The sequence below is a fragment of the Micromesistius poutassou genome (genome assembly GCF_964030765.1).
Source record: "Micromesistius poutassou genome assembly, chromosome: 19".
In the NCBI taxonomy this organism is placed as follows: Eukaryota; Metazoa; Chordata; class Actinopteri; order Gadiformes; family Gadidae; genus Micromesistius; species Micromesistius poutassou.
The window spans coordinates 10139845-10198818 of NC_140289.1; the positions used below are offsets into that span (position 1 = coordinate 10139845).

The 58974-nt window shown below is 43.1% G+C and overlaps 7 protein-coding genes across 9 annotated transcripts; 2 read left to right on the forward strand and 5 right to left on the reverse strand.

Moving 5' to 3' along the window:
- Positions 1-1382: 1382 nt before the first annotated feature.
- LOC311363921 (serine/threonine-protein phosphatase PP1-beta catalytic subunit-like) lies at positions 1383-5407 on the reverse strand. The gene is made up of 8 exons (XM_084483912.1): positions 5311-5407; positions 4369-4500; positions 3761-3991; positions 3404-3508; positions 2978-3049; positions 2498-2649; positions 1852-1986; positions 1383-1520 (listed from the first exon to the last, which is right to left on the reverse strand). Exons 1-8 carry the CDS (start codon positions 5360-5362, stop codon positions 1416-1418), a joined length of 984 nt encoding a protein of 327 aa, XP_084340038.1. The 5' UTR covers positions 5363-5407; the 3' UTR covers positions 1383-1415.
- Positions 5408-7140: 1733 nt separating this feature from the next.
- Positions 7141-19095, reverse strand: LOC311364301 (phospholipase B1, membrane-associated-like; the record flags this gene model as incomplete). The annotated part of the gene is made up of 40 exons (XM_084484288.1): positions 7141-7158; positions 7370-7444; positions 7571-7666; positions 7746-7850; positions 7931-8012; positions 8186-8280; positions 8398-8463; positions 8552-8632; positions 9038-9089; positions 9616-9715; positions 9934-9977; positions 10077-10144; positions 10448-10506; positions 10614-10674; positions 10893-10970; positions 11269-11340; positions 11602-11697; positions 11813-11917; positions 12013-12094; positions 12237-12337; positions 12428-12493; positions 12660-12740; positions 13277-13328; positions 13426-13534; positions 13948-13991; positions 14474-14547; positions 14953-15011; positions 15301-15361; positions 15505-15579; positions 15741-15812; positions 15948-16022; positions 16266-16373; positions 16471-16540; positions 16778-16839; positions 17085-17150; positions 17573-17653; positions 17929-17980; positions 18077-18164; positions 18713-18747; positions 19055-19095. 40 exons carry the CDS (start codon positions 19093-19095, stop codon positions 7141-7143), a joined length of 2907 nt encoding a protein of 968 aa, XP_084340414.1.
- Positions 19096-22081: 2986 nt separating this feature from the next.
- On the forward strand, positions 22082-24373 carry LOC311363613 (protein yippee-like 5). 2 transcript variants are annotated; one of them, XM_084483567.1, is made up of 3 exons: positions 22082-22262; positions 22372-22544; positions 23589-24373. In XM_084483567.1, exons 2-3 carry the CDS (start codon positions 22404-22406, stop codon positions 23811-23813), a joined length of 366 nt encoding a protein of 121 aa, XP_084339693.1. In that variant the 5' UTR covers positions 22082-22262; positions 22372-22403; the 3' UTR covers positions 23814-24373. The 2 variants fall into 2 exon arrangements, with proteins under 2 accessions (XP_084339693.1, XP_084339694.1); XM_084483568.1 differs by having other exon boundaries at positions 22082-22253.
- A 276-nt stretch (positions 24374-24649) lies between these two features.
- On the forward strand, positions 24650-28549 carry slc35a1 (solute carrier family 35 member A1). 2 transcript variants are annotated; one of them, XM_084483457.1, is made up of 9 exons: positions 24650-24770; positions 25014-25194; positions 25813-25972; positions 26289-26441; positions 26556-26622; positions 26719-26895; positions 27017-27151; positions 27472-27643; positions 28161-28549. In XM_084483457.1, exons 1-8 carry the CDS (start codon positions 24761-24763, stop codon positions 27606-27608), a joined length of 1020 nt encoding a protein of 339 aa, XP_084339583.1. In that variant the 5' UTR covers positions 24650-24760; the 3' UTR covers positions 27609-27643; positions 28161-28549. The 2 variants fall into 2 exon arrangements, with proteins under 2 accessions (XP_084339583.1, XP_084339582.1); XM_084483456.1 differs by lacking the exon at positions 28161-28549 and having other exon boundaries at positions 27472-28020.
- On the reverse strand, positions 28096-34235 carry rars2 (arginyl-tRNA synthetase 2, mitochondrial). Its single transcript, XM_084483455.1, has 20 exons — positions 34110-34235; positions 33831-33904; positions 33616-33718; positions 33291-33377; positions 33081-33178; positions 32941-32996; positions 32691-32774; positions 32521-32597; positions 32199-32357; positions 31773-31879; positions 31279-31374; positions 30935-30995; positions 30668-30744; positions 30410-30534; positions 30104-30171; positions 29676-29785; positions 29439-29534; positions 28936-29010; positions 28702-28765; positions 28096-28230 (listed from the first exon to the last, which is right to left on the reverse strand). The coding sequence occupies exons 1-20, from the start codon at positions 34143-34145 to the stop codon at positions 28144-28146; spliced, it is 1740 nt and encodes a 579-aa protein (XP_084339581.1). The 5' UTR covers positions 34146-34235; the 3' UTR covers positions 28096-28143.
- A 398-nt stretch (positions 34236-34633) lies between these two features.
- akirin2 (akirin 2) lies at positions 34634-37297 on the reverse strand. The gene is made up of 5 exons (XM_084483884.1): positions 36795-37297; positions 36530-36658; positions 35941-36084; positions 35783-35854; positions 34634-35230 (listed from the first exon to the last, which is right to left on the reverse strand). Exons 1-5 carry the CDS (start codon positions 36976-36978, stop codon positions 35220-35222), a joined length of 540 nt encoding a protein of 179 aa, XP_084340010.1. The 5' UTR covers positions 36979-37297; the 3' UTR covers positions 34634-35219.
- A 2799-nt stretch (positions 37298-40096) lies between these two features.
- LOC311363591 (cannabinoid receptor type 1A) lies at positions 40097-41512 on the reverse strand (the record flags this gene model as incomplete). Its single annotated transcript, XM_084483546.1, has 1 exon — positions 40097-41512. The coding sequence occupies exon 1, from the start codon at positions 41507-41509 to the stop codon at positions 40097-40099; it is 1413 nt and encodes a 470-aa protein (XP_084339672.1). The 5' UTR covers positions 41510-41512.
- Positions 41513-58974: the final 17462 nt, after the last annotated feature.

Consider the following 58974-nt stretch of genomic DNA (forward strand, 5'->3'; position numbering starts at 1 on the left):
TGCAACTTTGATCACCTTATGCTTCTTTAATGTTTTAGAATTTCATATCTTGGAATTTTCATTCGTACAATTTTGAAAACAATAGTTTACTGTAAGACCATGTTTTATGATTCCAAGCTGAATTACCATTCCATTCAATTGTTCAATCAAATCGAAAATATTAACCACGCAATCTAATTCACCAAGTTTGAAACAAACCTGTACAAATCTTAAAACTGTTCACACAACTGTTCCCAACTTGAAGACCAAATAGATTCACAAGGCAAATTCAAGATTCAAATAAATAAAAGACTCTAAAAAGGTGATGGTTACCTATGTTTGATGAAAATTACCTACTAAATAACCACTAGATGGGAGTAAAGTACAGTGATGCAAACAACAAATTGCGGTGTGCTTGCTTGCTATATTGGCCTGCGGTGACCAATGGCATTGAAGGGCAATGGAAGAAGACTGTGTCCAACGCCTAATACTGTTCATTACTGAATGTGGTTCTTCAAATGTAATAATGGTGAGCTGAGATCACCTTTCAAAAATGGTAGAAATAAATATATGTGCAAGTACAAAAACTGAGCTGGTGTATCAAGAACATAAGAACTTCAAAGTACTGCACAAGTACCATGCTGTATAGATTAATCGTAATGAACTGATAGTGCCCCATTACTGGCCTATAAGTGATATACATTTCCAATATGGATTTGATCAAATTGGTTTCCTCCCTTTGCATCAATGCTTCAAATTGCTTTCTTTCTATTTTTGTAATCAGGAATGTATTCTAATTTGAGGAACAAAGAAATTGGGGGAGTTAGTACTTAAAACCAATAGTTGAATGCTCATCTATTACATTAAGCAGATGGCCTAACCAACGTCATGTATGGTTACATTTATTATCAATCAACAGGTGTAATTTACTGTACACCATATGCATGGACAATGTTGGCAACCATATTAAAGTACATGGATCGGAAGATCGGAAGGGTTCAAATTCGGGAGTGACCCAGTGGTCTAGAGGAATACAAGTTTGAATTCACTGGCGCACAACCGCCACTTCTTCTCAATCACAAGTGCACACTCGGCAACCACACAACCATCCTCAAAGTTACAATGCTATTAACACAAGAGACCCGGGGCCACCTGTTCCACATGTTTGGCCGTTCCACAAGGGGTGAATCTCATATTGCTCAAAGGACTAATGGTTTAAGGGCTAAGCAACATGTTTTATTGCATAAAAAAACCTTTACACAAGTAAATGAACGGAAAACACCCAACAAACAAGCAAATCATTTCCACACGGTATGATCAGTTTACACCTGAACAATGCTGGCTGAGAGCAGAGGCTGTGGTATCTGAAACAGGGATCGGGGGTGGGGGGGCCTGGACGTGGCGGGGGGCGTGGGGGACGGGTTGGGGCCAGCTGCTCACCTTTTCTTGGGGGCTTGAGCGGTTCGAGGAGGGGTGACGGGACGCCCCGAGGTGACCCCGCCGTACTGGTACTTGGCTTTCTTCTCCGAGGGCTTCAGGATCTGAAACGCATGTTTTCAATTTAATTTAGATTAGTATCTATGCCTATGGACACTCATTGAGAGTCAATATTTATTTATATTTCTATTAAACATCATCTGGCACCTCCTTGGCACCTAGCCAGCCCAGCGATGGCTCAAAACTTCACTGTATAATTTTTTTTACATCACTCCATTAAATGACTAAACTAGAACGTATCTCAAAAACAAAATGTTGCCCTCCATGAGCCCATCCATCCAGGGAATTCTACACTGCTTAGGGTAGATCATACTGCAGGATGAGGGTAAAACGGTGTGGCCATGTTAAGTCCTCCATTTGGAGTCTGAGTCTTACCTGGAAAGAGCACATGAGAGACTCGTCCACGCTCATCATGCCCCCCGCGTTGTCGAACTCCCCGCAGTAGTTGGGAGCAGAGAAGAGCGTCACCAGCTGCCGCTTGGCAAAGAACTCGTAGCCATCTTCTACGACCTAAGGGCCCGAAACACAGGGGGTCAACCATAAGAACAACAAGGCCTGAGGGATAGATCTGAAGAGATGCAATGGGGTTGGATAAATTTCTAACTTGGTAGAGCCCCCCCCCCCAACACACACACACACACACACACACACAAGTTGACATTGACAATTTGAATATATTTGCTTATTCATTCAACCAGTGACTTTGTCAAATTGCCATCCTACATGGACTCTTGCACGAAAAAAATAATAAAATCAGTGTGGTCCGTCTAACTCACTATTACTATACTGATAGTATAATATAATATGTGATACTATACTAATATAGTATCACGGTTACATTACTTTTATATCAGTATGGTAACCACTGATCACAGTGAGTTTTCTATTCAATTCAATGTGACTAAACTGTTAAATTCCTTTACACAATGTATCCTTTGTACACACACACCCCCCTGCTCTTAATCATATTCTCAATCAACACATGCACGCTCTGATCAGCAGCACAGCCCTTCAGTTCCACCTGGTGTGCTCGACAGATGAGGTCCAGGTCGTGGCGGTTGAGGAACTTGCTGACCACGTCGGCACCGAAGGTGAAGGAGACGCCGCGGTCGTTCTCGCCCCAGCCCTGCACGTCCTTGTCCGGGTCCGACCACAGCAGGTCACACAACAGGCCTTCAGGGGAGGATAAGGGGGACCTTAAACCCAGTCTCAGCCCAACAACAACCACACATGTAGTTCCTAGACATGATAACACTTAATTTATGGAATTTTATTTGTCTTTCTTCACATTCAAATTTGCCATGTCATTATGTGATTACTGTTTTTATTGTCTTGATCCAGAATTAAATCAATCAATCAATCAATCATTATCACTTAACTCAAATTGTTGCCGTTACTGGCTGCCCTGCAACAAAAGTAGAAGGGCCTCAGGACAGAATGTCCTGAGGCCAAAATGTACCACAGAGTCCCTCAGAGTTTTCCAAAAGGATTAACCACAGACCTGTATCGGGGACATCTGTGGGTCTCATGATGCGTCTGATTTGCTCCATGGACTGCAAATCAGGCGAAAGCCCTGGTGGTTTGGGAGAACCGTGTCAGGCATGTCACACATTACCCATGGCAGAGGTGCAAAACTGAAGTGACAATGTGTAGGAATAACTTCTAGTTATTTTATAGTTTTTTATATATATAGTTCTATAGTTAAATTATCCTGACATACATCTGTAGTACATGCTGATTCCTACAAACAGCAACAATACATTTCACCTATACATGTTTTTTTTAAGTTTTACTTCAAAAAATGTATTAAAACCTTATGTTTACTCTCCTTTCAGTTCACACAAATATAACTACCATGTCAAACACAGCAAAACTCTGCATATATTTTTAATAAATAAATTCAAAGTATACAACAATATTCGCTTACCTCCATGGCAACAGAAGATCTTTTCATCTATAATGGCTGCAATGGGCAAGCAGTTGAAACAGTCTGTAAAGGTCTTCCAGAGCTTGATGTTGAACCGGCGCTTGCCTAAAAATTAAAAACAAGGGCAGAATTTGAACAGATGCTGTGCCTGTAAAAGAGATGATGCAACTGACAACAGAGGCTTGCAAGACTTTGACTCTGTAAATAGTATCGGCTTCTCCAGATGGAAACATTTTGGCAGATTTTTCAGTCTACTCCTAATTTGGACGTGAACAACTGTTCTCCGTCATAGTTTTCCGTGTGCATTCAGCAGGCATAAGCCCCCCCGGACATGAAGCCCCCTAGCCCCAATCTCACATTCGTCGTAGAAGCCGTAGATGCGGTTGATGGAGGCGCATTCGTGGTTGCCGCGCAGCAGGAAGAAGTTCTCTGGGTATTTGACCTTGTAGGCCAGCAGCAGGCAGATGGTCTCCAGGGACTGCTTCCCCCGGTCCACATAGTCCCCCAGGAACAGGTAGTTAGCCTCGGGCGGGAAGCCCCCGTACTCAAACAGCCGTAGCAGATCTGTGTACTGGCCGTGGATGTCGCCTGGTACAAAAAGTGGCAGAACACCCCTGCTTTAATATTCCAATCACATTTTTGAGATGTTGCTGTGATTAAGGAGCCGATGAAATGAGAGGAGAGGAAAGTTCCAAAACGCATGGTTATTAACTAATAAGGGGCGCAAATCATTGACAAACATGACTTTTCTGACTACTTTTAGGGGGCATTGGTTTAACCATTTGTGGATCTGTTTAAGCATCCAAAAATGCAAATGGTTTTCACAGGCATCCATTCACATTTATCTTGGGAATGTAGACACACACACACACACACACACACACACACACACACACACACAATGGAACTCTTAACGAAAATATATTTTAAGAAGTATCAAGCATACAATGGTGTTGACTACCTACCACAGATTTTGAGTGGCGCCTCCAGCTCTAACAGGATAGGCTGGCTAAGGAAGATCTCCCTCGACTTGATGCAGAGCCCACGCACCTCTGCCTCCGTCATCTGCACTATCTTCCCAGGACGACATCCTCGCACTACAAGACCAAAGGGCTATGCAGTCAATCTTCAAGCACACAGCAATGCCAGGGAGTAATTATGGATTACCAACACTGTTATAATAATAATAATAATATGTATCCACAGTAACCCTGTGAATGCCTAATAATTAAAGGTCTGTCTGCACCATATTGCCTGTAGTTTTAAGCAGACCAAAACAGAACGATAACGGTTTACCCTTCCAACCTCCACTAAGCCTTGCATTGACCTAGTGAGAAGGCAGCAGTTTTCCGCTGGTAAGATTAACCCAGCTCGAAAGAAGTAAAGACGTGTCATGCTTGTGGTTCATTATCATGTTTATGAAGTGGTTTTATTAACCAAAGTACTCATTAGTACTTTGTATCCCTGCGATATAACTATAAGGTGTCAGTCCAGAGCAGCCCTCGATGTTGTCCTTCTGAAAGGGGGCGTGTCCCGTGGGCAGCTGCTAGCCGTCCTGCTAACAACAAGGCCTGACAACGTAAATAAAGCCACCCATACACAAAGCTCAATTGTCTGACTATTATCTGAAAACAACAGTCAGCGTTGTACTATACATTGATAATTAAAGTTAGCGTTATCCGGACCTGATTTTCCCCAGTTCGTTAATTTCAACGAGATTTGTGTGGGGGAAACTAGCTTCACGTTAGCGGATGCAGCTGTTAGCAGCATGCTAACGGGTGACAACGGAATAACACATTGTTAAGGGGATTTAAAATACAATTTCGCGGACCATGAAAACAATAACACGAATAACAACTCGCTCTTCAGATGTAACCTAAATCAACGGGTCTGTAAGGCTACACTACCTTCCAGCAATCGAGAGATGATGCTGTCAACGTTCAGCTCAGTCTCCGCCATGTTTCTGCTACCTGCTGCCCACTGTGTGCTCAGCCGGTGGCCACGACCTTCTAGGAAACACTGTTCTACACCTACAGATAGTCATATCACGAAACATAACCTTTTAAAATCAATCAGCCTTCAACCTATATATTATTTACAAAAATACAAAGAAAAGTTAATTCTTACAGCAATATACAACTTTTAGTCATCCTTAGGGCATTGCTCTAAATTGGGAGGGCTCTCAATAGGTCTAGGCCTAGCCTATTCAATTAATAAATGATACCATTAATAAATCATATACAACTCAATATCCTTCATTAAACCTATATTGTAATGAATGGCCTAAGTTAATTATAATTATAATTAAATATAATTATTAGTCATTAATCATGTACATACTTGCCATGCAATACAACACTTAATGAGTCTACACACTTTCAATTGTATCTATTTATTCTAAGACTTTCTAAGAAAAAACTGGGGGAAAATAGAAATGACTAAAAGGCACCATCTCTGAGAGAGAGACAGACAGACACACACACACACACACACACACACACACACACACACACACACACAGAGGGAGAGACTGGGTCTAGAAGCGTATTTGTGCTGGTGCTTGGATGGAAACGGTGCTGCTAGTGTGTACAGTTGGATAAGGAAATGGTTAGTCTTAGTGCAGGTGAAGGGTTGAGTGTGTAACACATTGTGTACACTTGTGTGTAACACATATGATAATGGCTATTATGATGTAATGATGCTGCCTCTGTCAAGACTGTGTGGCTATCGGATTATGGCCATACAGGGCTCAAGACTAACATTTTCTACTAATGGCACTGAGGCTAGTAACCTGTTCATTCGGTGGCTCTCTAACAAATGTGGCATGTCCTTTGTCACGTACCAGCCATCTGTGTTCAATCATTTGATCAGATTCACTCACTTTAAATAAGTTGTAAAATGTTTTGATTGCATTTCACCAGAACATCCTCGACCACCAGTATCTCTTTCCTCATGAACACACTCTTCACCCTCCTCCACCTACCGTATCAAAAAGCTCTACCTACTGATAATAACTAATGCTAATTGTGTAATATACTCAAACTCAAATTGATTTTCTTTCCTTTTCTGGCTACCCGTTATCCCGAATAGTGCTGTTCTTTGCATGTTCTTGAATAGCACTAGTTCTGCTTTTCACAATGTACAAACCATCTCTTTAGATGTATGATCAAAGCAGTGTGTCTTCATTGGATAAATGGGTGATGTTATGCAACTAGGTGTGAGTGTGATTAGCCACTACATGCTGTTATTTGCTGGATATATCAGTCTACCAGCCTACCCAGTGTACTGCAAATGTTGCTTATATATCCATCATACATCTAGTAAAACAATATATATATTTTACATATTTTATTCCTCTTCAAGTATAGGTTCATACAATACACAAATCACACAAATGTAGCAGTAAGTTTTTTATTAAAAATATGAATAATTATGGCAACAAAAATGTTTTATTCTCTGCAGTATTTACAGTATATATAATTTATATACTTTGCGCCGTGCAACACAATACCGCATACGCACTGCAATACTTATTGTGTATCCAAATCTGTGTGCATCTATCTGTCCTTCTGTAGCATGTCATTAAAGACCAGTTCTTCTCATTTCTACATTATTGTTATTCTTTTTCAAACAATGTTGGGAGGAGAAAAATAGCCGGCTGATAGTGACACCAATCAACAAGCTTGCAAATGCCACGACCACTGGCACCCACACTGGGAGAGAGGGGGAACACTTGGTCACAGGGTCAGCGGACCCTGTGGGAGCGGGAGTGGTGGTTGTGGGGGTATTGACTGGACCATCGGTTGTGGGGGGTAACGGTGGACTCGGAAGGCTGTTCAACTTAGTAAACAGAAAGGGATGATCCTGAAGTACAGAAAAACAAAAAAAGAAAAATACACACTTTTTATTGGCATGAAAATGGACATTTGGATTAGCTATCCATCATAGGTGGAGTCCGCCATGTACCTTGGTAGGACAGTGCACTTTGGTGGGGTCATATGTGAAGTTGTTGTATTCCTGCTTTTGGCCCACAGGCTCCAACTGTTAAGACAAAACAGTTCACATGGTCACCACACAAATCACCAGGCTTTAAGAAAGCATGAAAACGCAATGAGGTGCCTTATTTTCTATGGCGTCTCCAACATGTTTGCCACAACCATCACTCACCATGTTATTCCACAGGGCGATGGCCATCTCTGCGTGCGCTCTCTCACTGATGTGAAAGCAGTCCACTGAAAAGAAACTCAGGTCGGCCTGGCCTACCTGGGAACAAAACAGCATTTTAATCTCATTCAGCAAGTCTTTCGACTGTGTGTACATACACAGTCGTATTATGACTTACCCCGATAATAGGGACAAATGAGTTGCGCAAATAGGGTTGAAGGACAACGGTGAAGTCTTCCCGTCTGTTGTATAGATCTCCCGAGATAAGGTTGCGAGATTCAGCCTGGGAAGATTCAGGACAAGGGGTCGTTAGAGAACCGTGAAACCGAGAGGTTTGGGGCTCACTCCTTAAACCGTTTGTACCTGATACTCCTTGTTGACACGTTTGATCGTCTGCAGCCTTGGAGAGTTGTCCTCTGCGATTATTAGACATGGACAGTTGGAGCTGCATGAGAACAGAGATCCCTTACATTAACAGAAAGGGTGTGGCATCATTTTGTCCCGCTCCAATCCCCAAAATGAGTGAATAGTTACACTACAAATGATGTCCTCACATACATACAATACTAACTAAGGAATCATTCTTAGTACAATCAAATGAAAGGCCAGGCTGCAGACCTTTGCAACAGTGAACAGGCAAGGTCATTCTTCTTCACTGTTCTCAGTGGATCAATCTGCACAATCTCAACCACATTCACCATTACCCTTGGCATCTACAAACAAAGGGAGAGAAATTGAGAATGTGTATAAATCTGGAGCACACATTATGCAATAGTGGTAGTGTGCATGTCCACACATGTGTACATCAACAGTCTACCATGTAACTTTACCTGATTGTAAAGCATGTCCAGGCTGATCTTGAGGTTGTGACTGTAGTTCTTTGCTGACAGGTTATACTGTGAAAGGCACATGAACAATCAATTCAGATTCCATGTTACACCGATTCACTGATCTTCATACATACATTATTAGGGAAACACCTACTTCGTCCATGCAGTAGTTGCAAAGATCATTCGTGCCAACGAATATTGTCACAAGCTTCCAGTCATTGTCAAAATCCACCTTCTGCGTGAGGAAGTAAAAGGGTGAGCCACAAGCTTGAGGGCTTAGTTCCTGCACAATAGACCATCAGCAAGGCCTGCCTTCTGATAAAGTAACTGCATTTAGGAATTAATCCATGGGAAATACGTGTATGTTTTTGTTTCCAAAAATCCCAGATGTTAGCATCACATGATTTTTTTTTTCATGAATCCATTGTGAGATTCAATGGAAGGGATTTAGGGAACTCAAATCCAAATTGTGTCTCTCTGTTGGCTCCATCTGACAGCATCAAGGACAATGAACACTTACTTTGTACTTGAAGCTGTCAACTACTTATAGACCCTCATTGACCCTTAAAAAAACTCCCTTATACTACAATCATCCCCAGGACCACAAGGGATTACTAGTCTAAGCATCCGGCAGTCTCACCTGATCTTCCTTCATAGCCTTAATGAGAGCCTGGATCTGGGATGGGATGTCACTGAAAATGCCACAAAGCAACAATTACAGTGGGGTATTACAGTGCAGCCGCAATTCATAAAAAACAGCATTACAAGTTAATTTACTTGAAATGTTGTTCATGATGTTCAATCACATCCATCACAATCTCACCTAATTCCAGTCTATTGATTTCCTTCTATTCCGTTGACAGATTTAATGGGTGGAGCCTCTACCTTTCCAGGCTATTTAGCCAAGAAGGTCAATTACCGTCCACACATGTGGCCGAGGCAGTGACAAATTCTTGCGCACTCACATTATTGTGACGGTGCAACTGAGTGAAGCTATGGTGTTCTGAACTTTAAGGAAGTACCACGTCCCTACTATCCGGACTCTTTCCTAGTTTATTAGCCGACTTTGGACAATATAGGTATATAATGGATACATCCCTCAGTACGGTTATCTTACGTCTGATATCCTGTTGTACATCACGTTAAGCATGTGAAACCTAAACAATATCTTACTAAAATACAGAACTAAATAAAAACATTGCTGTAAACATTGCACACCTTGTCTTGGCACCGGCCACAGCCATGTTGAAGCCCTTCTGTCTCGCCCCCCGACCTTTGGAGAAACCCTGTAGAGCTGGGTTGAACTTCTTCAGGATGTCTGGAGGGATATTAAGTGGATGAGCACTATGGCATTAGATAATCCAAAGAATAAACCAACAACCACACCTAGGTGATAATAATTAAAAGAATTGGCCTGGACACAAGCATATTTTAAATCCACCAATGTTGAGACATCATCACTTCCTTCCGTGGAAAGTGGGATATTAATTCTGTGTGGTAGCCTACTAGTTCTGCACAGTGGGTCCCTCAACTCACTTGGTAGTGTTGTGACAGTCTCTAGCGTGGCATCACCTCCAATACTGCAAGCAATACAACGGATATCAAAGAGTTTGTGAAATCATAGTGAAGTTTGTGACGGATGCTGTTATGATTTTGCTGCAACTGTATGCTGACGTTACCTCCAGGAGACTCCCCTGAACTCTGTCTTTAGCTGCAACACGCTATTTGCCTTAGCTCCAGTGCCTGCCTGAGAAGGGAACACACAGTCATGTCTTAATATGAATTACACATACAGCAGTAAAGTACACATCGCAGAGAGCCAAAGCAGATAATGAGCCACTGTAAGATCAAAGCGTCATGGGAAGAAAAGATATGGGACAGAGAACGGGACAGAGTTATCATTGGCAGCTCAAACAAAAGATTACAGGGCAGATAATAGAGCTCAGAGTTCAACGATTTCATCAGCAGCCAAAGACCACATAGCTGCTTTTAGATGGTAAATGTTGCCTTTTTCCTCTGCATGTAAAGTCTGCATAGTAGGGGCCCTTACGGTGGAGGAGTCCCCCAGGGCCGCCACCACCTTGATGTCTCCCGGCCGCAGCTGGTGAACTATCGTGGAGGCGGAAAGAAAAAAACACATTTTCATCTGCAATACAGTTGTCTCTCTGTTGTGAGTGCTGATAAAGGGAGTTGAACAACGTCTCTGTCAGACTTACCTGAGGTGGGCACTGAGGCAGATGGGCTAACGTCCACACAGGAGAAGTTACTTCCCCAGTTCTGATCAAAGAGAAACAGCATCAGGCATTGAGAAAATAATACATTATATTAATGTAATCATATTCGGCTTTCATTCATCAATCCATTTATTAGTGATTTTCTTAGTCACGCTGTTCGTAAGAGACACATTCAGACACTTTATTGGTTCAATAAAGAGAAGAGGTTGTGTGTCTTGTTCACAAGAGACTATTCATCATGGACCTTTCCAGATGTGTTACCGTGATTGGTGCTGGTGTTGGCACTGGCCCCTTGTAAGTGTAGTTGCTGTTCTGGTAAGTTCTCAGATATGGTGAACCCTGAGGACAAAGATCATCCAATGAGATGTGACATCCCTTATGGATGAAATTTATTACTATTTAATATGAATACATCTTAGAGTCTTTATGATCTATATCATTCCATTAATGAGGTTACAAACAAACACAAATGTTACTTTCATTATATAGTAATATGCACAGGGACATATATATATATATATATAATATATATATATATACACATATACATATATATATATATATATATATATATATATACTATAAAACACTGTTACGGTTATTGGTTCAAAATAATGTTGAATGGCAGGGTTCAAACCTTTGATGGACATTTCAGCTTAAGATCAGGTGAGAAATCTTCTACTGAAGTCTTTGATCCCAGAGGCTCCAGCTTTTGAACAAAATAAGGGAGTTTAGTATCCAAATATCATCAAAGATCCTGCTAACTGCTAACCTGCTAAATCCTGCTCACAAAAAACAGTTCCATTCTGCACTTGCATAATACCAAATAGTCTAATATCTCACAGGCTTCTGGAATAAGAATTTGAATTTGGCCTTTGGAATGCCCACTTACTAAAATGTAGGCAGTGTTGTAAACATTGTCTAAAATAGCATATACACACTAAACCAATCCATTGTAGCAGAGCTTTACCATGTTGTTCCACAGGGAGCGAGCCATCGAAGTCTGCGCCTTCTGGCTGAGGTGGAAGCAGTCTGCGCTGAAGTAAGTCCGGTCAGGTTTGCCGTCCTTTGGAAGAGATAGACATGATGAATACAAAGACAATGTGTTTTTTAGCTGGGACTCGCCACTCCTCACACTAGAAGCCCTGCCCAGGTACGTAGGTATTAGACTGGGGTCTCACCGGCTTAATTGGGATCTCAATGTTCCGAATGAAAGGCTGGATGACCACAGTGAAGTTGGAATGGTTGTCATAGCGACCAGACTCCACAAGATCAGTGAGTGAACTCTGAAAAAAGAAAATGTTTGGGGTGGGGTGAGCTACCCCTAATGGCAACTGAACTGTGTTTTCTACACTGAAGCAGTGGTTGTTGTATGCTCTACCTGATAGCCTCTGATTAATCCCTCCAACTCTTCGTGGCTTTGAGAGCCCGTCTTCGGCAAGATGACACACGGACACAATATCCTGCCAAGAGGAGAGGTAACAAGAGTGCATTCCTTTACGACATCAGATTTGTCTTATCAGATAGTAAAATGTGGTATGAGACCAACGTGGGGTCAGAGATTGAATAAGTTGTTGATGACCCCAATATAAATGTATTGCTTACTTGACCAGCCATGTGGGGCATCTGATGCTGGGGTCTGAGTGCATGCGTCTCAGCGGCAGAAGGGTGAGAACCTCCACCAGGTTTACCATGGCCCGTGGAACCTGACCCAAACACACAAGGTCTTCAGTCTTTGAATGGGGATACGCTGGCTCATGGTTTAGACAGAGTGAAGGGGCTCTGTTTGTTCTCACCTCTTTATGAAGGTAGTCCAGGCTCTCGCGAACATGCCGCAGATAATTATCGACAGAATAAAAGAGCTAGGAGAATGACAAAGATGGTAGGCTTTAGAGTATTTAAGGGTTTTCATGTTGACTAAATGTTTTGGCACAAGGAGACAATCGCAAGGCTCAAAACGGAATCCATTTGTTTCAGAATTATCATTTATATATAAGTAAAGAAAACATGAAACACATGAGCACTCACCGAATTTTTGCAGCTGTCGCAGGCATCGTTGCCCCCAATAAACATGGTGATCACCTTCCAGTCGGATTCAAAGTTGATGCGCTGAAGAGGTCAGGTTGTTTTTATTGGTTTTTGATGCAATATGGGCAAATTATGCCTTGTGGCATCAAGATTTCTAATTTATTCAAACCACAGATTCTCTCATTTTTACTCATTGTTATTTAGTGCATCTATTTAATATTTTCATTGACACTGTGTCGTGATTTGTCGAAACACCTGGATTTCTGGAACTGGTAAATTAAGTATATAGACGTCTAGGATGGAGCAATAAAAAAGTTTAATCATACAAGCAAAATCGATGTCTCGAGAGGCTAGATGAGTCTCATCTAACTTGGGTCTGGGAAACACTTTGAGAAAAGGCTCTATAGGTAAATAAACCTGACATTACTAATTACCTCAGTACTTTAACTAAGGATGTGGGTATGGCATGCAAAGAATGCTATCGTTGCTTAATAATAATTTTGCATGCATAATGCAAAATATTATTTGCCCTATGTTAATAAAGTGAATATTCTTATGCATTATGCATGCATGTGAGAATGGTAATTTTCAAAAATACATTTGTATGTAATACTTACAGGATCACTCTTCATTCTGTTCACCAGGGCTTGCACCTGTTTTGGAAGGTTGCTTTAACATACAGACAGACAGACAGACAGATTAGATTTGCACTTCAAAATAAAAGCTGCTGAAACATTTCTGCCCCTGGTTTCACAAATACACTTACTTGCTTTTTGCACCGGCCACAGCCTGATTTAGGAAAGCGTTTGACGTGTCCTGCTTGCCCATTCCAACAGAGTAGCCAATTAATTCAGTGTTAAAATTCCTCAAGATATCTGTATATGTAAAGGAAATAAAGAGTAAGAGAAACAATTTAACAACAGAATAATTACATTAAAATGTTGCATATTACTATAGGGAATTTGAAGATGACGTCACAACACTATGGTGATAGAGGTCGCTGCCTCTGTTCTTTTGTTTGTTATGTCTCACAAGATGGCCCCCAGTGTGACGCACCTTCACATTCTCTATATCCACAGATGTTTCAATAACATCTCTCAGGGTTCTCAGCTGTAAGCCAATGCTGGGCAACATGGTTGTCCTACTTTTGCATTATGATCTTGATCTTGATTTGGTTTGCTCTTGTTGTATACAGTACACACATATGTCAATACTTAAAGTGTTGGTTCTTGTGTGATTCCCCCTTTGGTTTTCTTACAAACCAGAGCCAGGTGGTAACAATACTCACTGGGCAAAGTGGTGACAGTGGTCAGATTTTCATCTCCGCCAATGCTGAGCAAAAACAAAACAACACTGATATTGAGTACTTTTTAATCCAAGGGATCATCATGTGGTCTACCATTATATACTCCATTGATGGTTTGTACTTAATACTTTTATTAACATCAATCAATTTGAATGGATCAGACTGCTATGTGAGTTCAGCTCCTCCCAGCAGGTTATGCTGATACAGGTCTTCCTTTATCTCTTCAGCCATTTGGCTTCTCAAACAATCTGCTTTTATCAGGAGTTGTCTCCCAGTGTGTGTTCTGATCTGGCCAGATCTCCTTGATTGTATGTGCTCTATCTCTGATGGTCATGATGTTGTTGATATCTATTTATTGTTTTGTTTTGTATGGTATTGCATTACTATGACTACTATTGTAGAACAAATTGATCATTGGGGACAATAAAGATTCACTCTACTACTCTATGATGAACTCTACTGCATTAACATGTGAGATATGGCCGTCAAATCATGAACCATGACGTACCTCCAAGACAAGCCTCTGTATTGACTCAGAACGTCCAATACGTCACTCTGAGCCGATCCGATGCCATTGCCTGCCTGCACAGAGAATATCTTGTGTTAAAATAGCTGAGTGTTTGTCTAATGCGACCCTACTGAAGCTAACAGTTCATTACTTTGAGTACAATCCAGCACGAGTTACTTTATTGACCACACAACCTTGGTTGGGTACATTGGTGCATGTAAGCACAGTTCTGCTCAACATGAAAGACATATGAAAAACATCATCCTGCATTAAATACAACAACTGATGATCAGTCCATATTTACAAAACAGATATGTAAAGAGTATGTAAAGAGGGATGCCGGCTACATCCCATTTATGAAAAATAAATCAACACTGGTGGAAAAAAGGGATGGCTTTACTCCATGGCTTTTATTCCCAACCAGCATGACAGCATGACCCAGTATTTGTGATGATGAAAACATCATAATTTGAACTCACTGTTAAAGAGTCTCCCAATGCAGCCACGACTCTGATATCTGCCGGACGCAGGGCATGGACTGGGAAGACACGACATGATCATAAAAGAGCTTATCATGATGGTTAAAACAACATTCAATTATCTTTAAGACCTGTTGATAGAAAAAAAAAAAATTTGAACAGGGCACACTAAAGTGCCTAAGATCAAACTGTTAGTACAACAAGGTGGTCTATCTGTGCCACAATCTTCCACACAGACAAGAGGATTAGTACTTTGTACCGCTAACGCTTAGCATTTGTTTAATTTAGATTTGTAATCAGGATAACAGGATAAGATGATGATTGGTGATCAAACCTTTTGTGTCTTACCTGAGGTGGGTGGGGTGGGGGAGGGGCCCAGATCGGTGCAGGGCATCTCTGTGCCGGTGAACTGGACACAGGAAGAAGACGTCAAGGTCGTTTTCACTCAAGAGAGAGTGTGTGAGAGAGAGAGAGAGAGAGAGAGAGAGAGAGAGAGAGAGAGAGAGAGAGAGAACGAGAACGAGAGTGAGAGAGGTTTGGTTAATACTCTACCGGTTTCAGGAGAGGAGAAGCATCAGTGTAGCGAGTGGAGGGTGAGTTCCCCTCTGTCCTGAGGAAGGGTCGGTCCTGGGGGAGGGAAGGAAAGATAGAAGAGATAGGAAGGTGATTGGAAGAGAAAAAACCTGGGGCCAGAGAGTCAGATATGTAATGAAAGCAGATGAATGAGTATCAGGCAAAAAAGGACAAAGAATTATACGTAGATATATATTAAAGTGAGGTAACGATACCTCACTGGGACAGGGCACTGTGATGATCAATTCATGGTCCTCCATGCTGGGCTGGCCAGCTTGGGGCTGGAGCTGGAAAGAATTGTGTTTAAAGGGTTGTTGTTTTTTCATCACTACATTTATGAGTTCTAAAAATATATTCTAAATAAATTACGAAATAAAAACAAATATATATTTAACTGCTTCTCCCACTAACAGCCGTCTTACCAGGCTGGTCAGTATCTGTACCATCAGCCGGTCAGTTAGACGCCTTGCTTGTCTCTCAGACACAACCCTGCCGTCCTGATGGAAGAAAACTCAGAGGTAAAACATTTTTTTTAAATCAATGACAAAAAAAATAAAACATGTGCCACTGTGCCAACCGAAACAAAATCTTAAATTTTTTTGACAGACACAACATGATTCTAAACACTTCCCCCTGGGCCTATAGTTTTAGCTTCCGAAACAAAGGATTTGCTTCAGTTTTCCAATAGGGAAACAAAATGGGGTTGCAGTAAGCGCATTACTTATAGCCTATAATCTCACAGTTGTTGTTGTAAGGTCGGTCACCAGAGGGGTTTCCTGGAGGACCACAGTGAAGTCTTCTCGGTCGCCATACCAACCCTTCTTCAAGAGCAGGTTATCCAAGGACTCCTGTCCAAAACACACAATGGCTTGAAGCCTAGCAAAAACGTCATACTCACTGTATGTATATTATTGTATTATTAACTTAATAAGAAGAAGGCCGTACCTGTAGGAACTGTGTGAGCACAGCCCTGTGTAGACGCACTTCTGGTTCTGTTTGGGAGAATGGACACTTCCTGTCAATACAGTGCAGAGGGGAAAACAACAGGTTGTCATTTGTTCTTGAGATTACTGTATTTGTTGAATGAATGGAAAGTGTTATACATTTTAGGACACATTCATTAATTGGTGCAGACCAATTTACTCCTTTACATTTTAATTAACACCCGTCAAGAGAAATCCGACCCAAAACATCCACCCTTCTGTTCAACAATGAACTGTTTCATACAAGTCATGCTGTAACATAGATTAACCTGTTATTGTAGCTGTCATACTCTCCGTCCCACACGGCCACACTGACAATGGTTCTCTTCAGCTGCAAAGACGGAGCGGTCAGTCTTCAAACCGCATTATGATTATTAAGATCATTGTGATTATTATGAGTATGATAACATTTGTATTATTAAGAAATAATTGAACAACATTACATTATTTTGTAATAATACAAATGTTATCACACTAATAATAATCATTTATATTATTGGTATTATCATTATCATTACAATACATAATTAGGAGGTTGTCAAGGGCCTTGAAAATATACATCATCATATAGTCAACCTGAGAGTGCAGCAACTGCAAAGCGTGATCAACCTCCTGGACAGTGGTGTTGATGACAGTCTTTGCCTGCACACAGAGAAAAGAATTCTGTCAGCAACTGAGGAAGAATGGTGGGTTTCCTGAAAGCCTGGGCGGGTGATGTACCTTATCTTTAGTTTAACTGTAAATGACTTTATAACAGTTATAAACCCTATTGACCCTAGTTGACCTTCATGATGCTTTGGTGGGGTTGAATAGAAGAAACGTTTTGTATTGGAGGAAAACAGGAGAGGGAAAACAGCTTTCTTTATGCATCACCTGAACATTAACAAGATTGTTTGTACTTGATGATCATGCTTGACTCTGGGTTTGAAAGTCTGGAAAAACAAGTTGGAGGTGGGGACAGATATGGTAATGTTTGCACTTGTTTTGCCATCATACACTTCATACTGATTATTCTTATCACATGGCATATCTAAATAAGTGTCTTACGGGAGGTCTTAGCCTACCTGCTCCTCCTCACAGGCACACATCTGATCCACCTGAACAAAGAGCAGCACTAGCTTCCAATCCCTCTCTGCATCAATGTTCTGTCAGGACAGACATACAGATACAGGTCAAACAGTAACACAGGTGGAAGATTGGGCACAATGCTTTGACCACAAACATATTTGATATTTGTTTAGATATGAGGTATGTTTTATTTATTGGTTGGTTTTTGTTCTGCGTCCTCGCCCCAAGGTGCCACTAGCAGGTGGGTTTGGCTTTAAATTGATTTCTTATGGAGTGACATTATCTTACTAATAAAGCTCCCAAAGTGTGTGGGTGTGTGCTTGCCTGCGGGCATGCCTGCATTTGTGTGTACCTTACGGCTCTGCAGGTCGAGAGACAGTTCTTTTGCCTGCTCTACTAGATTCCTATAAACACACAAAACATATACAGAAAATATTACGTGTTGTTTCTCTGCATCCAAAATTGTATGACTAGATCACATGTAGTTGTGCCGTTTGTACCTGTGCTGCACAAAGTCCCTGTCGTAGAGGTTCGTCTCTGCAGACACCGAAGGAGTGAAAAGTGAAGGGCTGAACAGGGCCATCATCTCTGAGGAAGACCAGGTAAGTTTAAACACACAGTGGCAATGCTAAATCTAAAACTAATTTCTAGTTGGACAAAATGTACCAAACTGCGATCAAAGAGGCTGCTTTTCATGTCTACCAAGAATCCAAATGAGGCTTGGAAGTGACCGATTGGAGCTGTATTAAGCTAATTAGTTACCTATAATTACTCTGTACGATCAATAAGTCACACGTGTGTGTATAATGTACGCAACAATTATCGTACCTAATGACCTAGAAAATTGGCCACGGACATGTATGATGTATTAAGCTTCAACAATAATTACTCTTATCAATGGTCTTTAAGCCATGAGAGCTGTAAAGATACCACACAGTAGTATCCAAAAATATAGATTATGTTCAACACTGCTCCAAATGATAGCCAAGTCTATAGAATCTATAGGTTGAGGTCAAATTATGCAGGATCTGAATATACATATATAAAATATATTTTTATTATTTATATTTTTTATATATATATATAAAAAAGTAACTTCCCCAACACTGGTGGGCAGCAACAAACATGATAGTCACCTTGGAGTCGGTCCATTACTTTAGGCAGCTCCGTGCTGTAGGGAGGCAGAGAGACAAGAAGAGAGGGTGGGCTGTCGTGGAGATTTACATTCATACTATCTGTTCAACATCATGATCAGAATCATTCAATAACTGGTCTTTCTGGTTACCTGGTTTGCAGGCCAATGGGAGAAAGGAAAGCCAGATCTGAGGGCTTCACACTATGGGCTTGAGAGAAATAAATCCATTGATGATTATTGTTTTGCAAAACCAACGGATGGTCGGACAGACGGACACACAGTTACAGTGGATACTATCATAGATACAGTAGAGAGATGCATGGATGTACAGACAGACACTCACCAGTTGATGGAGGCGGTTGAGAGGGAAGTGTCTCGGGGCATGGTAGGGCTGTTACTGGAGTGATAATAGAGGGGAAGAGACATGAATACCTCAGTATAACCTTGGTATATCCAGTAGTAGTAATGAATGCCCTACATCACTGTGCCTCCAAGACAGGCAGTGTTATTCATTCAAATAGAATTACTGCTCACGGAATGCAATATCCAGAATATATCTTCAACACCTGCAACTGTTACATTTGTCCATTCCTATATATATATTTAAACAATATAACCATGTAGACTTCCACTAGATTTTGATTTTAAAAGGTTTAAGTCATGTCAGCGCTTTTATTGCTAAATATTATTTTTTGATTTATCTTGCTGCAATCATTTAAGGTTAATCACAATCTAAACCTCTTTCTCCATTTCAAAACATTTGAAATCAACAACTTAACCACCTGAATGGTGTTCTGTACGGCTTCAACTTAACACCTAATCAAACTGCATATGTCATATGAGTCTAAGCAGATTTTGGCAAGAAAACTGGACATTCAAACAAGGAAAAATTAACTAAATAACCTGGTGTCCACGCGAGCGCCAGCAGCGTAACTGTAAGCAGCGATGAAATCATCCTTGATCTTTCTGCTCCTATCTGTCTTCTCCCAGCTTCTCTCACTACTTCTGTTGGACTGTTCTTTATGACGGGCAATCCTACCTGCCAAGGTTATACATATGCATAATTACAAGGCCGGGAAAGGGGGAGGGGGGAAGAGAGGACTGGCCCGGTCCTGAAACATTAATGGCCTTAGCAGTTAGCCTGGCAACAGTGACGGTGCATAAAGGGTCTTGATGTGCATTAACAGGTGAGAGTAGAGGGGTAAATAAGGGCATTGTCAAACAGGGTGCTGGAGGGGAGTGGAGGGTCAAAGGTCAAAGATGAACGCCAGTCACCGCAGCATCTGACTGACACAACATTGGATGTGCGTCTAAGGTTAGTTAGGGTATCTTGGACAACTTCAATGCCAACATGAATTGTTTCAATGTGACTGTACATAACTCTGGGTATGATCAGACGACCTAGTACTGTGTATGTATTCAACAAGCATGTCAGGCCTTATCAAGACAACAGAGTTACAAGAGAAAGCCGGTTCACAATTTCATCATTTCTTAGTTAAGATAAGGATAAAGAAGGAGCATTAAACTCCTTATCTGGTGGTTTGATAAACAGTAACAATGTTATTCTAAAAGCACAACTATAATTACAGGATGTATCTATATGATAAACGTATCTATTTCCGCATGGCAGTATGAAAACACATCAAATAAAATGAAGGTTTAAGCTATCAGCTCATCTTTGATTGGTTAGCAGTAAGTGAGATGTCCCTGACCTCATGAGTTGACCTCTCTGCCTCCATAGTGAAGAGTCAGGAGTCACACCTGTTACAGGTTGTGTTTCTACCGTTGAACTGTTTATCAGTGAATGGGCCATACATCTGGAACATTCTGACGGATGGCCTTGTGATGTTTTTGTTTGCAGAACATGACACACAGAGTGCAGAGGAAAGGTTTCGTGGACGATGAAGAAGCATTTTTAAAGGACTGAATGATCGCTCAAGCCATGAGCATAAGCTTATGAACAGCGTTCTCATTGTTATCATTCATATTTAAATCATTTTTTATTGGACTCACAAATGAAAAAATGCCTGCATTATATAGCTCTGCGCACACAACTTTGAGTAGGCCTTTTATAAAAATAAAACAAAGATCAATAATATACTTTCACCTTGAATACCAGTGTTCAAGACAATGTTCTGAATAAACCAGTTCACTGTTATCAGAGAAAGCACACATTATACTCTACAATGACGTCAACTATTCTCTGCAGCATTTACTAGGAAAAAGGCAGTCTTAGTAACACATTTCCATCACCTCTGATTAGAGAGGTTATGGACTGTTCCATAAAAAAGTCAAATGTGAGGGGTCTACAATTTGAAAACACTAAATGCAATACTGTAATGTCAGCTATGACCATTATGGCCTCATTAGTTGTATTCTCTTTTTTTGTTTCTCTCTCTCTCACACACACACACACACACACACACACACACACACACACACACACACACACACACACACACACACACACACACACACACACACACACACACACGGCTACTTTCATAAATACATTTATAACATATAATAGTATAACATATTTTTTTTTTATATATTTAACAAAAAATTAAAATATATATTTTTTATTATCTTATTTATCAAATGTATGTCTTTCTAAGAGTGTACAAGAGTTTGAAATGCTCTTAACAATTTATATTATTATCTAAACATATATGACAATGCCTGATTTCAAGTCATTAATGCTGATATTATGGATCCTGATTATGGTGGAGTTGGCAGATAAGAGCGTGCTATCTGTATTCATAATAACTAATATTACAGATTATTCTTACCTGTACATGAAGCCTACAGAAATGCAACAGCTTGTTCTGATTGGCCCTGTTCTGTCCCTAGTCATCAGCTGAGGACTAGGCAATTAAAGACCTCCCACCCCACAAACAATTTCATTGTATTGAGCTGGATAACACCCACCACCACCCCAGCCTCCAACTGCTGTAGTTCTGCTCTGTGTTGGATGCAACCTTCAAAATGATCTGATGTATCAGAGATATCTGATACATTCTCTATCAGGTTGAGATATCTGTCCAATAATGTATTAATAGGCTCCCTGTTGTCAAATGACGGTGTGCTGTATGACATCTGTGTGTCATGCTTTAAATCCTACACCAGGGAGCGCCCCAAAATAAAGTAAGGGTTAATCAACCTATAATCAATGGTTAAATCTATGACCGGAGTTATTTATGACATAACTAGTTTCAGGTCAGACTGCAGTGAGAACGCGTATGAGCAAATAATAGTTGCTCCAATCCCCTTTTCCTCCAGCTACAGCACCCCCTAGTGGTCTGATAGGAAACGTTAACGACGTGTCTACGTCACCGACCGGATGTTGATCATTTTCACATCAGCTGTGGCGAAAAACCAAAACACTATGTGGACTACGGCGACAGTTTAACCTGGTATACAACGGATAAAGACAGTTCTCAGAAGGAGAAAAAAGTTGACTCTTGGGAATATTCTGACCTCCGAGGGACTGACGACATTCGGTCCGGCGTTTGTCTGCCACACCGCCGTCCACATCACCAGTGTGTGCGGTAAAGCTATAGCATTGTCACATCGTATGCTACTTCATGTGTAACTCGTATCTGTTGATATTTTACCCGACCATGGCTCAATTATAAATGGTTGTGTCTCCCCTTGAAGGTTTGTCATACATAAACTAAGTGGCGGAGAACATGGGACGGATCTTTCTGGACCACATCGGCGGCACTCGGCTGTTCTGCTGCGCCAATTGTGACACGACGCTGACCAACCGCGCGGAGCTCATCTCCACGCGCTTCACGGGGGCCACGGGCCGAGCCTTCCTCTTCAACAAGGTGGCACCACTTCATTGACCTCCAGACTAACCCAAAGCATAGGCTATGCTTAGACCATTGGATTGGCTGCGATGTATACTACAGAAAGTCCATCAAAGATAGAGGACCAAAGCATACAGCAATAATAGGCCTACAACTAGGTGCAACGTTATCAACCATATGCTTCGAGTCCTTATTAGGTCCCTTCTTCAGGTTACTATTACCCATGTCGATATCCCCATGTGGCTTGTCCTGACTGAAAGGTCTTGTTTGAATACAAAAACAAAGCTGGTGTTAATCTGCTTGGAAATCTGATTATAGGTTTAGTAATATTAATACTAGACTGCTTTCCTGGAAATGTGCTGGGTATTGTAGCCTACAGAGCTCAAAGATCTCAAAGCTATTTTTGTCAAATATGTCAGGGGATGGTGCTGAAAGCTAGGTACATCCATACACATGCTCAAGAGAACTATGAAAACAAGAAGACTATTTGCAGTAGTGGGCAGATTGGTATCTGTGTGGTCAGTAGCCACAAATAATTTCTAACCACTCCTATACATTCATTCATTCAACCTTTATTTAAAATGCTCAGAAGAGAGAGGGACATTGAGAGGGACCCTCATTTTCATAATGAAATTTTTAGGTGTCAAGTCTATTGATTTGAAGGTGACATTGCAAAATATTCCATGAGCACAACACTTAAAGCGGTCCGTCCATGATCGGTCCTGGCACGATGTTCCTGAAGCATCAGCCCTGGGAGCCAGTTCAATATCAGCCAAAGGTCCAATCAACATGGATGTAACATAAGATGACAGTTTTTTTCCGACAGGGGCTTATAAATAAACAAACGCTAATGGTTATATCTCTCAGCCAGAGAAGACCAACCAACCTTAACCTAAAGGATACAGGGATGAGTATCGTAACCATCACCAATAAACAGAATCTTTATACATTCCCAAACATTACTATATCATATCGTTAATTTCCTTTTTTTTTTTTTTCCTGAAACGTTCCCCATAGGGAAGCCCTGAGGGAATGACCCTTTCCGTGTGCCTTATCCCCCAGGTGGTGAACCTCCAGCACAGCGACGTGCAGGAGCGCGTCATGCTGACCGGAAGGCACATGGTGCGGGACGTGAGCTGCAAGAACTGCAACAGCAAGGTGGGCTGGCTGTACGAGTTTGCCACGGAGGACAGCCAGCGCTACAAGGAGGGCCGCGTCATCCTGGAGAGGGCGCTGGTGAGGGAGAGCGAGGGATTCGAGCGGACTCCTTCGGACTCCAACTCTTGAATCTGCCAGATTTATTTTTATTTCTTGTCCTTGTCCTTTTTTTTCCTCCACTGCTGCTTCCCAGCCAGGTTGTCGTTTGTTTATATATTAAAGAGCCACTGCCACACACTCAGATCTGACGGCAGAATAGTTGTTTCAACATGGGCTACTGCAATTGTCCGACCTCACTCACTTTGCACATGCTGTTACCGTGGTTTGGTTTTAGTTTGGTTTGGTTACTCTTTGCAAAGATAAAATAACACTTGACATGCTACATACATATTGTTGAATTTGGTGATTGTGATCAACACAGCGGCCACCTGGATTCATGTCAACCTGAAACCTGCCGGCCCTCTCATTTCACATATACCACGTGCAGAGTAGCACCCTTGATGTGGTGGTATGTATTCAATGTTCCATTGAGAAATCTAATAACGAATGCTTTCCAGAGCATTCCAAGACTAGGCTTCATGTAAGATAATCTTGTTAAAAGTCAAAGAACAAAGTTAAACAATTAACTTTAACTCTGTACGACTGAATGTTTTTAAATTGTGAAACTACAAAAAAAAATAAAAAAATCCTTCAAGGCAATTTGTATTGTTATTTTCTGTTTAAATCTGAACATGCGTCCACAAACAATATAAAGTACAGCTAAGACAGTTGTAATTTACAAGTGCAATGTCTTGTGTATGACATGATATTACGTCGTGTGTGTGTCTAGTATTTTTTCAAATGCCTTATATACGCTGTTACCATTAGATTCCACCGGTGTGTGCTTACTGCAGTCGGCATTTAAAGGTGTGGGAAACAAGCGCCCCCCTGGGGCAGGGGGAGGCCCGTTGCATTGTGGGCTTAACCGGAAGTATGCCGGAGAGGACCGTGTTTACTGAGCAATGTTGGAGCATATCGTTCCCTGATTTATCCTTGTGGAACTTATTTAATTTTCGAGTAGACATACAACAATAACAATGGCCAACGGTGAGTTGCAAACCTTTTCAAGTGAATTAGTTTGCCTTAACTCAAAGAAAAAAAACACGCAGATGAAACATGTCAATGTAAAAGACAATGTTTTACACGCAACATCAAGGTTTGCATTATGTTGCTTGTTTTTTTATTTGGTAACCGAATCGTTTGCCACGTTATATTTTCAGCTCTGTTTTCTGCTCTTTTGCGCTGCATTCCTTCATGTTCATTTCCGATGTTTATCTGTTTTGCTGTCAGAGCCGGTGAGTGCGGCGTTCAAGCTGTACTGCCTGTCAGTGATGACATTGGTGGCAGCGACATACACTGTGGCCCTGCGGTACACCAGAACCATATCATCAGGGGATCTGTACTTCTCCACCACCGCTGTGTGCACCACTGAAGTCATCAAATTAATACTGAGTCTTGGGATGTTGGCGAGGTTAGAATGACCCTCTTTCACCACAGTAGTTCCAGTGTATCGTAATATGTATTGCTAGTGCTGGGCAGTGTGAGGCAAACCCTTTACATCCTGCTTCTTTTTTAAGTTTAAATTGATGTTTTTATAAACCTGAAGTTTCTTTAGGGAAGCTGTACAACCGGATTATAAGGGTGTATCAATGGGCCTTTGGTTTACATTGTAATCGCATATCAAACATTCAGTGTCAATAGAGATGCGGGCAGTAACTGTTCCACATATCTCACCAATCCTGTTTGAAGTCAAGGGTTGAACAAAACATTGATAAATATCTGTTTCAACTGGAATAAACACACTTTCCCCCAGGCTACAAAATGACATACAATTATCGGTACCATATGTTCAAAAGCCTTTTATGAACCTGGGAAGTAGAGAAACACGGTTACTTTCTACTGAAAGGGTTGCTATGTGATCCGCGTGACCCAAAGGTCTGTATTAACATAATGACAATAAGCTGGATCTTTAGTGCACAAATGGGGCTAGTCTGACACTTGGCCATCAGCAGTGAACTTGCTGAAATTAAATGAAATTTGTCAGCTTACACAGATTTTGTTAACATATTGTCTCTTGTTTTTCTGACAGAGAAACGGGAAGCCCCAGTCGGTTGAAGAATTCTCTAGTGGAACATGTGTTTCACAGCCCTAAAGAACTGCTCAAACTCAGCGTTCCTTCAGTGGTGTATGCTGTCCAGAATAACATGGCCTTCTTGGCCTTAAGCAACCTGGATGCAGCAGTGTATCAGGTAACCATTACTCATCTGATTTCCATTTGGTTATGGCCATGGGAACTCTAGGGCTATAAACAACAGATAGGGCTGGCCAGAATACATAATTTCATGCTTTGGCTTTAATCCTTACGTTTTACAAACGGTACTCAAATAGTTCATTGAAAACGATCAACATCTGCATTCACAGTGTGTATCTTTTCCAGCATGAATGACATTCATTTTAATTGGGTGACATAGCTGGCGAAGGCCACTGCAGAATCGATGTTTCTTACTTGTATGCAGGGTGTACTTCTCTCACCAAGACTTCTCCTTGGTGTGTGTGTGTGGACAGGTGACCTACCAGCTGAAGATCCCATGCACAGCCCTGTGCATGGTGCTCATGCTCAACCGCTCCCTCAGCAGGATGCAGTGGTTCTCAGTCCTAATGCTATGCGCTGGGGTCACCCTGGTCCAATGGAAGCCTGCAGAAGCCACTAAAGTCCAGGTAGGATGACATGGCGCCAGAAAGGGTAAAAGAAACGCTGTCATTTCATGGTTAATGCTAATGTTTCAATGATATAATTTCTGACCTGGTTTTGGTTGTATTTCATCCTTTCAGATCGAACAAAACCCCTTTGTGGGTTTTGTAGCCATCGCGATTGCCGTCATTTGTTCTGGGTTTGCAGGTAAAATACCACACAGATGGAACCTGATCCTTCTGATCTGGATACATGTCGCATTAACACATTTGCCTGTCGGGGTTTTGCGCTTGTGTGGTCCAGGTGTATACTTTGAGAAGGTCCTGAAGAGCTCCGACACGTCCCTGTGGGTGAGGAACATCCAGATGTACATCTCTGGCATCGCCGTCACGCTGTTTGGCGTGTACGTGACAGACGGCGCCAAGGTCATGGAAAAGGGCTTCTTCTTCGGCTACACCCCCTGGGTATGCTTTGTCGTGTGTAAGTGGCCCACTACACACGCAGGGATGTGTTTGAGATAGTCCCTATCCATGTCTTCTCTTTTGTACAGTTGTTGACCCTGTGTTTTTTTGTCCCCACTATAACCCCCCTCCCCCCCCAGTCCTGGCCAGTGTGGGGGGTCTGTACACCTCGGTTGTGGTGAAGTACACGGACAACATCATGAAGGGCTTCTCTGCCGCCGCCGCCATCGTTATCTCCACCGTGGCGTCCGTCCTCTTGTTCGGTCTGCAGATCAGTAAGTTTTCCTAAGTGCAGCACGGCACAACATGCCATTGCCATCCAATGGGGCTTTTCATCACTATTTCAATGGCGTTCTTGGAACAAGGGCAAATAATAAGCCTTGTATGACCATATGTAATTAAATTAAAATATCAAGTGCAAATGTATGGAGGTCTTTAAGTACGTGGCTTTAAAATCATGGTGGGATTGTGTATTAAAGTAATAGATTCCTGGATTATCAAGGCATACTTTTGACTTTACGATTAAACAAAAAGTTGTTTAATCGTGTGTGGATGAAAGTAGCATCTCTTACTGTGCTCCCTCACTCTCTCCCAGCGGTGACCTTTGCTTCTGGAGCCATGATGGTGTGCGTGTCCATCTACCTGTATGGCCTGCCCAAGCAAGAAGCAGCCAAGCTGCCGCGGCACGGCGCAAACGACACAGAGATCAAACAGAAGCTGATCACCGTCTGAAGGGGTGGGGCCTCGGAAAGGCCTCCGATGGACTGGTATTTTCTTGTTTTGTATTCTATTGGCCACAACCACATTCAGGCCAAAGGTCACGTACGACAGATGGAGGGTTATGTTAAGATGACATCGTTTTGTGGTGACTTAAATACACAGTCGCCCGGCGTCGATGTAGAGGGTCCATGTGTTGAAAGGTTAGCTGGGACTCGGCCACTTCATGATAAAGCCTGTTGAATCATGGATTTCATTCTACCAGACTGTTAAAGAGTGCCCAATCACAACGGACTGCATGTCGGCTCATATTTCTATTGTACCTTTTGTCTACTTTGATGCTGTGATTTCTTAATGTTTTGTCATGTCCGATTTCCTTTTCTTTTTTAAACGTAAAGCGAATCAAAGCTTTAATTAAAGTATATAACCAACAGAAAGGAGTCCTTTTGTTACACTTTGTTTGAACAAAAAAAATGAATGAACCGAGGAATGTTTTGAGTGTGTGACATTTTTATTTACAATGATCTTTGGCGGTTCAGTCTTAATAAACTCACATTCTCTCCACAGGCTTAATGCCCAGGATCCTCATTCCACTGGCTAGGACTGAGCAGGCACCGCTGAACAGTCTTAACCGGGCCTGTGGAAATATAAACATACGCCAACGTTGAGTCACTGTGGCTGTGTCTCACTCGTGTTTTTGTCCCAATGGGACGATAGGAACAGTAAGCGTCTCTGCCATCTGTTACTGACCAATATATTCCTATTTAGTTGTTGCATATGGGATTCCGGTAATTGTGCTGGCCTATGGTGCACCTTTTAAGAATAATAGAGAATATTTATTTATGTATATATGATTAGTTAAAATATTTGTTGGTTGGTAGCTACATTTTGGCTGGGAAAATATCAAGTATTGTCAGCAAATTCGAAAAAATGTATACAAATAAATTGAAACAATCTTCAAGTTAACTTTTGTGTATAGCGCAATTTTCTTAACGAACCAAATTGATAGAGAGAAAAGATAACTCCTGAATGTGGCTGAACCTGATCCTTTGTTTAACCACTCTCATATAACAATCAGTACTGAATAGAGACAATAGAGACTTGTCACCTGGGCAATGTGGTGAGGGCTTCCTTTGACTGGCAGCTCCCTGAGAGCAGAGGCAACCAGGTGACTGGAACAGACGAAAAGAGATAGAGACATTTTGCCATCATCCACAAATAAGTTATTCATGTTACAATAATAGGATGGCACTGTTTCTTCCTCCGAAGTCGACCAAATTATATATTAAATATATTTCACAATGGAAACCTGGAGAGCGGGTTCAACAGCATGTAAGCTTACCTGAGCTTGGTGAGGAAGGTGACAAGGTGTCTGGGTTGCAGGTCTCGATTAGACTGGTATAACACCTCATCAAAACTGAAGGAAAGAGACACCAAAATATACAAATAGATAGAGATGCATCTATATATCATTTAATAATTTGCAGATCATTAACCTACCATTTGAGGGATTTTAATGTTTTTGGCCCATGAGGTAAATTTTAACTTTATCTTTCATTGTGAAGATTTCTGTTGGTTTAATTTTAAACCGTATTCCTTCAGGGACAATAACAATGAGCATGACTGAATGATATTATTCCTATAACACAATATTATTGTATAATGTTTCTTACATTGTAATCAGGGCACACTTGTTTGAGGCCTAGAGCTGAAACCTGACCTCTCTAACTAACACACACACACACACACACACACACACACACACACACACACACACACACACACACACACACACACACACACACACACACACACACACACACACACACACACACACACACTTACCGGAGAAGATGCTGCAGGATAGCGATGCTTCTGTGCTCCAATAGGAGCGAAGGATCAATTTCCTTGGCTGCTATAGTGCTATTAGTCCGTATCAAACTGAAAGACACAATGTCACAAATCACACATAATAACTGATCCAACAGTAACTGGTTTATGAACACCCTGCATCCTTATAAACAACCAGTTGGGGACAAACTAATGAAAGTACTGTTTAGGTGTTTCAGAGGTGGCTGCTACCTTCGTAGACGTGCGTGTGTGTACTGCAGGAAGACCCCTGTGTCTCCCTGGGCCTGGAGCATTCGGTCCCAGTCAAACTTGTAGTCCGCCTCCAGCGGGCCTCTAAAGTCCTGAGAGGAAAGACACCTCATCAACCAGACCCCAACACAAGACGCAAACTACAGATCTCAGACCTATTGCTTAAACATCTCACGAGCAATTGGAAAAACAACAACAACCCTGTTGACCAATGACGACGTGGGATGTGAGTCACGTGGCACTACATGATAGTTTGACTCTAAAGCCAAGGATCTGCAAGATGTTTAAGAACCAAGCGGGAGAGTGAAAGTGAGCAGTCTAGCTCAGCCCCGCTCAGCACACAAGTCTGACCGAAATTGAAAAGCACCCACAACATTCATCCCACTCTACATGACGGTATGTGAACCTACTTGAACTATGAGGGCGCTCATCCCGACCTTCTCCGCCGTGTCCCCGGGGTCGTCCATCTCCTTGGTGGCTGGCGGATACATTAGGAGACGGTGAGGGACAGACTTGTGCGAAATCTTGTTTTCTCCATGTGGCATGTGTGTGGTAGATGGCTGGTGAGGGGCAGCACGCCATCACCACACACTGAGGGAGAGCTCTGACATGCTGGTACTGAACACCTGCTATGACTGTTATATAACTCAACTCTGCTATAAACTGTTTTTTTTTCTCTTTCGGTTTTGTTTTCTATTTGAGGAACTTCTTTTTACTCTTTGCCTGCTGCATGTTGTGGAGCATCCGGGCGCGGGCCTCGTCCAGGACGTCCTCCAGGAACACCACCTCTCCTCTCCTGGTGCTCATGCCCTGGACCAGGCCGAAGGACACGTGCCGACAGCTGCAGGCGCACACACACACACACACACGCACACAGGTCACACTAACCCTGATGGTCTGCTGGTCTGCCTTTAGCTTGGTAGAGCTTGTTTTTTAGCTGTGTGTGTGAGGACATGACTGTATTTTCTCTCTACCTCTCAGCCCAAGGATGTCCCATGATGCGTAGGATGCGGAACAAATGCTGAAAGTGATTCTGTTGACTTTTGTCTGTCTTCAACAGGAAAAAGCGAACAATAACATTTTCAAAAAGAGTTTCAAACCACATTGTGTACATTGAAGCCTTTTAAATACACACACACACACACACACACACACACACACGCACACGTGCACCTACTGGACATTCAAGCACACACACAAACGCGCACCTACTGGACATTCAAGCACACATGGATGCTTACCACATAAATCATCTCATCAAAATTGAACTTTTCCTTGCGGTCTATAGCTGCAGCAATATCTCTGCAAATACAAAACAAACAAATTCCAACATGATTTATAACCAGTTCAACAAGAGCACTACCTCATTAGCACATGTCTATGTCCAACTATACTTTCAATTAGGACTTCTCTCTCATTGGCTTTGGTTGTTATGCATGAATTCACTGATTTGGTTCTTGAACATTAAACTTTGTGACTGCTTTATACTTAAGTGAAGCAAAACAGTGAATATGTGCAGCATGGTCAAAAGTGTGTGTGTGTGTGTGTGCGTGTGCTCTCCCACCATTGGAGGACCGCCACTGACCTGGTGATGTAGAGCGAGGTGCCGTCACTACGTAACACGGTAGAGCAGCTGGACATGTCGCCCTCTGCAGAGACGTCCACCACGCTAGTTCCCCTCCTGCAAAACACGCCCAGACCCCAACACAGACCGTCTATGACTCTTGCCATTGTATCGAAAATGTAGTCTAAGGGAAAGATGTGAGGGAATTTATCTTTTGTAAGATCAATTCTGATAATAGGAACGGCTTGGGAGCCCCTGGTCTGATTGATCAGACCAGGGGCTCCCAAGCCATTTCCTTCGATGTTGCATGATCACATCATGCAACATCAAGTACTTGATTTTTGTGCATCTGATTACCCACACCCTGTCGATATCCTCCTGTAATATCAATGACCCAGTGAAGTAGTTGGGTGTATTAGACATGTCTGTTTGTGTATCAGGGCCGTACCCTTCAACAATGTCTTTTTCAAAAATGTCCCATTTAAGATCTAAAGATCCCCTCTACATGAACCTACTCTGTGGTTTTCAGCAGGCCGCGGGTCTGCAGCAGCTGCACCACCTCCTGGGCCTGCTCCTGGTGGAAGGACTCCCCGGAGTAGATGTCAAAGGGAACGCCCAACCGCTGAAAGGTGATACAGGCAAAGCTTCATTGAAGGGGGGTAAAGAAGAAACACTTTTTACTGTATTTGCTATAATGATGTTATATCTTCTCTGTGCTTCACTTCTAAACAATGTGTAGGTCACAATTGAGTAAACACAAATATTGAGGGAATATTTCCTGGTAGTTTTACTTCAAGGGAAAAGGCATTTTCATGGATTCAGTTTTCACTTGGAAATGCATCATATAAAGGAAGTGATTTTACAAAATCACTCTCCACCTGCCTTGCCAGAGCGGTTATCAACCCCTGCTTGACCCTGGAAGTTGTGCGTTGGATGTGTACCTTGTAAACCTGCTGGTACTCCTTGACTGTAATTTCCCTGAATTGTTGCCATAGTGACATGGCCTGGCTGTCGTGCTGCTCCAACTTCTGAAAGAATTCTCTGGCGGCCAGCTGGACTTCCTTATTATGCTCGGCTTCTTTGTTTGCTTGAACATAGACCTTGAAGGTACAGGACACGTCATTCACACACAACCTTACCGGTAAAATTCCCTTGCAAGTAGGATTTTTACAGTATAATTGATTACACATTAAAAACGAACACATAAAACACTAATATGCAATACTGGGTGTGTCAAATGCTCAAAAGCCCTGTTCAACTCACATCAAATAGATGCTGTAAGGGATTCACATTCAATTTTTCTTGACTTCCAAATTGCTCAAAGCCAGCCCCCAGCAGACCTGAAGCACGAAAAAGCAGACCATTATAAATATGGTTTCTACTATGAAGACATAGAACTATATAAAAGCAAGACATTTGCGTTATTCCCTCACCAAACTGCATGCCCCAGTCTCCCAGATAGTTCATTCGAATAACCTGGTTCCCAAGAGACTCCTTGAGGTTGGCGATGAAGTTACCTGGCATATAGCAGATTAAGATGAATTTACTATCCACTTTAAACTGACAATGTGTGAAACCTGAATATATCTGTAGTCAATTCTTATCTATAGTGATTTCAATAATGTTAGCAATAAAATCACATCCTCCAACTGATATATTGTACAAATAAAAAGAAATGCTCACCTATGATAGTTGACCGCAAGTGTCCAGCATGAAATTTCTTTGCAATATTTGGAGAACTGTAGCATGAAATACAAATATGGGTTAAACATCTAAGGGTGTGTTTGTGTGCGTGTGTGTCTGTGTGTGTGTGTAAAATATACCTATATTCCACCAGCGTTTTTCCTTTCTTGACAGTATTGAAAAGTTCACTATTAAAGCCAAACATCACCTCCTCTTCTCCAAAGGGCTCCAACATTTTCTAACACCAATATTAAGGGCATGAAAAGTTTTCAGTGGGACACACAAACAGAAGTGAGAGTATATTTTGACCATTTGTTTTCATTGTACAAAGGTAAACAAATGCAGTATACCTCCACAAGAAGTTTACGGTGGACTTTGAAGGTGATCATCCCCCCAGGCCCTGTAGATATTTCTTCAACTACATTGTCCTGATTCAACTGAGCAGAAAAGAAGAAATAGTTAAGTTGAAGAAATAGTTATTGACAATGAGAATGTCTAGTCTACTAATATTATATGGCTTAGGCCTATCTATTAGAGGGCAACTTTTTTTAAATACTACAAAATAGTCTCCAAAAAAGGTTCTCTCTTCTGTGTTCTAAAAGGTATGTGGGGAAAAGTATGTTCATCCGTGTGATAATCGACCTGCTACTTATGCTCTACTCTATAGGCTCGAACCTCATTGGCCAGTGCTTCTGCCTGCAGCTGAGCGTCTCCGTGGGACGGTAGGATGCCATTCATCCGGAGTGTACTGACGGGCAGTCTGAAATCAGGAGATTGACTGGAAAAAAAAATATATATATTTATTTATTTATTTATTTTTACTTTAGGGAACATGGTTCAACATTTGAGCGGACTCGGTAAAATAACAGACACACACAAACAAACATTACCGTTTCTTTGAAACGGGAGCCGCATGAAGGGCTGGAATGAAGACATCTTCTGGTTGATGCAATGTCCTTGCCAGCTATGATACATAGCAGACATTAATATAAACTATGACTGCTACCAGAATATTAATGACGTTTGTTGAAAATACACAATTAGACAAAGTACAATAGTTATGAGCTTCGTGACAACATAAGCCTCATACAAACTTTGTTTTGGACAAGCTATTGCAAACGTGCACATGCACCACACAATATTTCAAATCAACGCCCCGAAGTAAATACCTTTGCAGCAATGCTTCTTCTAAAGAAACAAGCCATTTGCGCAAGACTACATTTAATAATCACACATTTTACATGTATTTATTTGACTATGAAAGACAACCGGCTCAGGTTCAACTTGATATTTCCTCTACTTCCTTGTTAACTGTGCCACCTTCTCCATCAGCCAATCGGAAGGCTTCGTTTGTTGACGACACTAAGACGTGAAAAAGGGTCGCTTGAAATAAGCTCCGCCGCTACTGAACTGAATCCCCACGTCCACACCATTTTATGCCTATGCGTGTGTCTATGACTCACTCGATCATACCAACCCTTTTTACTGCGACTATCCATTGTAACAATATATAAAAAACTAAATCTAACGATCAGCTCCGATTATTTTTGAGTATCTGCACAATTGGTTTAGTACTAATGTTACAGAATAAAATGTACGCCTAGATAATTACATCTTGTCAACAAATCTCAAATTCAAGTCACTAAACAAAATAGGCGCGCAAACATGACACTACTTTACTAACACATTTGTGAAAAGAATTTATTTAGTTTGAACCAATGTCTCAACACATTTAGCAAATAAAATGATATTTTGATAACCAAAACAAAATGAATACAGTGTATACAAACTGAATTCCAGTAATTTCCATACATTATGAAACAATTCTTGAAAAGAAAAAAAACATTTCTCTTGTCCAGTCTGAGAGGTTTATTGATCCGACCACCCATGGGTGACCAATCCCTTCTTTAAAATGTACATTAAGAGTAGCTATACAGGTAAGATCACTTCTGCAAAACAATCAGCTTTGTCAGGGAAAAAAGCAATGCATGTAGCAGGTTGCCTTATAAGAGGCATCGAAACAAAGCCAAATAAATAGCAACACGGCAGTAAAAAGAGGCCATCGGTAAGAGAGTCAAAGGTCCATTCAACGGGTAGACAGCGGGAAGCCCTCCTCACGCTAGCTGCGATAGCAGATGTGGATGCCACTGTCTGAGGCTGCAGACAGTGCGTCCACATACAGGCAATATGGCACAGGTAGGAGGCACGTCCAAGCAGACCCAGTTCCCTGGAGTAGCTCGCAGCAATAGGTAAGGAGATCCGCCGTCACACAGCGACACTCAGGAAACATCTGAGGGACAGGGGGCGAGACAAAGGAGCACGGCACAGCGTTGAGACCTTGGTACGGCTCATTTGACTCATGCCTTTTACACTGTTAGCTTAACTTATTGCAGTTTGACTTTTTTAATATTGTGGCATTATAAGAAAAGTAAATTAGGTCCTACTGTCCTAGTCATTCTTTTTTATTGTCAAGATATTTAGGATCCAGCATCCAGTCTTCAAGGTCTAAAACTTAAGAGCGATGGCAACTTGAAGTAAGCATCACTTTTCTACATACTAGCATCTAGTTAAATCTGTGATTTTGAGGAAAATCATTTGAATCTAGAAGCACAATACATTTGAACAACAATTCAATATTAATATTAGGGGGTGTAATGTACAGGCTACATTTCCCTAGCAGAAATAACTCATTAGCATCATTGAGTCTATCAGTCTGCATTCAACATTGGTAGTACTTGTTTAAAATGTCTGAGCATGTACAAAACATGTGTATACATTTAAAATAAAAAGGTTTGACATACTGTAGTCTACCCAGAATTGTGTTTATCAAATATCTACTTACAGCTAGCAGGCTGCTCTCCAAACCGTCGCATCAGCTGATCATGTGTGAACTTGACAAAGGCGTCATATTGCTCTGAAAAAACAACAACATGTGATTAAAACTCGCTCAAGCTACAGCGCTTTACACATCTCGGTTCTTAAGCGGCATGCCAAGGATACCTGCGAGCTTGGAGGTCAGGATCTCGTTGTACTCCTCACGGATCTTCTCCTCCCGCTCCTTCAGAAGCCGTTCGCAGATCATGCCCACCTGCCGGAGGGAGAACAGCGGCTGCTCTCTCCTGGTGGGGGACGTGGAGCAGCTCCCTGCACACAGCCGACAGACATGGTCACTACAGTGGTGTGGCTCCCAAGATGGTTTCATACCAAGACCACCGTGGTCTGTCTCCCTAGATATTCATGTCCCGTGTGTGTGTGTGTGTGTATTTCATGTTTTGTATGTTACGTGGGATTTATTTGATTGGCACTGTGTGCATCTACAGGATAATTTACATATGTATCATGTACATCAACAGGAACCAGAGATACTAGGAATATTGTACAACAAAATCATTGTAAATGATTATATCTGGGACACCCATTAGTCAAGAGGATCTTGTGGACCATTTGCAGAAGAGATATAAGGTTGCAATGGCATCTGTGTGACCAACATAGTTTGATTAGGTCACAACATCAGACATTTTGTCACATTCCACAGCCTAGCCCAGGCTGAGGATGGTCTTCATGGCCCTCCGCGGCGGACTGTCGTTACCTGACGATCCACTCGGAGGACTCTGGAGGTCCACGGGACAGCAGCCGTCCGTCTGCTGCGTAGCGCTGTCCAGGTGTCGGCGCTTCTGCAGCCGCTTGTACTCCTGCTTGATGTTGTGTAGGATTTGTTCTGAGAAATCAAGTCATCGTAGAGCAATCAATTAGTCGCCCGTCCAGCTGGCGGATAACGCGATCGGGCAAAGCAACGTCTAATAGCATGGGATAATTAGTTAGAAGCATGATGTTTTGTATGAAATGCTTCCTACCGGTTGAAAGTCTGGAGGAAACCACTTCTCCAAATGGCGAAGGCTCCATACGCAGATACTTCTGTGGCGAAGAAGTGGAAGCAGCTGTGGACATGATCGGGACGCATCTCCTCCTTTTGGGTGATGCCGGGCTCATGAGTGGATCGAAATCCATGGTCCTCTTCAGAGTAGCACCACAAGCCATTGTACCGAGAGTTATCCTAAAACCTGATCAACAGAGAATGCTGAGAGCCAACTGCTGTCCCTAATCTAGGCCGAGTTGTTGCTCTTGTACGAGCTAGCGTTAGCTTGGTGAAGATACAGAGCTTCCGGCGTCAGCGCGATATCGGTTTTTCTCGCCTCGTACTATCTTTCCGACAACTAATGTTGCTGTACACAGATTGCTAAGTTTAAGATTTAACTGTCTGCGCGGGTTGACTTTGTAGAAATAGCGTATAGAATTAGATGATAGCAGATGCCGTGCTATCAATTCAAAACGACCGTCCAAACACACAGACGAAGCCTTTTCGGTTACCTTCTACTGGGCACTGTGGGCATGCGCAAACACGCATGTCGTGTCGGTACTTGATGTTTTTCTTTGCTATAGCCGTTATGACCGCTTGCGCTTGGTTCTAGAAAACGAACTACATATCCCACAATTCATGCTGGGCCTTTTAAATCGGGTCTGTTTGAAACAAAACAAAACAAAAGTTTCTCTAAACGTTTGTGTCGTCACCGGTTTTCTTTCGAGAATGCTATTTGTAAAGACAGTACTATAGCTTATATCTGTACTGTATTTTGTATATTCATTTAGGTGACATTGACAGAACAAATGTTGATTTCTTCTTATTATGGATCTATTTTTATGATTATGATTATTATCGTTATTATTATTATTATTATTATTTGAATGTAGGGCCTATTATTCGCTGTCATTTGTCATTCTAATTGGCCTTACAATTATGTTTCCTTATGTTCAAAGATCGCCTGATAACACATAGTTAGTTGTAGTAATTATTCATAAATGAAAACTACAAACACGTAATGCTTGTAGCTATGTCAATGATTAAATAACACACATATAAAATATTAATTAAATAACACATTTGTTGGCAGCATAATCACGCATCTTACACAATAAACACACTGAGAAGTCAAGACAAGATGATTTATTTCAACAGTTTGCAATGGCCTTTCCCATCGTTTACATGTAACAATGTATTATGTCACAAAAGCCTACCTTTACCAATGTATGCCTACAAACAGGTAGCCTGAAATACTGTCATGGGTCGGAAATAGGAAAAAGTCTGTACGACGTTGCTATATATTTATTTATATATCACACATGCGTGTAAACACACGCATGCAATTATCAGGCAGATTGTTTTGGTAGTAATAATACTAAATGGATACAAGTTGACCAACGTGACACTTCTAAACCTGCAGTGTGCATTGCAACATCTCTGACATGTGTTTCACATTCGCCGAGTTGATCCATCGGCCACATATTTTAGAGATGAGAACTGTCCACACGGGGGCGCCAAAGATGTTCCACATGTTCTGCGGTTGCTGCTCAGCTTCCATTCTGTTCTTTTCATAATTAGATGATGTAATACGAATATACACTGTGTTTTGGTCCGTATTACCTGCAATTCGACATATTTCCAATACAAAAAAATACGTTCATAGTCAACCAGCTGTGTCTTTATTTTCAAGATCTCAAAAACATCAAGACAAAAGAGACTTGTTTCTTTTATTTTAGTCCTTTGTTATGCCACCATTGCACAGAAGCCACTTGACAATCGACATTTTGATCTTGAATACTCAATAATACAAGAGGCAGCAAAGCATACTGATAGATAGCTGTCTGGTTAGCTTACATCAAGATAATTGACTACAGAACAAGTGTGCTGTGAGATGTACAGATCAAAGTATTACATAATCAACCAAAAAATCACAATTTCCCCAATTGCTTTGATGGGTCAGTTGATTTCAATAAATTCACACAAAATGTCCATCAGCTTACCAACTAATGAATTGGCTTTGCTTTGCTTTCAATTTCACAGCAGACGTGCCTTATTTGAAGTTACATAAAAAGCATTTCACTAAACCTTTGTGAATTGGTTGTTTTAATTTATCCCAACCACTGAGAGGAGGCTACCACAAAAACAACTCAACTGCAATTGTCAAAAGGCTTGTGGTGGAATTACTTAAGTCACAAAGTTTCACAAACATATATAAGGCTTAATCCAAGTCCACACACTTGAAGAAAGCAGCTATATTCAGACAAAACTCTTTATTTAACAGCAGTGTCCAGCACTCTGAGTCCAGCCTTAAGGCAAAAGCTAGCAATATTATTTAATGTGCCATTCAAATGTAACATTTGTTTTTATTGTTTCACGTTTTTCTTATCACAAGAAACACTGTACAATTTTTAGCTAAACATTTGAACAAAGACGCATTACTAGAATGTTCCACCTGCTAGAGAGTAAAGAAGTGGACAATAGAGACTCTTAACATAGATGTAGGATTTTTCTATTTATTTTTTTGGATTGTTATACTTGCGCCTCACTTTAAAGATGTGAATCCTTTTGTTTTCTCCTGCCGTTAAATTGTATGCAGAGAACATAATCGTTTTTATTCAGCAAAGTTTAGAAAAAAGCTATTCTACAGATTGTTCACCAGCAGAGTGACCCTTCAATTATCTTCATACAGTCGACATTAATCAAGGGACAAAGGATTGTGTTGAATATGTAGAGAAGATATGTGAATAATACTATAATTAAAGAAAAACAGACTAAATCCATGTTTGATGTCGTTTTCTCCAAGAAATGATTTGACGCACACATATCCTCGAGCATCAAGGGGCAATAATCTGCTCTCCTTCTTGTGCAGCCCGCACATCCACATGAGTGACAGAATCAAATATCCACGAATAAAAATGTCAGTAGCCCCTTATCCCATAAATGAAGATATATTGATTTAGAATTTACAATACAAAAATATAATATGCCTTCATTAATCGGAATCCATGACGTCTGTGTGGTAGAAAAAGACTAATGGTTGTCTTGTAGTTCTTCATATCCTCAGTCCTTACCAATTCCTCTCACTACCATTTGGCACTTTGGCACTGAAACACTACACAATACACTGGCACGGTAACAGAACATAAATAATTTGTTCACCACTATAGCTAGACGCAGGAGAGGAAATTCTGTCAAACCTTTGCTCAGGATCGTTCTTTTCTAAGTGCGTGCTCAACGCCTCAATGATTGTGGAGGTGCCGGCCGCGCTTCGCCCGTACATCCCACGAGAGAGCCCCACTAAACAGGTGCGGCGGAAGTCTCACTCGACACCGAGATGGTCACTTTGGCTATTTTCACAGTGCTCTTCACGCAACTCTCGGCGGCCCTGTGGGCGGCGATGTGGGCGTTGCGGCTCTGGCAGTCGGACTCCAGGCTGTTGTCCAGCTGCTGGCCGCTGCCCCTGCAGGCGTGGCAGGAGCTGAGGAAGGCATGGCGCATGTCCTTGCTCCTCAGCGCGTAGATCACCGGGTTGACCATGGAGTTGAGCAGGCACAGCATGGTGCAGAATGCAAACACCGTCTTAAAGTCGTCGTCCATCTTCCAGAAGAGGTCGTACACCATGATGGCCAGCACGGGCCCCCAACAGATGACCAGCACCGCCAGGATGAGCACCAGCGTCTTGGCCAGCCGGATGTCCATGCGGGTCTGCTCGGGCCTGGTGCTCTGCACCTTAGTCCCGTCGGCCGAGTACACCACCAGGCTCTTCTGGGAGGTGCGGCTCAGCATGCGCACGGCGTGGTGGTGGGCCTTCCACAGGATGAACATGTAGGCGTAGATGATGAAGAGCACCAGCACGCTGGTCACTCCGATCCAGAACATCAGGTAATTCTTGTCAATCAGGGGGAAGATGTTGGAGCACACGGTGTTGAGCCGCTTGCAGTTCCAGCCCAGCAGGGGCAGGACGGCGATGACGATGGAGATGGTCCACATCACGCAGAAGGCGATGACCGCCTTGGTGCGCGTCACGATGCGCCTGTAGGACAGCGGCCGGTGGATGGAGATGTAGCGGTCGATGGCCGTCAGGAACAGGCTCCCCACGGAGGCCGTGAAGGAGGCGGTGACCCCGCCCAGCTTGAAGAGGAACACGTTGGTGCTGTCCTTCCGGTGGAAAACGTGGAAGTCCAGGAAGCTGTAGACGAAGATGACACTGCCCAGCAGGTCGGCCACGGCCAGGCTGCCGATGAAGTGGTAGGAGGGCCGGCAGCGCAGCGTGCGGGACTGGAAGATGACGCAGAGCACCACCAGGTTCTCCAGAACGGTGAAGGTGCCCAGCGTCAGGGACATGACGGCCACGGCCAGCTGCTGGCTGGGCGTCAGGATCATGAAGCACTCCATGTCCATGAAGTTCTCGCTGCAGCGCATGTTGTCGCCATCCTCGCCAAAGGCGCTCCTGTTGCCAAGGAGCTCCGTGGCATTGGTAGGGTAGGGCAAGATGCCCTTGAGGATGAGATCTTCGTCTGCAGGTATTTTGTCGGGGAACGTGTGGCTGCGGAAGGCGGACGAGGGCTTCTGCAGACCGAAGCCGCCCTTAATGAAGTCAGCGTGGATGGTGGGGTCGTCATACTTGGCGTCATTTGAACCCAGGTATTGCAAACCTGAGGTGATAGTCCGGAAGGTGGTGTCTGCCACACCATCAAGCACAGATTTCATGGCTGTGTCTGGGGGAGGATATTGCAGTCAAATTTGATGTTTGGCGTACCTAAAAATGGATAAAAGAAAAATATTTTTTCAGACCTTTCTCATTGTATGGAAAAAAACTGCAGAAATCACATAATCAAGCAATACATTTCTGGGGGAAAAAAATACAAAAAAAAAAACATGCTTATGAAAAAATACATTTCAGAAACAATATCTAAATTTGCAAGCAAGATGAAGATTTCACTATATATGACAAATCCCACCCCTTTTTTTTTAAATTAAAACTGAAAATAATTATTAGCTACTTATCACTATCAACAACCCAATAAAATTTAAAATTACTTACATTTACAAAATGATATATCAATTGAGTCACCAAAATGAATTGAACATAACAAAAGAAAGAAAAACACAGAAAACCATCGCTTAATAAAAAAACAAAGCACAATCCCAAACAAAGGGTTTAAAACGAAAGGTTATCTACCTCACATTATCTTCCCAGATCCACAGAAACTCCTCAATCGAACAGCGGACTATCCTTCACTCCAATTCTGGCGCTAAAACGATTTGAGTGGTAGAAACATTTCCAATTGTAATTTTCCCAATTATAAACAAAATGTCGCTTTTGACAGCGCGTCAAAGCGAAAAAAGTGTCCGGTCCCTGTCTTGTTGCGCCTCTCCTCCTGCAGTGAGCGCACCTTGCGTGGACAGCAGCTGGCCGAGTCTCCGGTGCTCGGGAGCAGGAGCGCACTTATCAACCGAGCCTTTTTTCTACCCTGGTCACGTGCTCCAGAGCGCTCGTCTCCACAGATCGGCCCAACCCACGACGCTGGTGTCTGCTGCGATGGAGAACAACCGAGGGAGGCGAATAGAAACAGTAACAGAACAGAAACAGACTAAACTAACAGATTTTAACTCTCAAAACCCTCCAAAAGTAAGCATATCAATATGGGGGGAATTTTTTGCAAGACAAAAAACCCAGGCTTTATATACCCAAACCAAAAGTCTGGGCTGTTTTAATTATTCGCTGTCTTCTTGTTATCAATATATTCGATTTATTAGGCTTGCTATAGGCCTATAAATATTAGTGCACATTTCCCCTACCTACACGGTCAATGTCTACCCAAAACAAGTGTTACCTGCAACCGAATAGACAGGTAAGGGTTAAAGGCTGATAGGGCTTTGTCCTTATTTTAATCGTAATCCTTGTTAAAAAAACAGATTAATAAAAGGCTGTATAATTTTGAATCACAAATAAAAAGACAGATTACGTCTGAAGCAGTCAAAACAGGTGAGTTTGAAATCCAAGGTTTGTATTCAATGTGCAATAGCCTATTATTAACCATAAAGTATATGAATTTAATTGAATTGTGGTGTTCTTGGTACTTGGTATTGGTATACTACAGCATTGTTTTGATATCTTACTTATAATGTGATTGCTAATGGCAGCACCTGTAGTCGAATGCAAACCTTTTCCCCACGTAAAAAAATTCAAAAATTTACCTGTGAGATTGAACCCAAATCCCTACGGAACATGAAAGTGTTAATATGCAATTCCACATCTTCACCCTCATTTAGTATGGCACGATCTGTTGATATGATATTATGACACGGCCCCTAGCAGCTATTCAATATTTCAGCAAAGCCAATGGAATTCTGCATCAATTCTCAGGACAGCCTGTAGTATATTGTTCAATACATTCACGATAGTGCAGGCAGGCCCATCAGGTAGATCTCTGAAAATAAAGTAATTGCTCTGTGGTAACAGCTGTGCTGGCAGCGAGGAGACCAGCTTTCACCACAACTCGACAGACGTGGATATTATGTGGATTTAAAGTTTATTTCACCTCAGATTCAAACTATCCCACCGCCCGAGATAATGAAAGACGGTACATGCGGATCACCCGCTTCAGAAGTCTATTAGGCCTGTATGAAGTAGGTAAAATCTTTTTGACATCCTAAAACTGAACAGCAGTCGGTCGATTGTTTCATTTATATCTGTCTGAGCTTAGCAACACGACCAGAAACGTTTGGATAGTCGGCTTCTCCTAGCATAAGGTTATCCTGTATTTACAAATGTCTGTGTGATGAAAACAGGACAGACACTGGCACCACCAGCACTACATTGTGTCTCCCCCACTGCCAGCCCTGGCAGCAGCCCCTATCTCCACGCCTCAGGTGTATCTGAGCCTGCCACAGTCCAATGACCCCCTGTCCCCTCCATAGCCATCATCATGTCTGCAGTCCTACCTCCATTCCTTGACTCCCTACACCGACAACAATGGCTGCCTTCAAAGCCATGTTTACCCAGCCCCACCAGGTGGCTCTTAAGAGGATTAAGGATGTCACAGAGACCTCTGATGTCCGGCGGGGCGATCGCCTTCAGGAGGTTCACCGTGGTGTCCATGCCCTGGTGGGACGACTGAAGACCCTAGGCCCAGATGAATCCCGTTGAATCACTGAGCAGGCTACAGCCAGAGCCACAGGCAGACTCCAACCACAGTGGTCTTCGTCGACCAGGAACAACACACCCCCTCCTAGAGTGCTCAGAGTGGCTCCAGTACGAGGCCTGGTGCCAAGGTTACGACTGGGTTCTGCTCACTGAGGGAAAAAGAAAGTGAGAAGTCAGCTCCCAAAGAAGACTACCACCAATGGAGACGGTCCATTAGGGTCCTCCACAGCCAGCACACTGCAGGAGTGCTCCAGCCAGAGAAAGGCTTAAGTCAATCCCAGGAGCCCCAAAAGAGCATCCTGAGTCTGGGAAGGAGGAGAGCTACCTGGTGAGCCCTGCCCGGTACATGGACTGTCCTGCAGACGATAATGAATAGACTGAAAGCATCAATCCAAGACCCCACCGACACCCAAGGGTGGCGTCACTCATAGACCCACAGGCCTAGACCCCCGTCAGCCACCTACCAGGCTTTTGATCCAGACCACAGTCTCTCCACAGTGTCATCCTGCCACAGAGAGGGTGGTCTCAGAGATTCCTTGCAGCATCTGGATTCAGCACATAAGAAAAGCCAATCGTTGTTCCCAGAACACCTGCACATAAAGTTGATGAAGGAAAGACAGATCTGCCGTCCACAAAATGACTGATCTACCTCCTGCACAGATACGCAACCTCAGATGAACCCTTCAGCAACAAGCTGCAGAGAAGTCTGGGAACGGGAGATTGGCTCTGTGGAGACCACCTAATACATCAAGGCGGCTGCTCAGTCAGGGATTGAAGAAGAGATTGAAGAAGTTCTCCCCAATGCAGCTCCTGTAAGAGACCAAATCAGGCGTTTAAGCTGCAGCGGTAGGGGGGGGGGGGAGAGGGCTACAGAAAAAAAAAAACACTTTTGGAGAAACGCAAACCGACATCCCGTTGCGGCGGCCAATCGCGTAAGCCGGTAACCAGAACGGAAGAGACCCCTGTGGACTAAAGAGCCTTGTTCACCATGCAACATGTATTTAGATGCAGTGAAGCGTAGTGCTGCTGACCTCCTGAGTCATCGGCGCTGAAGCCACTGGCAGGTGCCAGCGGATCTCCTCTGGTCCAGGTCCATCCGTACGTTACATGGATTGTATGTGTGAAGGATTCAGTCTGACAAGCATTGAATAGATGTATAATAAAGCTTTTTAATGGTCATGTAGGATCAGGTGGGAGGGAGGAGTACAGAATAGTGGATCCATACATGGTAAAAACTCGAGAAGTCATTCAGCTTTCAGCAATGAAAACTGAATATTCGCCAGTGCAGTCTCCCAGGTAGGCTCCTTGGTATGTTGGAGGGATATGCCAAGGTATCTGTAAATTGGCGTTTGTCTGGCTTACCTAGATTCAGATGAGTTGTTGAATAACCAATCCATTGTGTGTGCAGAAGGGGAGTACGCCAGGTTGGCATTTGCTTTCCGTGAGCCACTTCCATTGACTTGAAGTGTTAGAGTAGCCTAGATTTTTGTTCATGTGAGGGGAATACACTTTTTAAGCTTCGAGAGATCCTCAATGTGTTCCAAAGCGTCACTTATTCAAAACGGCAGTAAGAACACAACCCTGTAGTTTCTCTACAAACACACAGATAATTCAGCAGATGCACCGCTGACCGCTTCGTGTAGACTGAGCGTAACTGAATAAATTCAAGCACCATATTTACAGGAATCTAGTGGAGAATAATCATGCACTTACCATGTATGGTAACTAAAGACTCAATAGCTTTTTTGCAGCTTGGGCTTGATTGTTTGTGCATATTACTAAATGTCCGTTAGAGGTCTGTTTACTACCCACAGATTGGAGGTTATGGTTTCAAATTATGATATCACACAGCCATGGCCCTTTGACAGAAATTGGACAAAATGTTCTTGAATATTAAAATGAATGGTCGTGCCACAGACAGCCCACAATTTACGCCAGCTAAATAACAGACCTTGATGAGATGTGGACGGTTCATTGCATGTATTACATTTGCAAAATCTAACCTTGGCTTTGGCAGAAGTCGTCGTTTTTATGGATTACAATACAATATAAGATGTCCTGATTTATTCAGTTCGAATGACTCAATGCATCCGCAGCTGCATGAATCTAACAGCCCTGAACCCCTGTGAAGATAAGGGCAGTGATCACAGTGTCTTCTCACCGAATGCCCGGTCACGTTAAAGACACCGCCCCCAGCCTCGGCAGACCCAGAGCCCAGGTCCAGAGCTAGGTCTTGGGGAAGGTTACACAACACTTCCCCCCCCACCCCCTCCCAAACACCCTCTGTGGACATAATAATGTGGCGTGTGCGAGCCTGAAATGGGCCTGTCTCCATGGTAACGATACACCTCAGCACCTCACCTATGTTTCAATCCTGCTTTACTTCCAAGCTAATCCCTCCATACCTGGGCCCAATGGGAAGGGTTTTAGGTTTTATTAAATGTGCCTGTGTGTACTCTGTTGGTTGGATGGCTTATTAAATAAAATCTTCCAAATCATTCACTATTAAATATAATTGACTTTTTTTTCACCTTGATAGCACTGTAAAGCCACCATGAAATGAAATGTTATTTTTTGACCCTGCTCACTCATTTCCAGTGATTTTTCAACAACTTATGCAAACATATAAAAAGCAAATGATAACAGAACACATTTCCCTGCTGGTAGGATTAACAGCTCAACCAATACCATAATATGTTTCTCATCAAACTTGCAACCCACTAATACATATCTTTCTAGCATGTTTTGTCACTTCCGCCCTATCCAATTAAACCGCAAATCATCACATTTTCAAACATTCCTGCACCAATGACCCATTTTCAAGGTAAATCTATTATACGCCTGTGTAATACCGTCTGAATAAAGTCCCTCCATGTTGACTATTAATTCCCATTTGAGTGACGGAGAAGAGTATAAGCGCCATGTATGGAGCACCAGTCTGGTTGAACTCAGTTCCTCTTACACTCTGCCCACTTCATCAAATCTGACAAACAGGACAGCTGGACCTGTTGCATCAGCACACACTGGTACGTCTCCGTTCTCAGTTTAGGAACCCACTCATGAGCGGCAAGCCATGGCTCATCACAGCAGTTCTAGCGGCCATCTGTATTTCATAGCTCATCTCTTGGTCCCTACACTGACTCACTCCTCAGCGATAAGAACAACAAGGTGGTCCTGTTTATGGTGGTCCACTTGAATATAGGGGTCTCTTTGATATCGCTGCACTTAAGTGGCTCGGTGGAAGAGCGGGTTGGCTGGTAACTGGAAGGTTCGATTCCAGTTACGTCTCGAGGTGTCCCTGAGCAAGACACCTGACCCCAACTGCTCCTGATGAGCTGGCTGTGGCCTTGCATGGTTGACAGCGCCGTTGATGTGTGAATGTGTGTATGATCCTTTGTCAGTCGCTTTGGATAAAAGCGTCTGCTAAATGCCATTAATGTAAATGTAAATGTCAACTAAGTTGTCTTCATCTGGATCTCCAAGCCATCGTCTGATCCAGACGCCCAAAACGATTTCCAAAAATGTTGGTACTCACCGACATTTAATCATTTGCTATTTTTCGACTTTGCCTTCACACAAAAGATGTTCTGATATACTTGGGAGGCTGGTGATAAGGGAGAAAACATTCTCTCACTCCCATCCACCGGCTTTACAAGAAAAAGACGGCAGGCAGAAATCAAGGTCAATAGAAAGAACCGTGCTCAGTACCTTTCTTTATGGAGATAAAGACACGGATGGTACATCGTCTGAAGAGGTGTGGAGATGAATGCTGATGTACTTGTTGAAGCAGAGGTGTTGGTATCCAGGCAGCCGCTCATGGTGCTGCTGACATGTGATTAGTGGGCGGAGGCAGGAGTGAAAGAGGATCAATGGAGATGTTTTAAACACATTTGTGTTCATTTCAATGAGTCCCAGTTAGAGGAGAAGTGTTATTTTGCATAAAAGTTTTAGATTGCAGTTCGAAAAACACCCCAAACATTAGCCAACAGCAGAAAACAGAAAACAAAAGCACTTTTTATTGGCTGATGGTGCATGACAATCTGATAAGAGTATTTGCATGTATAAAATTTGTTAGTAAGCAACAATCTTAATAAATGTTCTATTGATGTATTCCAGTAGCGTCAAAATCTGTGTGCCTCCCCATCGCGTTTTTGCCAGAAAAAAGACGCAATGCGGAAACAGGCCTCACTAATTCACTTTTTCACAATGAGTTACATGTAATAACAATTTCACTGCAAATAACCAATCCTTGTCATCATAACAATCTATTCTCTTGACCCAAAATGTTCCCAATATAGTCAGTGAGGCAAAAATACAATTTAGTGTTAACATTTTTCAGATTAAGGGACCCATACTAAACTGTAAACTAAAGTGATAAATTTGAGCATAAGTTGAAACCCTTATGCATATAAGCCAATATTGTAAAAACAAGTAAAAAGACAGCACAGTGAAGATAGCATTTTAACAAACAAACCGGAGCAAGCTCTCTTGAGTGGTCCCTGACTATGATTTATACTCAACGTTCCAAGCAAACAACAGACTGATCTACCCATAGAATAATTCTAAAGAAAGGACTTAATGTGGTGGATTGTTTGGCTGTGAGATCCAAGCTGCAGGAAGGAATGCTGAAAGTCAGCCTTTGTGTAGCCTTTCTTCCTGTGAACCTGCAGTGTGGATAACTGGAGTGCATCAAATAAGAAATAAGCCCCAACGCCTGCACGTGGCCGACGCACACCCCCCTTCCCCTTTAATATCCACTTTGATCTCTTCAGTCAACATAAGTGATGTGGTCATTGTGCTGAGATTACAGCGCTGTTAAGCAAACGTATAGCTAGTGTTTCCTCACAGCAATAGCCTGCACATGGGTGCCGTCAAAGGCAGAAAATGTACTGCCTCCGATCAAACGTTTTCTTTACAGAGTCGTGGTCATGCCGCTATTGAATAGAAAAGTTGTTATGTAGCTCCTGTTTTCTGCCATTCACTGCCATGCACATGTGCACTGTGCTTCCGTTGGAATCACGTACCGATCTCGCTACAAGTACAAAAGCCCTATATATACACAGTATATATAGGTATACAGTATATACAGTATATATAGGTAGGTATAGTGCATACCTGTATACAGGTATGCACTGTATACAGGTATATACAGGTGCATACCTGTATACAGGTATGCACTAATGAATAATTATTAGTAATGTTATCTCGGTCATATTTCTGTAAGAAAAACAACCAATTATCTGATATCCAATATTCCTCACTATAAACTCCAATGTATCTTAATGGCCTTAATGGAGCTCAAGGAACAGTTAACGGCTGTGTAGCACCAAGCACTAATGACAACCGTAGAGGTACGCCAGCCTTGGAAATACCTGTGAAGGAATAACACTACCATAACACATTAGGTGCCAATGTGCCTTTGTTATGAAGGCAGAACTGCCACTTACCGATGCAAAAAGAGAAAGTGGAAAAATGAAAAAAATGAAAGTGGAAAATTAAGTTGGACCACATTTACAAAATGATGCAAAAACACAAGATGGCCGTGAGTTTTGAGGTTAGGATCCGAAGGAAGGAGATACATTATTTATGTGTGAGAAGGAGAGGTTAGTATGCATCACTATCTTGTGATCTGTGAATATTTCTCATGTGCCATCACCTTACATTGGATCAGGCATTTTGTGCACATCTGTATGGCATATATGATATGTCACACCTTTGGATGGACATATTTAGTTAGATCAGGGCCTTTTTTCACACATGAAACCATTGGGGACTTAGCCCAAAAGTGAGTGCAGAGATCCTCACTGAAATGCATTTTTGTTTGTGTTGCCTAAACCTGTTGCCTTTTAACCCATTTTAAAATCTAAGTAAAGATCTAAGTATTTAAATGACAATGATAATAATTTTTAAATGTACGATAACGTTGACACTGAGCATTTAAATGGGTACTGCAGTCCAAATTCAATGTGGTCCTCCCTAGGCCTGAACTCAAGGACACCCCCTCCCCGTCCTATGACCCCACACCACAGTGCATATACAGTATATTGGAACGTATAGGCTGGCACTACTTCATAGAACAGGATCAAATTCATGTAGAATGGTTTCAACAACCATCTGTCTGTGGTTAAAGGTCTGGGAGTGTTTGGTGTGTGTGTGTGTGTGTGTGTGTGTGTGTGTGTGCATGCAAGCGTGCGTGAGTGTGAATGTGAATGTGTGTGTGTGTGTGTGTGTGTGTGTGTGTGTGTGTGTGCGCGTGTGCGTGCATGCGTGAGTGTGAGCGTGTGTGTGTGTGTCATTAGTGGCCCATGTAAGCGTCTGCGCATGTAAGGATGGCTGCAGGGAGACAGCGGGAGCACCTTCTCTCGGCTGTCCCGCCAATCTGCCTGTCTGTGAGGTGTGAACAGACCATTTGCAACCAATCAGCAGCCACAGCTGCTTCGCTCAGATGTATCGTTGACATGACAACCGCACAGGGCACACAGAGACGGCTCATCATGCAACAAGGCCAAGGTATTTTCGCACCGACTATAGCGGGCGTTCATGATCCATTGTTACCACGGGGAGTGGAAGTCCTTTATTACGCAGCGTGGAGCCACAAACAAAGCGGCCGTAACAGGATGTTCCGAGCCAATTATTTTCGGGGCCATGAGCGGTGCCCTCTCCATGCTAGACCTCGGGCCGTGGGCGGAGGTTTGGGTCTAATCCGCTGCATGGATTTGTGACATGTGTCACCAACATGAATAAGGAATTTATAAGGAGGAGAAGGAGGGAAGGGAATCGGGTGGAAATAAACGCTCCTCCAAAAACAACCGTGAACATCTGTCACGCGGCGAGCAAGGCCATGAGCTCCGGCGTCATGGCAACAGGACGCTTTGAAATAAGATGTTGCCGTTACTTCATTGCAGAGGAAGAGGGCTTCAGGACTTATGTGGAAGTGAAGTACCTATCCCCCATCACCCAGAGAGCTCACTGTGATGAAGAACAGACTAATGGGCCACATTCCTCCTCCTCGATGGGCCTTAGTGGTGCTGGAGCAGGGCTTTCGGTTGCTTCAAGCCAGTGATGTGTTGAGAGAACAGCTAGCGTAAGCTGGTTCTATGTGGGCCACATCCTGCCCCAGAACAGTGGGGTGTAATTGGGTGTTTGACTAACCGTACCAAGGTTCCTGGGGCGGATCCCCAATGTTTTCAGTCTTCCTCCTACCCGTGTCTTAATAAAATGCATCGTATTCAATGCAAGTTGCTTGTGCCATTAATGTTAAATAGCACATAGCGCTAGCCTCATAGCATAATTGCCTAAGGGATATTTTGGCCAATTTGTGATATCTAACCTAACTCTACTGTCATTCGGATTCACTGTGCTTCATTGGCTATAACTTAAGCCAATCAGAGTGCTTTTTACATTCCATAATCACTATCTGCTCAAGTCATCCATTTGACTCATTTTTGATGCTCAATACAAGATGAACCTTAAAATATGACATAATTGCCTATGAGGCTAACGATACGCTAGTTTAACACGAAAATGCAAATCAGAGTTAGTTGGAAACTGTGGTCCTATTTGGGATCGATCAAAGACTCTCCAGGGAGGTGATCATGTGTAGCGTAAATCGACAACGGCAAAGGGCAGGCCAACGGAAAAGATTTAAAGGTCAGACGATGGGCCTGAGTTAATATTTGCCGATAGGTCAGTCACAGGGAGGTCTGTGTATTTAAAAGCTGCTGTCCACTTAATAAAACTCTACAAGGCTACACAGTTGAAGTCCAGACTAGACCCTCAGGTCCTGTTCGGCTCTCAAGCCGCAGTGTGAGTCCAATGTAAAGGGCTGGTAAGTGAGGGCAGCCTTTCACACCAGCGAGCCCTCACACGTGGTGTTGTCATGCATCTCATATCGAGAGCAGCACTCTATGATTCGCCTGCCTGGCATTTGAACCGTCTAATTGCTAAGTGGAGTTTTCTGCATGCACTTCACCCTCTTAACCCGTCCCTCACACAGATGTACTGGCTCTTGACAAGTACTGTACTGCCGTCGTACTGCCATCCACACTGACTACCACATTACCAAAATGACTGTACTTTAACAAAATGACTGTTAACAGCTAAAAGACCCCATGTCAGCTTCTTGAAGGGTGGACGAATGGGACAGTATTTAGTCAAACGGACGGCAGAATTCAAGAGAAAACCTGAGTACAGGGAGAAAATGGATCATGAATGGATATGATGAACACCAAGCATGGATTTCATGTTAAATTATCCCTATAGGACCATCGCAAGAAAGATGTAACAACGACTGTATACAAAAACACAGCGCTGAGGTAGGAAATACACGTGTGCATCCATGAACACGCTCATTGTGACAGCCTTAAAAGGCTCTGAACATAAATGTAGAAAATGACCACGGGTTCAGCCGGTTGAGGGGTGGAGGATTGAAGGGGAACCCCCATGGTGGGGCTGCCCCTTCCAGACAAGGAGACATTCACTGGACTTTGACCACCATCGATGTTCAACATCAAGCCTGCATGTTTCTCGTGTCTTGTGTTTGTAGGGGTTATGACTTGGAGGCGGTTCTTTGATGTGGCTCAGGGGCGAGATGGAGTGGGTGGCGCTGCGCCCTGAATCATTTGTGTTTGACTGTTAAAGTCAAATGGTCAGTGATTGGGATCAGCTCTTTACAGACACAGACAAAAGGCTTGTTCCGCAGCGCTACAAAGACCCCTCTCTCCCTTTAATTTAGACCAGTCCTCATCTCAAAGTCCTTGTACCTCCCACTCCTCCATTACATAAATGACAAACAACCCCTCCATCTACAATACAGACACCATTTTCCACTCTCTAATATCCCAAATACATAATTATAAGTAAAGACTTAAGTTGCAATTTCACACATCAATTCTGCTCTTTGTTGCCAATCTAAGCTAAATCTATCCTTTCGCCAAACGGGATTTACAGCCAAAAGATTTGAAAGATGTTTGTTTTCAGGTTTGTTTATGAACAGTGTGGAGAGGCAGAAGGTATTCATCGTCAGACCAAAGGGCATGACTGAGATACAGTGGAGCGTCCCTGTGTCATGGCCGTCGCAATCCTGTAAACCCCAGCAGGGAGCGATGACTGATTGGGAGCTTGAAGACGTGCCTGTCACAGTCATAGATCATGAATGTGACACTCGCCCCAGAGCCAGCATGAATAACATCATGACACACCGCGATGGGGGTATTGTTCACAGAGCGTGGAAGTGGGGAGGCTGATCCGGGGCGCTGGAAGACAAAGAGCCCTCGTTTGAAGACTCCAATCAGATGGAGGCGTCGTAATTGAGGGCGAAACTAAAGACGTGCTTAACATTTCCCCGAATGGCATCCGTACAACAGTATGATCCTCAAAGCATGTGTTTCCTGCTTCATCTTTTCCGTTTGCAGAGATCCACCTACTGCTGCTGCTCACCTGACACCAGAGAGAGACACTGACCGACACGACCGCACCGAGGGGAACGCCGGCACACACATCATATCTGGACCCACTGCCACGTGTGAGCAAGATGTGTGTGTACGTCCTAAAAAATATGAAATTGTTTGAATTGAATTTGAATAAATTAATTGTTTGTTTACACAATGACATACTGCACAGCTGTGTGTGTAATACGATACATAATTGAGAAATGCAATGGGCACATTGTGACGTGTAACTGTGTGCTAATAATTTATTTTACCTCTTTGAGTTATGAAGCATATAACTATCTTCTCTACACATCTATCAACTACAATGTATTGCAAAAGCTGACAGGCAAACTTATTTAAATTGGTTGATAAACCACTTATCCATGTTTCAATGAACTAATTACTGTTTTGTTTCACCACTACCACAAACATCATTAATGAATGACCCTAATAAATTGTAATTACTTGTGATGTCGTTGTGGTTAACTGCAGCCATCAAAAATGATGCAGTAAACGTGGCTTGGCCTCATCGCTATTGGAGGATTTCATGGGTGTTAGTGAACCGAGCAGGCGGCAGGAGGTTTATCCAGGCGGATGGACACCACGACAGCATTGTGTGGTTAATGTATGCCATTGCCTCTAAATTGCCACTGAGTGTAATATGTATAAGAAAAGCAGTAGAGAGACCAGCTGTCTGCTGTGGTTCATAAGATGGGATGAGTGGGTGTGTATTGTTTCAGAATTCTTTCCGGAACAGTAATTTAGTACTTAGAATGGAGAAATTATATTTTCAGATTAACATCCCCCAAGTACATTTTAATTGTCTTTGTCAAGGTTGACTTTTAATAGTGTTTCTCAACGGTAAAACGTTTCTCCCTACAGTCTGCATTGTGACCCGTGGCACTCTGCAGCTTCAAGGGTGACAAGCAGACTACTAAGCAATTAGTTAGTTGCTCGTTAGGCCATGAAAAAGAAAAACGTGTTCCCAAATCACTTTGCTGTGTGTTTCAACCGAAGAGCCATTTCACGTGAACTCGCTCCGTTTAATGTTGACGAATTATATTGGTAACGGAGGTGAAGTCAGTTATGATGGTTTAACCTCCTAAACCGGTAATGTCTCGACGGTTTCCGCTTGGTACTCGTTGACCCCGGTATTCTGTGTCCCCAACGACACCATGCTCATAACATCCATACTGCTGCAAACGCAAGGGTCAGTGGGCCAAAGACTCCGTCACCAGTGTGTGACCTCATCCGGCCGTAGTTAGTGACTCAACAGACATTTATAAACATGAAACAGGAAACGTCTATTGAGTACACAAGCCACTGACTGCTCTGTACTGAAGAATGTTCCCTCCAGTTTCGTCACACTGTTCCGCTGAATATTTAACAGGGAGCATGGCGGATTCACGGAAATTACATTTATTCTGCAGAAGCCAAATAGCATTTTCCCAAAATACATCCAGCCATCCCGGGCTCTGCCTTGTAACGATTGTCATGCTAAATTATATAGATTTAACAATTTTATAGAGATTGATACTATTTAACTTCATTGAAGCTCCAACAGGATTTGCATGGGTTATTCCAGTCTACTTCACCATGAAGCCAATTTAAAGGTTCACGTGGATTTTCACAGAGGAGAAAATAGTCTTTCAAGGGGTCAGTGTTTGAGTCTCTCTCACAGGAAAATTGAAAAGCTTTCAGAGCGCTCTCTCTCTCACACACACACACACACACACACACACACACAGATATACACCAAACATTCACACACATATACACACACCCACACACACATATATACACACACACACACACACGCACACACAGATATACAGCAAACATTCAAACACATATTCACACACCCACACACACATATACACACACACACACACACACACACGTCGGTCTTCTCGGTACTCTGGTTCGAGCTAGATACTTTATGTATCATCTATATCACCCTTCCCATTAGGACACCATTAGGAACAGGGAGGGCTCCCATCATAAAGCCCCAGTGGCAATGGGTAAGCCAGACTGCACTCCTCCACCCATCACGCCTCTTAATGTTTCAAGAAGCCTGCTTTCGTTTTAATGTCAAGATCTGTGTGTTATTTTATTACCGAACATTCAAGGTCTCATTGATCGATAAAATGAGCGCAATGGCCGTTAGCGAGACGGGGTCGAGCTGTTCTATTAAGAGCCGTGCGTCGCAGTATGGATCCTATACGATGACAAAGCATGAAGGGGCACTTTACTTTTAATATGCTGCTTCACAAACATTGGCCTCGGGGCTTTCTCATCTAAATGAGATTTTGTTTCTTAAAAGGTACGTTAAGGTTATATCCTGGTGATAAAATCCCTTCAGAACGCGACCTCGTGGAAATCCAACGATTCCCCTTAAACCACTGATCCTCAACACACCGAAAGTGCAGTCGGCCAACAATACAGGAGACGGACAAGTTCTTTGTCGCACTTTATGATGCGTTCGATATTGGCAGAGCGTAAACATACTCTATCTACTGGTCTGTCTGTGGTGGTCCCCTGTGACTCATGTGTGCAAAACTTCCATTTGTGAAGCGTACCAATCAATGGGCCTGCAGTGTGGCCAACTCAGTGCGAGGTCACTCTGGTGGTAACCGCAATGCAGGGCCGGTGACACACAGGCCGGATTCCACCGTTGTTTTGATTCAACTGAAACCTGGCTAAGCCGCGTGCAGAACGCCGGGGAGTGGCGGCAGAGAGGACCTGACTGAAGAGAGCAACGCCACCTCCAGGTGTGCTTGCATAATATTGGACAACTGCTCCAGTGAGCAGACAGCTGGAAACCGCCTGGTTATTCCAGAAGACTGAACAGAGGGAGGCGAGGAGAAGCGGAATGAGGAGTAGAAGGGGGGGGGGGGGGTTGGTGTGCTAATGACCACTCTGATGTCTCCGTCATGGCAACAGATGCCAAGCAGACGACTGCCGTTTCTGACAAACAATGTCCACCCCCCCCCCCCCCCCCCCCCCCTCCCCGCTGAAAAATAAGTCTTGTGACCCCCTGGCTGCACCCAAGGTGCGCTACATTTGTGGTAATAGATTTGTCACCGTGCCCTCCCTCCCGCTGCAGCCACATGCAATTACATTTCTAATTCAAGAGACGGCAATGGGGTCGGCTGCCCTGCTTGGCTTCATTACCGGAGCAAGCCCTGCTGTCCATATCAGTGCACACGCCAGGTATAAACAGGTGTGAATCACGGTCTGGACTAGCTTTGTCATTAATTGTTTACTGGTTCACAGGCCATCGTTTGTGTTTGTGAGCCTGGTGGTGCTTTGGTCTTTGTCCCGAATCTCCTCATCGTGGCATTATATTTGACTTTAACTTCAACACACACACACACACACACACACACACACACACGCACACGCACACGCACACACACACACACACACACAAATAACAACTCCCACCTGCTGTACAAAAACACTGACTGGTAGGAATTCATATACAAGGCAAGAGATGATATTAAGTGCAAATTGTCATGCAAGTATCCTTGTGCATGTCCGCCTGGGGCTTTAAGCACCGGAGACCAAAGGGATCCTCACAAACTGCTCAGAAGCCTGCAGGACTCGCCTTGTGTGTGCGTGTGTGTGCACTCGTTTGTGTGTGCGGATGCCCGTGTGAGGACCCGTGTACGGGCGTGTACGGGTTCACGAGGCCGGCTCCGTGCTGAGGCACTGTCCCCCCGCTCCTGGCTGCTGCTCCCCCCTCCGGGCCACAAACAGACCGGGAGAAAACAACGCATTATTAATGTGGCCTCATCGCCGCGTCCGTGTGCGTCGATGCGGGCGCGCTCCTTATTGAACTGGCAGGCCGACGGAGAACGCAGCAATGCCCACAGAGAAACGTTATTAATACGGTGTCTTTGTAGCTGGCGGTGCGGGGCGAGATGAAACCTCCCTTTGATACTCTGTCCGGTCGTTCCGAAAGCAGAGCGCGACCGACCACGTGGTTCCGTTCTCTGCTCGGCCGTGTGTGTGTGTGTGTGTGTGTGTGTGTGTGTGTGTGTGTGTGTGTGTGTGTGTGTGTGTGTGTGTGTGTGTGTGTGTGTGTGTGTGTGTGTGTGTGTGTGTGTGTGTGTGTGTGTGTGTCTCTCTCTCTCTCTCTCTCTCTCTCTCTCTCTCTCTCTCTCTGCTGGTCCTGGGTCCTGGCCGCAGCCAGCTCTCCACAGAAAGGTGGAGAGCTTTGATGGGATCGAGGCGGCTTTCATCTGCTGCCAGAGTGGAGAGTGCACGGCTAAGCTACTCGCACTAAGGGGGAGAAAACGTCGCAAAACACAAATAAACACACGCGCGATTAGGCTCTTTTATGCGTGTGTGCTTATACCAATTGGCCAATCTTTTCGAATGATCCACGCATAGGAGGATAATTTCTCTGAATCGGGAGAAAACAAGAAAAAACAACAACGCATAAGAGTGAAATTAGCATATTTAGTCAGACAAGAGGCAGAGATATTGAATATTTATCAATCTTTACATTTTTCATATGGATTGATCCGGTCCCTTCTGTTGTGAAGAAGACAAACACACAAGAACAAAACAAAAGCAAATAACAACCAAACAAATAAACAACTCCTAAATACACAACAGTATTTACAGGGCTGTTTTTCTTCCCCACAGAATAACCGTGCTCTGTTGAGCAACGAACAAAACGCCCATTTTAATAAAAACATAACTGTTCTCCGTCAAACCCCAGGTCTGGGACAAAGGCCTGGCATATCAACACAAAGCCCAAGGTCACTACATCTATTCCTATTGGGAGTCGTTTCCCGGCAACCGGGTGTTTCTATGAGACGGCAGGATCAAACCGTTTCAATTTGACCGCATATTGATCCTCAAACAGGAGGAAGAGAGTGTCTGTGTGATGAGTGCATGCTAATGTTGAACCCCGCTCACTCACACATGCATACGGGGGGGCTTAGCTGGAGGACCAAGTGGGCTTTGGGGCTCCCGTGGGACCACCCCCCTTGAGAACCGCTAGCCTATGGACAGTCGCCAGGAAACAACCCCCCCCTTGTAAGCTGAGGAGAATCAGACAACCCATTATAACCATAGAGAAAAGCTCAACAAAACACACACCAAACGTATGAGTTCCCTTCCTTGTCGTTTGCCAAACGGTTGGTTTTTGTGAGCGTGAGAGGGGGGGTGTGGGTGTGAGGGTGGGGGTGGGGAGGGAGACAGAGATAGAACCGCGTGTTACAAATGTTCTGTGACACCTGGGTGAGAGATGTGTGCCCGTGGAGGACTGGTACGATGCGGTTCTGTTGTGATACCAGCGTGAGCGGCGGCGCCTAGCTCCCCCCGCCACACACCGAGCGCTGGATGTGTGCGGACGACGTCGCGTCTCCAGGCTCGTGCACCGGAGGGGTGGGGAGATGACAGGAATCTGTTGATCTGCAGGAGCTCCAATTAATCTCTAATCACCTCGCTGTGATGAGACGGCTGGGTGCGGGGTTGATGTTTACCCCTTCTCGGGAGCACAAGCGCGCCTCTCCTTGACATCGTCGGAACGCATCGTCTGCATAGATGATGGTGTAGCCATAACAAATCACGCCGCT

What these genes read in the sequence shown, in the direction of transcription:
- slc35a1 (XM_084483457.1), top strand. An exon ending in CAGAAGCCACTAAAGTCCAG is followed by an intron (nt 26,442 to 26,555) that starts GTAGGATGACAT and finishes TCATCCTTTCAG; the next exon opens with ATCGAACAAAACCCCTTTGT. An exon ending in CATTTGTTCTGGGTTTGCAG is followed by an intron (nt 26,623 to 26,718) that starts GTAAAATACCAC and finishes TGTGTGGTCCAG; the next exon opens with GTGTATACTTTGAGAAGGTC.
- rars2 (XM_084483455.1), bottom strand. Translation starts at nt 34,145, where the DNA reads ATGGCTTGTTTCTTTAGAAGAAGCATTGCTGCAAAG. An exon ending in GCTCCCGTTTCAAAGAAACG is followed by an intron (nt 33,719 to 33,830) that starts GTAATGTTTGTT and finishes TTTTTTTTCCAG; the next exon opens with TCAATCTCCTGATTTCAGAC. An exon ending in ACCTCGCTCTACATCACCAG is followed by an intron (nt 30,996 to 31,278) that starts GTCAGTGGCGGT and finishes TTGTATTTGCAG; the next exon opens with AGATATTGCTGCAGCTATAG.
- LOC311363613 (XM_084483567.1), top strand. Translation starts at nt 22,404, where the DNA reads ATGGGACGGATCTTTCTGGACCACATCGGCGGCACTCGGCTGTTCTGC. An exon ending in GAGCCTTCCTCTTCAACAAG is followed by an intron (nt 22,545 to 23,588) that starts GTGGCACCACTT and finishes CTTATCCCCCAG; the next exon opens with GTGGTGAACCTCCAGCACAG.
- LOC311363921 (XM_084483912.1), bottom strand. Translation starts at nt 5,362, where the DNA reads ATGGCGGAGACTGAGCTGAACGTTGACAGCATCATCTCTCGATTGCTG. An exon ending in CATCTCTCGATTGCTGGAAG is followed by an intron (nt 4,501 to 5,310) that starts GTAGTGTAGCCT and finishes TTGGTCTTGTAG; the next exon opens with TGCGAGGATGTCGTCCTGGG. An exon ending in CACAGATGTCCCCGATACAG is followed by an intron (nt 2,650 to 2,977) that starts GTCTGTGGTTAA and finishes CCTCCCCTGAAG; the next exon opens with GCCTGTTGTGTGACCTGCTG.
- akirin2 (XM_084483884.1), bottom strand. Translation starts at nt 36,978, where the DNA reads ATGGCTTGTGGTGCTACTCTGAAGAGGACCATGGATTTCGATCCACTC. An exon ending in TCCTCCGAGTGGATCGTCAG is followed by an intron (nt 36,085 to 36,529) that starts GTAACGACAGTC and finishes GGCTGTGTGCAG; the next exon opens with GGAGCTGCTCCACGTCCCCC. An exon ending in CCTGACCTCCAAGCTCGCAG is followed by an intron (nt 35,855 to 35,940) that starts GTATCCTTGGCA and finishes TTGTTTTTTCAG; the next exon opens with AGCAATATGACGCCTTTGTC.